Raw genomic sequence first — 60,948 nt, forward strand, 5'->3', positions numbered from 1 at the left:
TGTGACAGGAAAGCAAACAATTCGGTTTTGTTATCATCGCATCGAAGGAAGTCCTTCCAGTTCTTTGGCATCACAGTAGAAGGAGCCACAACCTTCATCACCCGTGATGTACCAAAGTTTGCTTCTGCCATTAAAATAAAAAAAATCCAAAGGTATTTCCTTTCTTCTCCATTACATATTTTGTGGGTCATCCATGTTTTTCTGCGCAGTTTGGTTCCAAAATTAAGGACGTTTGAACATTAGACCCGGGTGACGAGCAGCCATCTTGGATTTGACCTCTCACTGTCCCCTCAGAGGTCAAATCTGATTTTCCTCCACATCCGAAAATAAACATTATGGTATGACCTAACTATGCTAGAAATTTCATGCTTTTCTCATAAAATGCACAATTTGTTAAAATATGAGAGCTTACCCGCTGTACTATTAAGACAGTTGTAAGAATGGGTCAAATTTTGCAAAAAAAATTTTTTTTTTGTTTTTTTTTTCCTTAACTTCTGCACCGTGATTAGATATTAATTCCCTTCTGCCATTTTTTTCTTACCATATCCCTTCTTCCCTCCATTTGCACAACACATGTTGATTTTGTGGACTTAGTATGGGTTTATTACTCCACCAGTCTGGCCATGGACACAGTCATGGGCACAGCCACCTCCCGAGGCATACAAAAAGCCAGGGTCACGCTCACAGTCATGACCACGGTCACAGTCATGACCATTCTCACAGTCATGACCACGATCACACTCACGATCACGGCGACAGTGACAGCATAGGGCACAACAATAACCAGAACAATACCAGACACAATAATAGCCACAACCATGACCAGCCAGTTTCCCTAAGCCCTGCTCAGTGTGAAGCTGCTGATCACGGGTCCTCTGAAGGCCAGAAAAAGCCGGGTGGCCACGGTCCAAGCTTGCTGGTCCGTGCCGCATTTGTCCATGCGCTGGGTGACCTGGCACAAAGCATGGGCGTCCTCATCGCTGCTTACATCATCCGATTCAAGGCAAGTCGTGAATCCAGCTTGCACACGTCCTACGTACATTTATCTGCATGTATTACATTAATCATCAGGCTCCTTTGAAGGACAAAAAAAATATTTTTATTGTACATTTATGTGTGTTGTCAAATCCTGACTTGGAGTGGACACTAACATCACCATTGCTTCTTCGTAGTAAAACTGCTATTTAACCCACCAAACCATAACATGTTACTAGCTCATGATTTGTCTCCACCAGTGAGTTCTGAACTAGTTCAGGCATGATTTGTCGCATCTCGAATTGCCACAATCACGCACGAGCCGATTCCAAACCAACCAAATTGTCACTCTAAAGTCTAAACCTACTGGACCATCTAGTTCAGGCTTCCGATGATGGAAGACATGGAGTTTAGTTTCAGCTCGAAATAGAGCTCCAGCCTGAGCTAAGAGATTGCTTGAATGGACACCTGGACATCAAATGTGTTCAGTGTATTACTATAATTTAGGGCATGGAGATAGCCATGGCACAACATAATTACCGATGTTCACAAAGGTGGACAGAGGTTATGAGTTAATTTCCCCAGAATTAAATAATAAGATGAAAGAGCTTAAAGCTGAAGTAGATAGCGAGGACGACGATATAGTTGCAGTAAGTGAGACTTAGTTTTGTGAGTAGAGTAATTGGAGGATTGGATGAGAAGGCTACAAGATGTATCGGTGTGACAGGAAAGGGAAGATAAGAGGGGGTATGACATTTTGGGTAAAAGACTATGTGAGAGAGAGAGAGAGAGAGAGAGAGAGAGAGAGAGAGAGAGAGAGAGAGAGAGAGAGAGAGAGAGAGAGAGAGAGAGAGAGAGAGAGAGAGAGAGAGAGAGAGAGAGAGAGAGAGAGAGAGACAAAGAGAGAGAGAGAGAGAGAGAGAGAGAGAGAGAGAGAGAGAGAGAGATATATATATATATATATATATATATATATATATATATATATATATATATATATATATATATATATATATATATATATATATATATGACATTAAGGAGAGAACTAATGTAGAGGATTATGTGTGGATTGAGATTGGTGATTGTAAGAATAGTAAGATATTTGTGGGATGTGTTTATAGGACTCCTGGTATGAGGGAGTTTGCAGGAGAGAGGGGTTCATAAATAATTCAGAAAGGCATGTGGAAAGGGAAGAATATTGATTTTGGGGGATTTCGATTTGCCAGGGATAGATTGGGTCCAAGAATGGGGAAATAGCAGAACCGAGGAGGATTTTCGAAATCTATTCCAGGATTCATTTGAAAACATTTTGTCGAAAAGCACATCAAGGGAGTTGGGGTTACGGGGGGAGGGAGGGAGGCGGTGTGCGGTGTGAGATGTGTTTTTTTTTTTAAGCAATGATCCCAATATGGTGGATGAGGTGAAGGTAGGAGAATATATGTGGACAAGTGACCACAACATCTTGTGTGTAACTATATTGTTGAGATGTGGAGTTTGGGCTGGTAAAGGGAAGGCTGGTAGACTTCAAGAAGGCAAACTTTGAAGGTATAACAAGAGAGTTACAAACACCTTCGGACTGATGACAAAAGGCATTGACAAAGTAAGTGTGGAATAATTGCTCAACAAAATGGACACTGACAGGATATGGGGGAACAGTTTAAAAGTGAAAATGAGAAGAGTTCGGATGATAGTAAGGGAGGGTATTTTATTCAGAGAGCGGTGAATGCATGGAATGGTCTCCCTGCACAGGTAGTGGCATTTGAGTGAGTGGATCGTTTTAAAATCGAGTTGGATAGGTATCTAGAAGTCGTCATGGGGATGGGGGAGTACTACGATGTAGGCATGATTGTGCAGGCTTGATCAGCCGAACAGCCTCCTGTATGGAAATTCCTTGTGTAATTTCCAGAATTATGGATGGGTTCATGGTTCCAGAATTATAGTTGGGTTAATTATCCCAGAATTACAGATGGGTTAATTGTTCCAGAATTACGGATGGGTTAATTGTGCCGGAATTACAGATGGGTTAATTGTCCCAGAATTATAGATGGGTTAATTGTCCCAGAATTACAGATGGGTTAATTGTTGCAGAATTATAGATGGGTTAATTGTCCCAGAATTACAGATGGGTTAATTGTTGCAGAATTATAGATGGGTTAATTGTCCCAGAATTACAGATGGGTTAATTATCCCAGAATTACAGATGGGTTAATTGTTCCAGAATTACGGATGGGTTAATTGCTCCAGAATTACGGATCGGTTAATTGTGCCGGAATTACAGATGGGTTAATTGTTCCAGAATTATAGATGGGTTAATTGTTCCAGAATTACGGATGGGTTAATTGTCCCAGAATTACAGATGGGTTAATTGTCCCAGAATTATAGATGGGTTAATTGTCCCAGAATTACAGATGGGTTAATTGTTCCAGAAATACGGATGGGTTAATTGTCCCAGAATTACAGATGGGTTAATTGTTCCAGAATTATAGATGGGTTAATTGTTCCAGAATTACGGATGGGTTAATTGTCCCAGAATTACAGATGGGTTAATTGTTCCAGAATTATAGATGGGTTAATTGTTGCAGAATTATAGATGGGTTAATTGTCCCAGAATTACAGATGGGTTCATTGTTGCAGAATTATAGATGGGTTAATTGTCCCAGAATTACAGATGGGTTAATTATCCCAGAATTACAGATGGGTTAATTGTTCCAGAATTACGGATGGGTTAATTGTTCCAGAATTACGGATGGGTTAATTGTGCCGGAATTACAGATGGGTTAATTGTCCCAGAATTATAGATGGGTTAATTGTTCCAGAATTACGGATGGGTTAATTGTGCCGGAATTACAGATGGGTTAATTGTCCCAGAATTATAGATGGGTTAATTGTCCCAGAATTACAGATGGGTTAATTGTTCCAGAATTACGGATGGGTTAATTGTCCCAGAATTACAGATGGGTTCATTGTTCCAGAATTATAGATGGGTTAATTGTTCCAGAATTACGGATGGGTTAATTGTCCCAGAATTACAGATGGGTTAATTGTTCCAGAATTATAGATGGGTTAATTGTCCCAGAATTACAGATGGGTTAATTGTTGCAGAATTATAGATGGGTTAATTGTCCCCTAATTACAGATGGGTTAATTATCCCAGAATTACAGATGGGTTAATTGTTCCAGAATTACGGATGGGTTAATTGTTCCAGAATTACGGATGGGTTAATTGTGCCGGAATTACAGATGGGTTAATTGTCCCAGAATTATAGATGGGTTAATTGTCCTAGAATTACAGATGGGTTAATTGTTGCAGAATTATAGATGGGTTAATTGTTCCAGAAGTACGAATGGGTTAATTGTCCCAGAATTATAGATGGGTTAATTGTCCCAGAATTAGAGATGGGTTAATTGTCCCAGAATTACGGATGGGTTAATTGTTCCAGAATTATAGATGGGTGAATTGTTCCAGAATTATAGATGGGTTAATTGTTCCAGAATTATAGATGGGTTCATTGTTCCAGAATTACAGATGGGTTCATTGTTCCAGAATTACGGATGGGTTAATTGTGCCGGAATTACAGATGGGTTAGTTGTCCCAGAATTATAGATGGGTTAATTGTCCCAGAATTACAGATGGGTTAATTGTTGCAGAATTATAGATGGGTTAATTGTTCCAGAATTACCAATGGGTTAATTGTCCCAGAATTATAGATGGGTTAATTGTTGCAGAATTATAGATGGGTTAATTGTCCCAGAATTACAGATGGGTTCATTATCCTAGAATTACGGATGAGTTAATTGTACCAGAATTACGGATGGGTTAATTGTCCCAGAATTAAGGATGGGTTAATTGTTCCAGAATTATAGATGGGTTAATTGTTCCAGAATTATGAATGGGTTAATTGTTCCAGAATTATAGATGGGTTAATTGTTCCAGAATTATAGATGGGTTAATTGTCCCAGAATTACAGATGAGTTAATTGTTGCAGAATTATAGATGGGTTAATTGTTCCAGAATTACGAATGGGTTAATTGTTCCAGAATTACGAATGGGTTAATTGTTCCAGAATTATAGATGGGTTAATTGTTCCAGAATTATATATCGGTTAATTGTTCCAGAATTACGGATGGTTTAATTGTTCCAGAATTATGAATGGGTTAATTGTTCCAGAATTACGGATGATTAATCACCCAACTTGATGTCTATGGCATGTTTTAATATGACCTGTAATACCAGCTTCCATCACGTGATGCTAAAGGATACACATATACATAGAGAGAATTTGGGTGCTTCTCCACCCTAAACCCCCAGGACTATGATTTTGGTTTACCACCTCAAACCTTCCCATGCAAACCCTGAGAATAACCGCGAGTTTTCAAATCATTCCATCTGGTGGTTTAGGAGTAAATACAAGTCAAACACTTAAATAAACTTCTGAAATGATGGTATGATGATGATCATCATCATGATGATTGACAGTCCTGGCTTAATTGGAACTTTTTTTTTTTCTAATGTAATGCAGTGAATGTTTTTCATTTTTTCTGCCATTCAGTCACTGCGTCCTCTGATCCCTCCTTGTTCTTGTTATTAGTCCCTTACTAGTTTCACCGGAGGGGACTATAGGTTTGCTCTCCGTTCATCCATCCGTCCCACCTGTGGTTTTGTCAGACCTTTTTCCCATACCCTATAACATATTCCACTGAAACTTGGTACATGGCTTTATTATGATAAGTTACAGAACATTTTCGAGTTTCAGGACATTTCGTCAACTTTTCACAGAGTTACGTCCTTTTAAAACTTAGAAAATATTACATATAATACATGGGTCAGTGTTCAGCTGCCCTGACTCCACCCCACTGCTTTACACCCATTGGCTGGACAGCTGACCTGACTCCACCCCAATAAAATCAAGCACCATCTTTGCATGAAGCAACACGGATCGGCAGGCCTCTGGCCTTAGGCCTAGATGTTAGTCCATGGCCCAATGTAATTGGAGTGATACCAGGTATGTAACCACGATGTATTATGTATGCACATAAGTCGTACTCATGTTTTTGCTTAATGTATGTACATCGGGTTATTTTTAATATGAAATAGGCAAAGCCTATAAATGAATGAAACACGGTGGGTTAGAAAGGTTCTTCTTCTTCATTTTGGTTCTGATATCGGCTTGAATGTGCGTTAAAGCAAACTAATTTTAATATCCGGTTTGTTATCCCAGTTGTCTTTATTGGTTTCTCGTCCAAAAAAATGTATCAGTAAATTTTGCAGAATTTTTTTCTGTAAGTCTCACTTGGCCGCGCCTGGATGGGTTTGAGGGTAGTGGAATGGCGGCTGAAACCCGAATCCTTCCCAGGTTCTCTTGATGATTCCATCTTTGCTCTTTGCTTATTCACGTTCTTTCTGATGACTCAAATGCAGTATTTGGTCTTCCGTTTGATTCTATTATTCTCATCACCACCTTGGACCTACAGCCGGAGTACAAGATCGCGGATCCAATCTGCACGTTTCTTTTCTCTGTGCTTGTCCTGATGTCCACGACCCGCATCCTGTGGGACACTACGCTGCTGCTGATGGAGGGTAGGTGCAAAGCAGCTGAGCAGGATAAACTGCCCATTGTTATGGATTGTTCTTGCGATTGATGTGTTTTGGCGATGGCGATGGCGATGGGAGGGAGAATAATTAAGAGGTGTTACATTTGCAATGACAAAAAAATTACCTGTGGATTGTATTGAAAGCATTTCATTTTCCAAAAGTTGATTTTTATGTTTGTATTTTTTTCAAATGTATCAATAGCTCAAATTAGCTTGGCTTAGTTGGTTTAGACAGTACGCAAGGTGCTGCACTACATTGGCGAGTATTGACAATATGTTAACCAGAGCAACTGACACCACTTTTGACAGTTTCCCTTTGTAAAATCTGAGAGGTTGACTGTAGCCAACTTTGCACAGGTACCCCTAGGCATGTGGACATAAACGAGATTCATTTGCAATTGGCTATACTGCCGGGGGTTCACGAGGTGGAAAGGCTGTACGTTTGGGGCCTCTCCACCAATGTGTTGGTTGCTATAGTACAGCTGCAGCTAGGTGAGTGAGGTGACGGAGGTGAAAAATGACGTGCAATGGTATTATATTAGTAAATTATTTATTAGTGACTTCCTTGGTCTCTCTTGATCTCCATTGTGCATTCGTGTGACGTTTAATTTGTCGGGAAAGCAGAGCCTGGTGCTGATTGGTCAGAGGTACGATTAGCAACCACACGGCTACTTGTTGGCTCCTTCAAGATCCATGCCTGCGCAGTGGACATCCGACCGGCAGGTCACCCAGCTTGCCGTTTCTGCCTCATATAACCCTCAACTCGTCTGGGTCCTTTGGTTCCATCAGCTAAATTGTAATATCTCAAACTCTGTTCATAATGGAGTTTTAGATATTGTAATTATAATATTTATCATGGAAGGATAAATCACGATAGATTGAGTGAGAGGGTTTGGAATTTCCTCATTTAGCCGAAATCATTCTTTGCTTTCATGATCCTTCTTGGCTTTATATCTTGTGGACAATGGGCATAAATAAATATGGTAGTGAGCAACAAGTTGCGGCAATGAAATGCTTCTTCCTGATTTATACATATATATATACATACATATGCAGTGTTGCGGGAATGATTCCTAGAGGTTAATAAATGGTTAATGTAGTGTAATTATTTCCTTCTTGAGTGATTAGCATTAGTACAGGAGTAACCTAATGTGAATTTAGATCTGCTTTGCTAATTCATATCGTTCGACTGGTGTTGGTTTCGTGGTAAAGTTGGTTGGCTTGAGACCTTATGGTCTTGAGTTTGAGCCCCTGTCGACTGTTGAATCAACACCAGGTGGGATTGATTCTGCCTGTCATCCTTCCAAGGTCGGTGAAATGAGTACCAGTGTACTGGGGTAATAACCATTTGGGGTAACCTGCGTCAGAGCGGCGACCCGTCCAGGACTGTACTCCTTGCCAGTAAAACTGCCTTGGCAGCCCTATGTGCCTTCATGGCACGAAAGGATGGTACTATTATGATTAATTCATATAGTTAGAAAAGTCCAACCCACCCCATTGTATGCTTCTAAAATTTGTCATTCTTGCAAGCCCTTATTTAATGTCCATATACACCATTTCTGTCCTAAATATTCCCTTTTTCATCACACTAGGCCATTTCACCAATTTTAGGTGGGAAAAGTCGTCGTTTTCTCATCGTTTTCATCACCTCACATCGGCCATGGTGACACCCTGTGGCAGGTCCAGGGTGGGCGGGAAAAGGACGAATTGTAAATGAGAGGGGAGGGGAAGGGCGGAACTCATCATCAACGATGTCAGCGAAAAAACTATAGAGATGGGGACAACCAGTATCGGGTGCCAAAACCCCGGAAGCATTTTGGCAAAACTACGGAACAAGCTCCGGAGGGAGAAGCCACACCTGCCATGCCGATGCCTCGCCCACTTTGCTGGGACGTGTCCCTCCACACTCGCTGCCTGAAAAGACATTATCGCCTACACTGGGCGTTCTCCTCCACAAGAGACTTTACCGGGTTTGGCCCAGGAACTCTGCTGTCCTGTGAATCTCCCTTTGTCTTCTATCATGCGTGTGAGGCCTTTAGATTTTGTTAAATTAAGGATCTGCCATCTGTCGTTTGAACTGCTCGTGGGCGCACATGTCAGTAAAGGGTAAATTTGGGAGAGTTTTGCAGTGAGTTGGATCCATTTTATTATTGTGACACTATTTGCTCCTTGTATATTCCTGACCCTTTTTGTGCTTGCACAAATACAATTTACAAACCTGACTTGGTCTCTGGGTGTATCGTGTTTGTTCCGGTGGCTTTGTCTCGTGGATTACAAATACTGTTAAAGGTAAATTGGTCACGGTCCTCCTACCGCCAGAAGCTGCTTTCACGTGGCCTGGTTGCTTGGTCGTACATCGAGATCACATGATCGAAGATCACTGCAACACTCGCTCGATTTAGGGACCGCAACCTGCGCGGTAACATGGCTTTAGATGTGTGGATCCGGCAAGGGAGCCTTCGAATCTGGTGACCACCGCGGTCATTTTGACACAACTCTCCGGATTCAAACCGGGAAACTGAAACGGTCTAGTAGCTGTAATAAGTTATTAAGGATTTGCTGAAAAACCCCAAAAAGGTCCCTATATAAAAAAATATAAAAGGCCATATTCATTCCCCAGAAGAACAAAAAAGACCTGACTTGAACGCATTGATGGATGATGCTGAGAACACAACTTGGGGCAATTTGTTTCAAATGTTAATGACTCGAAGAGTAAAGCAGTGTTTCCGAGTTTCTTGATACTGGTGAGGTTCAGGACTGTACATACAAGGGTGCACACCATGATACTGTTGAAGCCAAGGGCCACCATGATTGCCACCATGTTGAAGCCACCATGATACCCGTGGCTTCAACAGTATCATGGTGTGCACCCTTATATGTACAGTCCTGAACCTCACCAGTCCCATCTGCCTCCTGCATAGTGCGAAGCATCTGTTTGTGCGAATCACTTGTGTATTTCCTCGTTTACTCAATGAGCGTATGATCCAGCGCATTCACACACGGAGATGTCTTTCCATTTCGTCGTTCTGCTTCGGAATTCATTCCAATCCTTTCAGTTCCATCCTGGAATCCGTTCCATTCTGTTACATTATGTTAAGTTTCGCTCCGTTTCGTTTCCTTCTGTTTTGAGGCCCCAAGCGGTCGTTGACGCCCCATTTAAAGGTGCCCAATGTTGTACCCACTAACCTGATGAAATTCCTTTTATATAATGTGTTTTTGTTGCATAGCTTCTCGTTACCTGCTATCCAGGTGTAGTGGTTCATCTCAGAATTTGGAAGATTACAGAAAGAAATGACTGACTTACCTACCGAACTGCCTTCATACCACACTGTTCATGGTTTTCCTCTTACTGCTTTCCTGCAGGAATATTTTGTCGACAGATTCACCCACCCTAGTTCGTTGGTGCAGAATTTGATGCATTTTGTGTCAGCTTTCTCAAACGGAAATAAATAAAATGGTAATCTCACTGTCTTCAACAATCTGATTTTTTTTCCCACATCCTCTTCAATCTCATTTTTCTCTCCAGGTCTTCAAGACAGCTGTTCACCACCATGATCTTTTCTACCCTTGTTAACCCCACCTAAATCCTTCCCCCTTCCAAATTTTACAGTTTTCCCTCTTTGGAGCTTCCTTCTGTATTCATTTTGTCCACCAATGCCTGCGTGGTTTGCGTCCTGTTTTTTTTTTCTGTTGCATCCTGATCCGTTCACTGCACTCGCTCTCCCACGAGCCTCGACTACGCGTACAATTTTTTTTTCTTCTGTAAGTCAGATTTGCATCCAGGAACACAATCATTATGATTAACCATTTTGAAATTGCCAATCTCTCATTTAAATGCTGAAAATTATGTGAAAAGACTTTTTGACTTACTGAAGTTGCGCGAGCACCGGAAAGTTAAAAGTGCCCCGGCTAGCGGAAGTGAGTCAGTGAAAACGCAAACAGTGCATGTACGAAAGGCCTTATTAGCAATCATATCATCTGAACGAATTACATTATGTGTATTATCTATTCTTGAAAATATAACATTGGCTAAACTAGAGGGCCACTCGGTAGAGCACATACCTCCGCCACGTAATGCCTGATCCACGAGAACATATCGGACCCAAACCATTTTTGAAATATCATGCGATACATCGTTTTTTGGCAACCATATCGCAACGGCGAAGAATCACTTGAAAAATTCAATAATTCTCGGATCTGCATCCGGATTCGCATCTTCAGCAAAATCGAATCAGTTCGTCTTTGTCACACACCCAACCCGTCCACCAAATTTCATCCGAATCCGTCCACAACTTTGTGAGATATCCTGCAGACAGACAAAGAAATAGACAAACAGGGGTGAAAACATAACCTCCTTCCACCTTGACACGGAAGACAAGGGTTGTGTGACAAGGAAGAATTCATTCAATTTTGGTGAAGATCCAGATCCGGATCTGATAATTTTTTAACTGATTCTTCACCATTGAGAGCTCGGGCCAAAAGCGATATAGTACCGTATAGCATGATATTTCAAAAATGTATTGGGCCCGATATGTTCTCGTGGATCAGGCATTACGTTCTCGTAATGTACTCGGCGTTCTCGGCAGAGGTATGCGCTCTACCGAGTGCCCTTCTAGTTTGATAAAGTTTTCAGCATTTCTGTAAATTTTCATGACAGTGCCACTTTCCTCCAACACATCCATATTTGCCCACATGGTGGCAATGTGGGCCACAATTAAATTTCCGACAATGTACACAATAAAGACAGAAAAACGAGCAATTGGACACAAAACATGGCATTGCAATGCCCTTTGAACCGATCGTTTTGGATCTATGTGTCGTGTGCCCTCATTTCCGTGGAATGGTGAACATTGACCTGATCTACCCTGCCTTCAAAGTTGGAAATAAGAAGTATAAACGTGCCGTCTGTGCCCTCAGAAAAAAACCTCTCATCCACGTTCAATGTGCTGTGGCTTGAAAGGCCCAGGTGAGATTTTTTTTTAGCACAGCACCCAATCCTGTTTGCTATGGAGGGTAGGAGTGAGAATTATGATATCACAACGTTCTGTGGTCATGTTGTAACAATTTTTACATTGCGCAGATGGTTCATTACTGCAGTCCTCAACCCTCCACTTCTTGGATTGATGTGAGAGTTGCATTCCTCCCCGCAGAGTAGGTTTGTGTATTTTGATGTTTAATTATATGAGTACAACAGCACCTACTGATAAATCTTTCCTGTGGTTTTATTGAGGGATGGACCACTCTCCAGCTGAGTTTCTGGCTCCATTTTTTTTCCATTTACTGGGTAAAAATAACACGGAGTCCTCTTTTTGGGGTAAAAATAAAACGGAGTCCTCTTTTTTGGCTAAAAATTACATGGAGTCCTCTTTTTTGGATAAAAAATAAAACGGAGTCCTCTTTTTGGGCTAAAAATAAAACGGAGTCCTCTTTTTGGGGTAAAAATATCATGGTGTCCTGTTTTTGGGGGTAAAAACAACAAGGAGTCCTCTTTTTGGGGTAAAAAATAACACTGAGTCCTCTTTTTTTGGATGAAAATAACACGGAGTTCTCTTTTTTAGGTAAAAATAACATGGAGTCCTCTTTTTGGGGTAAAAATAACACGGAGTTCTCTTTTTTGGGTAAAAATAACATGGAGTCCTCTTTTTGGGGTAAAAATAACACGGAGTTCTCTTTTTTCGGTAAAAATAACATGGAGTCCTCTGTTTTGGGGTAAAAATAACATGGGGTCCTCTTTGTTTGGGTAAAAATAAAACGGAGTCCTCTTTGTTTGGGTAAAAATAACATGGAGTCCTCTTTGTTTGGGTAAAAATAACATGGAGTCCTCTTTGTTTGGGTAAAAATAACATGGAGTCCTCTGTTTTGGGGTAAAAATAAAACGGAGTCCTCTTTTTGGGGTAAAAATATCATGGTGTCCTGTTTTTGGGGGTAAAAATAACACGGAGTCCTCTTTTTGGGGTAAAAAATAACACTGAGTCCTCTATTTTGGATGAAAATAACACGGAGTTCTCTTTTTTGGGTAAAAATAACATGGAGTCCTCTGTTTTGGGGTAAAAATAACATGGAGTCCTCTTTGTTTGGATAAAAATAAAACGGAGTCCTCTTTGGGTAAAAATAACACAGTCCTCTTTGTTTGGGTAAAAATAACATGGAGTCCTCTGTTTTGGGGTAAAAATAACATGGAGTCCTCTTTTTTGGATAAAAAATAACATGGAGTCCTCTTTGGGTAAAAATAACATGGAGTCCTCTTTGTTTTGGGGTAAAAATAACATGGAGTCCTCTGTTTTGGGGTAAAAATAACATGGAGTCCTCTTTTTTGGATAAAAAATAACATGGAGTCCTCTTTGTTTGGGTAAAAATAACATGGAGTCCTCTTTGTTTTGGGGTAAAAATAACATGGAGTCCTCTTTGTTTGGGTAAAAATAACATGGAGTCCTCTTTTTTGGATAAAAAAATAACATGGAGTCCTCTTTGTTTGGGTAAAAATAACATGGAGTCCTCTGTTTTGCGGTAAAAAATAACTCGGAGTCCTCTTTTTTTGGATAAAAAATAACATGGAGTCCTCTTTTTGGGGTAAAAATAACACGGAGTCCTCTTTTATTGGATGAAAATAACATGGAGTCCTCTTTTTTGGGTAAAAATAATGTTACGGATCTGGAAACAATTTGCATTCAACATACAGGTCCCAAAAGTCGGTTATCCCGTTAAGTACATGTGTAGTCAGATCCCTTTCCTTTTGTCTAGTGGGAGAATCAAAAACGTGCATTGCGACTTCTTTTAGTTAGATTATTATTAAATCTTTACCATCTAAGGCCATCCAACAAACCATCTAAGACCATCCAACAAACAAACCAACAACACCAGTGATGACTGAACAAGCGCTTCACCCGCCCAACCGGTGATTTGCTGTTTCGAGGCAAAATCTTTGGGAAGTACCTTTTTGGGCGAGTCCGCACGTGTGGAGTGGGCGGGCTTCCCGGTATGGCCAAAACCCTGCCCAGAAAGGGCGGACCCATGGAAGCCTCGTCCAATCGGGCGAACAGTGACGTCAGTTTCATCAAGGCCCCTCCCCGCTGAAGGAGGTCCATAAAATTACTGACACCATCCTCAGCGAAGAGTTCGGTGGAGAGGAGTCTTCACGGTGGTTGTTACAGGGAGACGAGTTCTGTGGCCCTGACTAGTCGCCACGCGAGCTCTGCTACGAGCCACGAGTCCCACACGTGCGACTGGGACCAAACCGTCGACCTTTGGCAGGTGCGGCACTACAGAGCACGCTTTCCCTCCGACGACCAGGTACCCACCGAACTCTCACCCCCAGCTTGTCTCTCTTCACGGCTACGAGGGTCAAAGAAAAAGATTCTGGGGTTTCTTTTGTGTGTGTGTGTGTGTGTGTGTGTGTGTGTGTGTGTGTGTGTGTGTGTGTGTGTGTGTGTGTGTGTGTGTGTGTGTGTGTGTGTGTGCCCGTCTTTAAGTAGAACTGAGTCAGTGTTTTTGCTTATTATCCCGCCCCCCGGAGCAGTGGCATGCAGAGGGGGTGGGGCGACGGTGCATTGGCCCCAGGCATCCATTGGATGGGGGCATTCAATCAGAGAAGGAAATAAGATAGTAATTTTAAAATTCCAGCGGTGATAAATCAATTTTTGGAGGCTCACCACACTGCAGAGGCAGTTGTGAGCCCTTTATTCCTTTAACATGGTGTACCCTTTTTGTCTTGAGAAAATGGTGCTTCTCCCCACCCCCACAAGCATGTGCATGATGTACGTGGTGCAACCATCAAAAGCAACAAGCAGACGTGGCTGTTCTTTCCTGCGTTTCCTCAAGTCGTAACTCGTCTTTTCTTCAGCTTTTTGTGCATCCAGATTCATTTTTTTTTACCTACTCAGGTCAGTGAATAGCTCCAGAATGGGTGCAACTCCGTTTTTTACAGGTTTTTTTGGTGATATTTAATGAAATATTTACGTGGGATGTAGTAAGAGTGAAGCCTGGATGATCAGAGGACTGCTATGGCATTTAATCTCGGAATCTTATTCCTTAACATGTTAATATTCGAATACAGATACCACTAATTTGCAAGTCCATGATATAAATTGCACAAAATTATCAGTGGAGAATCAGTGTGAAATAATTTGATATGAAGAAACAAAGAAATGAAAGATGGTTTATCCATCTGCAACTGACCGATTGTTTACCATTTTCTTCCCATTTTCTCATGCGTCTTACGGTTTTTGAGATGGAAAATGAAATGTTACAAGTATTTCGTGTGCTTATTATTATCGAGTTTCAGAATTATTGCAGTATAGTTCATTCTCCACAACCACGCCATCTCCACAACACAGCGCCCTCCTCAGCAAACAGCGGCACAATGCCATTGTTACGAACTCGCGGCGCAACAGGGGGAGCCACATTCCAGCGTCCGTGTGCAATCAGCCGTCCAAACGGATGATTTGCATAAACGGATCAAGACGGGCTTTGCCCTGGAAAAGGCCAGCCAATCAGAGGTGAAAGGGGCGGAGCCAGCCTGGGTGGGGTGAAGGTTCAGAGGTGAAAGGGGCGGAGCCAGCCTGGGTGGGGTGAAGGTTCAGAGGTGAAAGGGGCGGAGCCAGCCTGGGTGGGGTGAAGGTTCAGAGGTGAAAGGGGGAAGCGCCGATTTCGGGTGGCGAAACCTCCAACAGCTTCTCCCCTCGGGCTATAAAAAGCCGCGTTGGCAACGCGTAGGGAGTTGGTGGTAGAGCTGTTATCTATAACAATATTATTGTTTTAATTTTAATGGTTTTATCTCCAATTAAGATTTTTTCTTATTATCTACAAATACAAGAATGAATATTTGTTCAAGAGAAAATAAGCTTGTCTCAGAGGTGTGTAAGTTAGTCATCACTTTGTACATATATATATATATATATATATATATATATATATATATATATATATATATATATATATATATATATATATATATATATTTTTTTTTTCAGATGAAGAAAGTATAACCAAGTGGAGCACAGAACAGGAAAAAAAAAGAGGGGCAGAGTCGAAGATGAGTCCCATCAAAGATGCATGGATAAGAAGAAGTAGGAGAACCTGGAGAAGTAAAAGATGATGTGGGTGCAGAGAAGGATTTTTCTGATACGGATTCAGCTCGGTCAGAATTTAATGCTCTCTCTCCTCAGTCTCGTTGTCAGGATGATGATCCATGTGAAGAAAATAAAGAAGATTTTTGCAAAGAAGCGATTTTGGCTGTTTCAAGAAACTGATTCCAGATCATTTGAAGATGACAATATTACAACATGGCCCTGAAAGATATCAGAATAAAAGTGGTCCATTTGCTGAGAAGGATGGGAGATCATTTTCCAAACAGTGGTTTGATAAAGTTTCCACAAACGGAGAAATTGTGGAGAGAAAATGGTTGTTATACTCTCCATATCGGAAAGCATGCTACTGTTTTGTTTGCTTTTTGTTTTCAAAGGAGCATTTGTTGTCTCTGTCAAACTTTGGAAAGAAAGACGGTTTCTCCACTTGGAGAAAATTAAATCCAAGAATACCTGACCATGAGAAAAGCCCTTCTCATCGAGCTCACATGAGGGAATACCTGAACCTTGTAGTTCGACTCCATCATTCAACTACGATAGATGCTGAACTTCAACAGTAAATGTCTGCTGAAAAGAAAAGATGGAAAGCTATCACTGAACGAATTGTCGAGGTTATATCCTTTCTGGCAAAACAGAATCTGGCCTATCGTGGACATCGAGGAGAAGGAATATCTGGGTTATCAGAGCCAGGGGAGACAGTCAGTGAAAATACAGGAAACTTTCTAACAACAATCAGACTTTTGGCCAAATATGATGACATCTTAGCAAAACACTTGCAGAGAGGGAAAGAGAAACCAAAAAGTGTCACCTACTTGTCCAACAGAATTCAAAACGAAATAATCAATCTTCTTGGTGAAACTGTCAAGAAAAATATAATTTCTGAAATTAAGGATGCAAAATATTTTAGCATAATGCTGGATTCAACCCCAGATATTGTCCATGAAGATCAAGTTTCTGAAATTCTGCGTTACATTCATATTGATGAAAACAGAAAAGTAGAAATAAAGGAGACATTTGTGGGATTTTTTTTCAAGTCAACAAGAAAGATGCAGTCAGCTTGGTAAATAAAATTCAGGAAAAATTGGAAGAAGACAAAATTTCCATGAATGACTGTCGTGGTCAAGCATATGATAATGCAGCAGTTATGGCTGGAGTGAGAGGAGGTGTTCAACAAAAAATTATTGAAGTTAACCCAAAAGCTGTGTTTGTGAACTACGAGAACCACAGCCTCAATTTGGCCTGTGTCCATGCAAGTGAGGTGCAACCTGTTGTTGTTACATTTTTTGGCATTCTGGAAAAACTCTACTTTTTTTTTCTTCATCTACTTCTCGTTGGGAAGTGTTAAAATCTTTTGTCACTCGGACTGTGAAAAGACAGTCTGACACAAGATGGAGTTCCAGCCATGATGCTGTGCAAGTAATCCACGAAGAGTGTGACAACGTTATTGCAAGCCTTCAACACCTGCTGGAAGGAGAATTCTCAAGGGAAACTAAATCTGATGCAGGATCGCTACTGAACTCTATTCAACAGTTCCCGTTTATAGCTTTATTAAATTTTTGGTACTCAGTTTTATCATCAGTGGAGAAAGTCTCAAAACGTTTGCAGGATCCGAAAATGGGGTTCTATGAAGCTTCTTGTGATCTGAGAGGACTTATTCATATCTTGCATTTGAAGAATGACGAAATTATCCGCAATGCAATAGATTTAGCCAATGAATATTGTGAAAATTGCGGAATACCAATGGCACGAACAAGGAGAAGAAGAATAATGCCTGGAGAGTCAGCAAGAGATAGTGGACCGATGGCACAAGAAGAAATGAATAGAGTAATGGTGGAGATTGTGAACAGATTAAAAACTGAAATTGAAGACCGCAGTGTCCGTCTTCAAAGACTCAGTGACCGATTTTTCTTTTCTTCTGAACTTGAATTCAGTAGTGATTGAAGATGAACAAGAAAGAGAGAAATTATAAAAGGAATGTTCAGACTTTGCAAATTATTATGACAATGATGTGGTTGCAATTCCGTTATATGACGAAATTATTGATTTTGTGATGCTCCTTCGAGCCGGAGGGAATAGAGTTCCCCCTGATCCTAAAGATGCTCTGGAGTCTTTACTGCAGTATGGGAGGGATGTCTTTCCGACGCTGTGCGCTTCATACAGATTCCTGCTTACAATCGCATTTTCAGTCGCAAGCTGTAAAAGGTCATTTTCAAAACTGAAATTAATAAAAACATATCTGAGGTCTTCTATGTCACAGGAGCGACTGACCGACCTGGCTTTACTGGCTTTAATAAGCATTGAAAAAGAATTTCTCACAGCTGATGTAAAAAGTGAAGTAGTTCAGGTGTTTTGTGACGGGAGGGATCATTTGGGGAAAAGAACTTGATAAATTTGATTGATTTATATTAAAATCGAATAAAGCGTTTATTTCATGTTTCATCTGTGTTTATATATTCAAAATGATTTCCTTTCTCATAATATTTCTCAGTATATTAGTACAGGCCTTATACTTGAGTCTTTGGGGCAAACAATCAAGATTTGCCCCGGGCATCACCAGACCTCTGCACGCCACTGCCCCGGAGGGAGGGAGCGGGATATTGTAATCGTCGGGTTTGTTTGTCTGTTTGTTTGTCTGTCTGTTAGGAACTTTACGGCCAAACGGCTTTAGCAAACACTATCAAATTTAATCCACAGGTGGGCAATGAACCTTGGACGACCCCATTAACTTTTGGGTCCAATTGGATCAAAGGTCAAGGTCACGAAAAGATCAATATCGTTTTTCGCTCAGAACTTCGTCAAAAAATGATCTGATTTACTTCAAACTAAGCTTATAGTGAACCTTATTCTATTTGTCACTTATAATCCTTCCCGTTCATATAGTGAAAAATGCATATTTGTGAAGATCGGAAGGGTCCGAAGTTTTGGGGGTCATGGTCATCGGTCAAAATTACAAATTTTCCATTAAAACTAAAACACGGTTAGGAAAATATAACTTTACGGGAAAATGGCTGGCTCAAACACCGTCAAATTGTATCCACAGGTGGGTAATGGACCTCGGACGACCCCATTAACTTTTGGGTCCAATTAGGTCAAAGGTCAAGGTCGGGTCACGAAAAGGTCAAAATCATTTTACGGTCATAACTTCGTCAAAAATGGTTTAATTGACTTCAAACTAAGACTAAAATATTCCTTATTCTATTCCTTATAATCAACATTCAGGTTAAGGATGTATTAAATTTAAATTTTTATCCCCAAAATAACTTTATGCCTTAAATGGGCGGGATTTGTTGTGCCTGGCACCACTTGTAAATATTTCCCTGATTGCATATTCGCGTCAAGTCTTGCCTTTGTCTTTATTTTACTGTTAATAAATTTATTAGAAATGTTCCCAGTCCGTTTCTGTCCCTTCTTGCATTGGTCCAGCATGGTCCGGGTCTGAGTATAAGTGGGGTTTCATCCCCGGTAATTGGTCTATCATAGCTGGCACGGTTTGGCAGTTTCCGCTCGGCTGCACCCAAGCTGGAGTTGGTAGTCGGTAGTTGGAACTCTACCGCAATCGGTGGAGTGACCCGGTTCGAGCAAGACGTGCCGAGGGCGTGGTTTCCCCAGTAGTCGAAATCGCGCAGTTAATTAGGTATATTGGTTTTAGACAAACAGACCCTACGCTACGCGGTTGAGATATTGGCGTCCACGGTCGGTTCAGCGACCGCCGGCTCGCGGAGTTATCCAGAGCGACGGCCTACAATTCCGGGGAGTCTGGTGGGAGACGGCATAACCTCCCCCATCTAGCGGTCATTCTCGCCACCGGCCCGCAACAATTACATGAAGTCCTCTTTTTGGGGTAAAAATAAGCCTTGTGAGTGGAGGAGGCCAATGGGCCGACCGCATGCCTCGTGGTTGCAGCAGGTTGATAAGCATCTCAAGGAGATGGGGATGGGCCAGGGATCTGCCTGGGGGATGGCGAGACGGAGGCTCCTGAAGTACCGGTGGAAAGTGGAAGCAGCGACGCGCTGTTCTGGCACATTCTCCCATACCTGACATGAGCTGACAATCCCCATCAGTTGGTATCCATGGGGAGGAGGAAATTCCCCGCTGAGTGTGCTAAGAAAAGTGGTGCCATTGTTATGACATTGCTGGTACCCAGAGTATTCTGGGAAGTGATGGCACTCCTCCAAAGCTGTGTTTGTTTTGTCAGGATGTTCACGTATGTTACAGATGTGCAAGTGGCAGCCTCATTACTAGCCCTAAGCCTTGTATAAAAAAATTAAAATGATAATTAAAAATTCTCAACGAAGCAGATAGCCACAGAGCTATTGGTTCACCATCATATGTGACAATATCCAAATTTATTCTGGATTACCTTCATGCCAGTATTGACTATGATACATCTACAGCTTCTACACAGATTGAAGATTTTCTTGAAAACAATATGGTGCTCATCACTCAAAATGTACGAGGGGATGTTGCTCGAGTTTGCTGTGGCCAACCTTGATATGATGGAAGAGACCCTTGATGGAAATCCGACATTTAATGTTTCGCAGATGGCAACATGTCACCATGGACTAGTAAAAGAAAGGCAAGAACAGGCCAAGACAGTCATGAATGAGGAAAAGGTTCTGAAACGTGTCAATGAAGACTTTCAAAGAAAAGCAGATAACCTCACACACAATTACATGGTTGTAGTTGAGGAAGGTTCCAAGCACCCCAAGGTGCCGCACACGTAGCACTGCATGGGATACCATCGGCGGAAGATTTTGGGTGTAAACCCAACCAGCAGACTACGCAGCCCAGCCGAGCCGATGCCTGTTTCGTGCCCAGAGTTGTTGAACTGTAAGTGCACTACCAGCAAATGCTCTTCGCCATGATGTAATTGTGTCAGGAATAACTTGGGATGCTCATTAGGATGCATATGTGGGGTGGCATGCCTCAACCCGAGCAATCTACCTACACACACCAGCAGATGAGATTGATTGAAATGGGAGGACAATTAACCAATAGCTATTGTATGGTGTCTCGCAGCGTATCTTGTCATGGAACTCGAGTGACACCAAAAGTAAATAAATGTCATGATTTGTTCATTTTCTCAATGGATTAAATAACAACAACAATTGCTGATTCCATCAATAAACTGACAATCCTTGTTGTTTTTTGACATATTTTGGAGCAAGGTGGGGTCATGTGTTATGTGAGATATTTCAGATGCGAGAACAGATATCCCAAAATGGTTTGCTCCACATGATCATCTGATTGTTAGCACACATTTTTAGGTACTAGTCATGTTGACATTGGGATTTTTAGTAATTATATAACGCAGGCAAAATTTCACTTCGGCAGTACCTCGGTAACTGACGTTACGTTCAAATATGCCTGATGGTAACCTGGGTTTTTTTTTTATAAATATTTGCTAGGTAACTATAAAATTACAATAGATTACATCGGTGGTTTGTCCGGTATTTCAGTTCTCCATAGATTAATTGTAATGGTGAAGTTAGTGTTTAATTATTGTCGAACGCGTTAAAACTTTTGGATCTGTACTCGGATGTATTCAACCTAAATGTATTCAACGTGAACATAACATCCTCCACAGACGATCTCCACTGGATGTTTACCTCTGTCACCAAAGGTGAACGGAGGTTATGTTTTCACCCTTGTCTGTCTGTCTGTTTGTTTGTCTGTGATCAGGATATCTCAAAAATTTATGGACGGATTCGGACGAAATTTGGTGGACAGGCTGGGTGTGTGACAAGGATGAATTGATTTGATGTTGGTAAAGATATGGATCTGGATGCACGAAGAATTTTTGAAGTGCTTCTTCACAATTGAGAGATGGGGCCAAAAACGATATATAGCAAGATATGTCAAAAAGTTGTGGACGAGTTACGACAAAACGAGGTGGGTGAGTTTGGTAGGTACCAAGAATGGTACCATGTCTCCATGCGCAATGCCAAAAGTGTCATCCACGGACCTGTTCCAGTATCGTGGGAGCCAATTCTCGTGAGACTCGAATATCTTTTGCTCAATTTCCTCCATCACCAAGTTAGCCACAACAGCAGAGACCAGTGAACCCATAACTGTGCCAAATACTTGTCATAGATGTAGGTCGTGTGACTTAGACACATCTTCGGCAGGCTGATAACGTCCTCGGGTGTTAATTGGTTGTTCTGACGAGCCATGTTCCAATCGTTACAATGTTTCAACCGATCAACCGTTACACTCACCTCCAGATCGGCTGGGATATCGGTGGAGAGTGAAATCGAATCAAAAGATACCAAGTCTCGTCTTCTTGGATTCTAACCTTATTTATCCCCTCGACAAATTCAACACAGCCAGCCAGCCTGCTTGTTTTAGCATGGACATTCTTGTGTTCAAGGACCGTTGTTGCTCGTGGGGTCATCAGGTAGTTTTGTCACATGTTTTACCATCCTCCAGTTGTGATATGACTTTACCATGGTAAGCCTCCTTGTCCATTACTGCTGCTGCCCTGCCCTTGTTTCCTGGTGCGAAGATCAAACCATTCCTATTTCTCAGACTTTTCATAGCTTTCAGTTCTAGAACTGAGAGATTAGGTTCGGGTTTTCTCGTGTGTAAGAAGGCCCCAATGGTCTGAGACACATGGCTTGTGATAATGGTCTTCTCCGCCAGTGGAATGATAATGGCTGACTCCACACCAGCAACAACTCCCCCAAACACACAACCCACACGTCATCACGTGCAACACAGACATGAACCCGGCCATGTTCGTGGCACACAAACACCAAAACGACAAGAAAAAGAGCAATCAGACGGCGCAGACCATCACAGGACTTATTTTGAGTGGTGTATTTTATTTTTTTTAGATTTTAGGGTGAATCCAAGATGGCTGCCAAACCATGTGACTTATTATATCACATGTGTGAACATTTTGTTCCTCATGGACAGGCGGTCATACATGTAAAGTTTCACCTCGATCTGTTCAGCCACTTCAGAGAAGATGATTTTGAAGGTTTAAAAAAAACAAACAATGTGGTTATTGAATCACATGACCGATGACGTCATGAATTTTTTTTTGTGGACCATTTCATCCCTAGAGGACTCTCAACAATTTTCATACTGATTGGATGTGGCGTTCTACATGTGCAATTATGACGTCATAAAAATCGCACTCATTTGCACGAAGAGTACTTGCTGTGTCCCAAGTTTCAATTTTTTTCTCCTTCGTGCGGTTTCAGTGACGTAGAGGTCCAAAGTTCTTCCGTTTCTCCAATATGGCTGCCACACCACGTGACTTATGACGTCATAGCTATCGTTATAACGTTCTACACGAGTCGTCGCACCAATGGTGAAAATTTCATCTCAATCCGACAAGTGGTTGCGGAGAAAACCACAAAAGTTCTGTACAGACAAACAAACAAACAAACAGACCCAAATGCAATACCCTCTCCTCTGGTGAGTGTAACACACACACACACACACACACACACACACACACACACACACACACACACACACACACACACACACACACACACACACACACACACACACACACACACACACACACACACCATTGTGTCATCTGCTAAAGAAAGATCCAGCCTGGGAATGGCATGGAGAGCATGATGCAGCGTACCAGCTGTTAAAATCCTGAATTGCCAAACGCTCAGTATTGAAGTTCTTTGACCCCATAAAGCTGGTAGTCCTTCAAACTGATGCATCTTCAGCTGGGTTAGCTGGGTTAGCTGGGTTAGCTGGGTTAGCTGGGTTAGCTGGGTTAGCTGCGTGCCTGCTGCAGGATGGGGATCCTCCAGCATATGCCTCCTGGTCTCGAACACCTGCTGAACAGAACGATACCCAGATAGAGAAGGAGCTTCTTGGAATCGTATTCGGGGCAGAGCGTTTTCATCAGTACATCTACGGGTTTGACACGTCCGTACACAACCGACCGCAAGCCACTGGTGGCTGTCGTCGAGAAGCCACTGCACCTGATCTCACCCAGACTTCAGCTCATGACGCTTCGGCTTCTCCGATACACTGTGTCAGTGCAGTACATCCCAGGAAAGTATCTACTGTGTACATTGCAGACGCACACTCCAGAGCGCCATCTAGCTTGTCACTTACACATTAAGATTCTGGAAGACGACGTACACCCTCGCGTACATCAATTGGTCACTGAGCTTCCAGCCAGCACTGGCAGAATGAAGGTACTGCAACGTGAGGCATCACTAGCTCCAGAGCTTCAACAACTCAGCACTACCATCACACAAGGCTGGCCTGCGCATCGAGCCAGAATGTCTCTGATGGTGAAACCGTTCTGGCTTGTTCGGGAGAACATCCACCAGTCTGAAGGATTGCTGTTCTATAGCGAGCGGATCATCGTTAGAGACGTAATGCAACAGGACGTGCTGGCTCTAATTCACGAAGGGCATCTACAGTAGAGGCGGGAAAGTGCAAGGCACATGCAAGACCCATCCTGTACTGGCCAGGCGTGTCAAGAGACAGAATCAGAAAGAGCCACTCATCCCGCACAGCGTCCCTGATCGCCCATGGCAGGAGCTGGGTGCCGATATATTTCACTCCAGTGGGAAAGATTATCTCATCGTGGTGGATTACTGAGGAGTCACAGCTAAACAGGCTCACGGCTCCTGCGGTCATCTCAGCAATGAAAGAGAACTTTTCCTGCCATGGCATACCGGAAGAGGTATTCGCCGACAATGTTCCCTTTGGTGGCGCAGAAATTAAGGACTTCGGACATGAATGGGGCATAATGTTCACAACCTCGTCCCCAACATATCCAGCAATCCAACGGTCAAGCTGAGCGTGCGATTTAGACAATGAAATTGCGAAAGACACATGAAGACGGTACTGACATGCAACTAGCAAATCCTTGCTTACCGCAGCTCTCCTATTAGCGGAATGACACTCTCTCCAGCTCAAGTCTTGATGAACAGGAGGCTAAGGGATAAATTACCTGTTTACAGTAACAGCGTCCAGCCAGGTGTCATATCAGATACTTGTCAGCAGCTCTGGGACTGTTAGAGGCTGTACACCAATTTATCTGATAGAGGGGCGAAACCTCTTTTGGAGCTCCAAGTAGCTGATGCTGCCCACACCAAGAGCAGACAGGGCTGGGTACCTGTAGTCGTATCTCGCAAAAAACTTTCCACACCAAGATCATACCTACTAGTGACCACGGCCAACGGTAGAATCCTACCGCCGCAACAGGCGACACCTGCGGGAATCTCCATCTGCGACGGTGACCATTCTCCCACTTCTGGGCGTTGGAGAATCGAACATTCCTCCAGAGGAAGTTCAGAGCACCACCATGGACATGGCACCAATGTCACCTTCAAGTGCTGAGAACTTCCCATTTCCTCAACCTCCGAGCTGCGGGTCACAGCGCGCCAGGGCCTTGCCTCAAAGGCTGAAGGACCGTGTTCTATCATAGCCATGGAGCTTGGCCTTTGAGTTTTTGTTCACCTAACATGCGCCAATAAATCCGGCAGCTGGTCCGGGGCAAGCCGATCCCATCGTGTCCGTCATCACGACACTCCAAAGAAAAACTTTCTCATTTGAAGTGAAATTAATCAAACATCTACGATCAAAAATCAAATCACGATGTTAACTTGGTTCTTTTAAACTATACGATGGAGGTATATTTGGATACGATCGGAGGTTACCACCTGACCAAATATATCAGTTGGGGGAGATGGACTGGATTTTGGGGAGGATGTCGGAGAGATCAAGCTGCGGTGCATCGTTCGGGAATGTCAAGATCTCTGACCTTGATTTCGCAGATGATGCAGTCATCTTTGCGGAGACTCAAGATATCCTTTTGGGGGCCCTGGAGGTGCTGATTGAGGAGTCGGAGCTGCTGGGATTACGGGTCGAAACTTAGATGCAAGATGTCAATGACATCTTGGATGCTGCTATCTTGTCTGTACCTGTTCGTGGTGAGGATGTTGAGGTCATGGAGAGATTCACTGACCTTGCAGTGATATTCATGTCTCCGCAGGTTGTGAGCCTGAGGTCAATAGACGTCTGGGTCGGGCCTGGGGAGTCATGGATTCACTGGATCATGGGGTGTGGCGCTGCCGGTACCTGGGCACGAGGATGAAAGTCCGAGTCTTCAGGTCCTTGGTGCTTCCAGTCTTGCTCTATTGATGTGACACTTGGACTCTGACCAAGGTTCTGAGACGGAGACTTAATTCCCATGTTACCAGGTCTCTTCGGAGAATCCTTGGCTATCGCTGGTCGGATTTTGTGTCCAACGAGCGGTTGCTGAGAGAGACTCGGATGAGATTTGTTACCTGCATAGTCCGTGAGCGTCAGCTGAGGCTGTATGGACATGTGGCTCGTTTTCCTGACGCTGATCCTGCTCACCAGATTCTCTCAGCGAGGGAGTCTCGTGAGTGAAGGAGGTCAATGGGCCGACCACGTGCCTCGTGGTTGCAGCAGGTTGACCATCATCTCAAGGAGATGGGGATGGGCCAGGCATCTGCCTGGGGGATGGCCAGATTGGAGGCCCCTGGAGTACCGGCGGAAAGTGGACGCAGCGACGCGCTGCTCTGGCGCATGCTCCCATACCTGACCTGACCAACCTGGTTTCACCCTTATTGGGGCTCATCAGGGCAACATATCACCATTTCATCCACTTGGTGACTTTTAAAGCAGACTCATTTTGGAACAGTCCTCAACAGTCCGTTCAGGCGAACTGCAGTCAAATTGAACCTTTCTCCAGCCAGTGTCCATCATATTTTGAAGCAATTGAAGATAAAACCTAATACACCGCACTTGTTTCATGCTTTAAATGACGATGATCCTGATCGATGATTCCAATTTTATGCACGGCTCCTTAATCATGCAACGGCAGATGTAGAAGTCATAAATGGTATTTTGTGGAGTGATGAGGCAAATTTCAAAAAAAGTGGGCGAGTGAACACTGAACAGGTATAATTGTGCCCGGTGGTCCGACGTCGATCCACGTTTTGTTATTGAGCATGAACTCAATGTTCCGGGAGTTACAGTTTGGGGTGGAATCGACGCAGATGGTGTAATTGGACCGTGACAGCAGACACTTGCTGAACCTCGGACACCGTCTTGTCACAACTGGAGCAACTGCAATTCTTTGGCGAATATATTTTGCAGAAGGATTGGGGGAGGGGGGGCACCACCATCTTTTGGGGCTCCATGTCCAGGAATTTCGGAACGAAACATTTCCAGAATGGATTGGTCATCGTGGGACAACTGACTGGCCAACCAGATCACCTGATCTTCTTTTTTTCTGTTTGGGGAATCAAAAGACAAAAGGTCATGCGACAAACCCCACGACTGTAGAAGATTTGAACAAAGCCATTCACCTTGAATTTCATGTTTTTTTTCGCAACAGACCTGAACTTTGTCGAGCTATCTGTCGTCATGTTATCAAAAGGTGTTCGAAACGTATTCAAACGTGGTCATTTCGAGCACCTTCTGTAAAGTTGTGGAGTTGAGATTAAAACAGTTTAGAAGAAGATGAAGCAATTTTTTGCATCTTCAAAAGCATAAGGGCTGCCAAAGCCGTTTCTCCTTGGCTGGAGGACACATTTCTCAACGTGTCGTCATGACGCCACATTGACTGTTTTAGTCTTTGGACAATGGACAGCGGTCGCAGACACACACAGACGGACAGACTGACAGACACACAGAGATTGCTGGAATTGTAGATAGATTAAGATTATTATTATGGGTTATTCTTCCCAGAAAGCTGGTACTCATTTAGCCGACTTCCGGAGGATGCCAGGCTGAGTCAACCCACCCGGTGTTATGTTCCTGGCACGGCAGAGGCTCAAACTCAAGACCCCAATATCTTAAGGCAGCCATCTTAACCGTGAAGCCAACATCAGGATTTAAACAGTTTAAATAGACAATTTAAGTTTGCAAATACAATAGAAAATAGACAATTTAATTTATATTTCTCTTGTTTGCTGATGACTGCGCCCTCAACGCCTGCACAGAGCAGAAGATGCACGTTGAAATGGACCGCTTCTCACAGGCCTGTGACAACTTTGGTCTCTCCATGAGCACCAAAAAGACTGAAGTTATGTACCAGCCCACACCTGGAAAGCCCTACCAGGACCACACATCACGGTGAGGGGCAGAATCTACAGGCTGTCGACAGCTTTACCTATCTGGGCGGTGCACTCTCACGAGTGGTGAACATTGACGCTGAGGTCGATAACAGGATTGCCAAGGCCAGCGTTGCCTTTGGGCGACTCCGTGAGAATGTTTGGGAGCGGAGAGGACTCAACCTCACCACCAAGCTGAAGGTCTATCGTGCAGTGGTACTCAGCACTCTTCCCTATGCCAGTGAGACATGGACTGTCTACAGCAGACACGCCAAACAGCTCAACCACTTTCACCACAGCTGCCTACGCAGACTCCTTTTCATGAGGTGGCAGGACAAAGTTCCCGACACAGAGGTCATGGAACGGGCCGGAATCCCCAGCGTCCACACCCTTCGACGGAAAGCCCAAGCCAGATGGGCAGGCCATGTCGGTAGAATGCCCGACAGTCGACTGCCAAAACAGCTTCTGTATGGAGAACTGTGTCAGGGTAAGCGCTCAGTTGGGGGGACAGAAGAAACGGTTTAAAGGACTGTCTCGAATTGTCCCTCAAAAACTTGGACATCAACCTCAACACTTGGGAATCTCTTGCTCTGGACCGTCCAACCTGGCGTGGCAAGCTCAGCACAGGATCCCGTGCAGCAGAGGACAGACGCACTGCAGAGGCCCAGAAGACACGCACCGCGCGCGAGGCCCGGGCTACCTCCTTTACGTCCTACGTGTGGGCGTGCCTTCCGGGCCCGGATTGGCCTCACCAGTCACTTCCGGACGCACAGTCACCAATCTTCCAACTGAAAGTGAAGTCTTGGTCATCTTCGAACCCGAAGGACGAACAACAACAACAACAACAACAACAACGTTTGCACAATGTGAACATCAAATGTGTTTACTTAATACGAGAACAGAATCCTCGGTATAATCGAACTCGTGAAACGCCCCGTGTCTCGTAGTCCTTGAAACCCAATAACCCAAAGATGGCCGAGCTTATAAAGGGATTAGCAAGTCATTCAAACGATGGTCGCTGCTCGTTTTGCTCTTTGACCATACGCAGTTGACAATCACCAGTAAAGTCGAAGTGATCTAGTTCCACAAATTGTGAGATATTCCAACAATTCTCTCCAAAGGTGGTGACGAATCATTCGTTTTTCATTGACCTCGGTTTTGATTCCAAATTCCAGAAAACTCACATCCTTGGTTAAAGTTCTACCCGTGTGTGCAACCTGGAGATTACAAGTGGGGGGGCTCAACTGGCTCGACTCCACGATTGCGGCTCTGCAGTTTACCTTGGACGACGGACCAGGTTGTTTATAGCTTTCGGAGAGTAAGGGAAGGTCGGTGAAAAACTTTTCCCTTCCAAGTTGGAAGAACTCTTTTCCAAATTACTTTTGCACTCAAAGCCCATCTATTTTTCTTTCTTCTTTTTGATGTGTGTTGCACCATCACATCAAGTTGCAAATACCATCATCTGGCGAACAAGGACAACAAGGAAATCCAACACAGGTGGAGGCCATTCAGCCCATCATGCCTGCGCGAACACCGCAACAACCCAAGATCCAAGAAAGAAAATGCAAAAAAATAAAGTTTTTAATTCATGAAAGAAAAAATAATGTAGTTTTTTTTTGTTGTAATTTTTTATTTTTTATTTTTATTTTTTTCCACTGGGGAGGGGGCATGGGCTTGGTTAAAAGCACATATCAACCACACAACCCCCCTTGACAAGACCCCCACCAACAGCACTCCGTACACAATCACTCATCAATACTCCAACTAGCTAAAAGTCTTGTCAACATCCCCATACCCCTCTATCTCCATAACTTCCAGGTACCTATCTAACTCTAATTTAAACTTATCTACTTTTTCTGCTGCCACCACCTTTCCATGGAGACCATTCCATGCATTTAACTACTCTCTGAGTAAAAGACCCCTGCCTTAAAACTGTCCTAACTCTCATCTTGTTTACTCTCAAGCTATGGCCGCTGCGGCTAACTAACACTGTCCATTCTGCTGAAAAAACTCCACTTCACCCATCTTGTCCACACCCTTCATTATCTTGAACATCTCCATCAGATCTTCTCCTTTCCAATGTATCAGGTCCTGGTTCCTTCGACTGTTCCTCAGAGCTGAGTCGAGCTGGATCCGGAATCAATGTCGTCGCTCGATGCCGTACCCTCTCTACGGAAAGTACGTCCTTCCTCGGATGTCGTGACCAAATCTGCACACAATGTTATAGATGATTCGTCACTAAATTCCTATGTGTCAACACTTCTTCTTCATTTATCATTTGTCCCCCTGGCTACGATTTAGAATTTAAAACCCCGTCTGCATCAGTTGTAGTTGGCCACCTGCCACATACCTGCATTCCACGAAGCAAAACCATTCATTTGGAGGAACAAAGGTTATTGTTAACTCACTGTTGTCGATCCAAGTGACATTTTTAGCATTCCTCCCTCCAGGTGAGCGTGCAGTGGGCAAATAAGGTCACACACCTGGAGGCAAAAAAATTGGGAAACTTTTTGTATTTAAAAGTGAAATCGACTTCAATTGGAGCGGTGATCATATTATGTGGATGGTTATTATTATTATTAGTAGTAGTAGTAGTCATAGTAGTAGTAGTGGTAGTAGTCATATTTCATTTTGGACATATTGTGCGGTTACCAAAGGCAGAAGTTTTTATTATCTTGCTGATCTTACCTTGCAAGGTATGAATTCCTGAGAAGGTGTTTTTTTTTGATGTTGAAGTATCATACTCTATTTACTGAGCATCGGTGTGGCCGAAACAATTTATTGGCAAGGGTTACACTGGGTGGCTTTCCATTGCCTTTTCAGTGTTGACTGTCCGTGTTCTGTCGTTTTTCGCTCACCTGGACTTTCATCCGGTGAGCTTATGCGATCGAGCAGCGTCCGGAGGTATATCAGTGAGTCGTAAACACTTCAATCATTATCGCTTGAACCAAACACACGATGTTGATGAAAGTTGGCCACAAGCTTCATATCTGATGCCTAACGAAGGTGTATTGACCGCATCACAATCTGCGCTCATTACGGGGGTGGTGTGGAGTTGATTGCACAAAGTAAGTATTTGCTTTCTTCTCGGAAACTACACACTCAATTTCGATGAAACGCGACCACAACCTTCATCACTTGTAATGTTTTGGAAACAAACATAATTCTAAACAACTCTGCACTGGAAAACAAAGTTTGGGTCTTGGGGGGAGTCTGCAGGGGGTTTGAGTGACTGTTGCTCCTGATCCAGGTGAGGTTCAGAAACCTCAATTCAGGAACCGCAGTCCTATTTTTTTTATTAATACTGAGCATCTTGCAAGGAAGCAGCAGGTATCATTTAAAAAGTTTTCTTTTGTCTGACTCGCACAAGGTTTGAATTTGCAACACATTTCCGATCTGTGACTCATTTATATATTTCACAAAACTGGTTTACCAGGTGACTAAATCTCGTCCCAATGTGGGGCAAAGGACAAACATAAATGTTCCTCGATCAGTTATAGCCTCTGTTTTTCGGGTTTCGACGCAATTGTTTTCACCAGTACAGGTAAGTGTTAATAATGATTCAATCTGATCTGGATTTTGAACGACGCTCTGGTTACCAGATCAGTGATGGCCGAGAATATTGGATAAATGTTTTGCATATTTTCAGGTTTGTCGGCCACCTTCGAGATTCGTGCGTGTCCACGTCATGTCATGTCGTGAGATGTCAACATCAAGGGGACCTGGGCGAGAGGTGTGTGGGCAGTGCGTGTCGTGCGTCACGACCGCGCCTTCCGCCCCACCAATCAGGTGCGTGTGCGCTTTTCACCGACACCTGATATAACAGATCCCAAGCACAGGCTTTCTTACCTGTTCATCCCTTGGAAACAGGTGCGTCACGAGAACATCAACACCATGGACGCGTCTCGTCATGAAAGGTAAACTCATGACTGATCATCAAATATCTCAAAAGAGATTTAAAAGTGGGGAAAACGTTCGTTTAGTACCGATCTTGTGGATATTTTAAAAATCATAAATCATTGCATTATCTGTTTTATAGATATCCTTTGTGGCCATTACAGCTGAAACTTGTGTTCAACTTTCACATTCAACAGAATAGTCACAAAAAAATCTATAAATATATATATATATGGGTCATGATTACTTAAAGATGATGATTACTATTATAATGATGATTAACGAGAAGAAGATATTTGGGTTTTGACCGATCTTGGTTGTTTTTTGCTCTTGCTATGGTCTGGAGTAATGAAAAGTGATCCCTGACGAGACAATCAGATGAACAGACCAGGAGACTCTCATATGTAGCCTAAGCGACCTTTTTGAGAAGATACTCCAACTTTAGATTCGTACGTAGCAAGTGGGACCAACATTTATTTTCCATGCCATCCCTTCATAGAGAGTACGAGCGCACTCTCTGATTACTAGAAGCACCCGCTACATACAGGAGCGGCCAGGGGTGTTATGTTTTTATCCTCATTCAAAATACCTCTCCAAAACACCTCTCGCTGTGTAATTCCAAACAACTCTGCACTGGAAAACCTCCCCAAGACTACCAGCATTGATAAAAAAAACACCCCTATACATTCAATGGGGTCATGCTGATCATATGTCGAAAGTGTAGATGTCATTGGCCCAGAAATATAGGAGGCGGAGAGTGACACACACACACATACACACACACACACACACACACACACACACACACACACACACACACACACACACACACACACACACACACACACACACTGGTCCATGAATTATAATTGAAAGGATACATAGGGGAAGCCTTATACTTGTTGTCAGGTTTATGTCTACAATTTGCACCCAAATTTTGAATGGTACCACAAAGTTTCTTCGACCCCCCCCCCCCCCAGGAGTACTAAACCACTATTTACAAATATATATATATATATATATATATATATATATATATATATATATATATATATATATATATATATATATATATATATATACCTGATATTGTTCCTGCACTCCCAATTTCAGAGCTGGATCAATTTCCGAGCTGTATCTTGGAGCCGGCTGGGACTTTTGGAATTAAATTTTGCATCAATAATGGGAATACAAAGTATGCGGGGGCGAAATTTTTTGACCTAATATTAAGGTCATGACCTAGTTATAGACATTTCAATATTTTTCACCATAACTCGACTGATGCTTGTCCGATCGGAATGGAATTGCCCTATGTACTCGAGATGGACTTGAGGAAGACGCATTTATGCTTAATTTACATCATACCCCTCTGGGTTAAAGGTCAAGGTCAAATGGAGGTCTGGAAAAAAAAAATTCGTTTTTTTTGGTCATCACTCAATTTTTGCCAATGCGGAATCTCAGAGACTGCTTGGTCTTCCTTGATGTTCTTGCATCCTGATAGTGAACCTGCACTGAAGTTGTGTACCTGATATTTGATTCGTGTCCTGGACCTACATTTTTCGGATTGTGACCTAATTAACCAAAAACACTTTTTTGATCATAAGTTGAATTCCATACTGTAATTTTCCTCAGATTTTCATGATGTAAGTTTTATGGATACATTGTAGATGGGGACACATTTTCTTAATTTACACTCCATCCCGAAATGCTAAAGATCGAGGATATACGGTGGTCCAAAAAAACAAACAAACAAATGGCCATCATTGGATCATGGGCCGATGGTAAGTCGTGGCGATCGCCAAGGTGAGCCTTCCCTGGTTGGGGGAGACTTACCTTGGCAATCGTTTTTTGATCGCAGGTATCTAGTTTATGTCGATACTACCTGCGGCGGAGTTCCAAACACCGCTATCGTTTGAACTTGCATAATAACTTAATGAAACCCTTACATGAGTCGTTAAAATTAAAGCAAAAACTGCACTCCGAGGAATCCTAAGCAATATTTCAGAATTCAAAAAGCTTTTACAGCATTGTGAGCATCTCGTTCATTTGGGCCATGTATAATACATGACAATCATCATTTATAATTCAATAAACATCACCGTAATACGCACACAAAAACACACTCAAACACATACACCATAAATTGGCCAAAGAAAAACTCTTCTTTTAATATGAAGGCGTGGGTTGGTGGATGCGTATAAACTAGATTACCATGTATGTACATATCAACAAGCCTCATGGTTTGTCATAGCACGCCGATGGTAAATTACTGCATTATCAGGACTGGGATGTACAAATTGTGATTGGATCGGTCTGCCTATTGCAGGAATGGCATCCACGAGCAGAATGGTGATGCCTTCTGCGTACATACCCCCGACGATGTCTCCACACTGGAAAAACTGCCGGAACCGGTCCTACAGTTTGTGAAGCAGGCAGTTCAACTGTGTCGCCCTGATAAACTACACCTGTGCGAGGTGGGCAGGAACTGGAACTTGTTATCCGGATGTCATCGGCTAAGATTTCATGTCAAACAACATCATCGGTTGTACTCTTCGTCTTGCTGTACCTATTCTGCTGTGTTAAAGGACATGTTGCACAAACAAAATGGGCAAAAATAATTTCCCCTCAAGTTTAATAACTTTTGTTGCCCTGCACGAGTTATCAGATTATATATGTGTGATCGGTTTTCCTTGAGGTGCACGGCCTCGTATACAAAGTCTAGGCTTGTACAAGCACAAGGTGACGAACTATGTTGACAGTGTTAGTGAGGAAACAATTGGACACAAGACAGTGTGTGTGTGTGTTTGTTTGAGAGAAAGAGAAAGAAAGCCAGAAAGATAGAGAGATTGAGATAAGGAGAGTGATGAGAAAATGTGAGTGGGTTGATGGTGTGGCCCATGACTTTGAGGGAGTAAACTTTTTCCAGTTGCTGATCAAGGAAGTAGTAGTTAAGTGAAATTAGGCCAAATTTTAAAAACAACAGTTGATTGTCTGGAAACCTCTGTCAGGCCGAACAGTTTACGTTTTGTATCTCATCGATAGGCTGGATCTGGATTCGGACTTGAACCCAAATCGAATCGGCTTGTTCTTGTCACCGAACCAACTCGTACACCAAGTTTTGTCATCATCCATCTGCAACTTTTTTTGAGATATTGAGCTCTGTATCGTTTTTGGCCCCATCTCTCAATGGTGAAGAATCACTTTAAACAATTCTAGTAGTCGGATCCGAATCCGGATCTTCACCAAAATCTAATCAGTTCGCCCTTGTCACACACTGAACATGTGCACAAAATTTCATCCGGATCCGTTCACAACTTTTTGAGATATCCTGTACACAAACAAATAGGGGTGAAAACATAACCTCCTTCACCTTCGGTGGCAGAGGAAATAAATATATGGCAGAATAGCAAAAAAAAAAACGACACGTTTTGTGGGTATTTAAATTATTGGCTATGCCATCTTTCTATATCGACCTCCGGTGAACATTTAATACACAGATTCACATACGTGGGGTGTGGACTCATCAGCGTGCCCTGGTCCAACTTACCCACACTCAAGATGGGAGAAAACATCATCACATGGCGAGCGTCACCCATCAAGAACTGTTCTTGCGTCGCATGGCTTCAGGACTCTGAGTTCCCGTCCGAATTTGTAAACACATGAAAACCATCTTCAAAAATGAAGCATAAATCATGAAAATGATTTGTTTCATTCACGCAATTTGTCGACATTCTCCATTGATCGCGCAATTTGCTCGTTTTGAAATGAGGAGTATTTTTGTATTATTTTCATCCGAAGCGTGCACTGAATTTTGCTGCGTAGGCTGCGATGGAACTTACATGATATGCAGACATGTAGGGGAGAGTGGGGGCAAGATGGTCCCTTTTTTTGGTTTTGTCCGTTTTTCCATCGGATGATTTGCCAGCCAAACACCATTCAATCGCCATTCGTTAGTCCATCTATCGTCCCAAGTAACTGCCCAATTTCGAGAATATTGGAGATCATTGAATGTCTATAAAAGGCAATTCAAAATTTTTGGTCGAAATGCTCAACTTGCCCCACCCCTGGGGCAAGTCGATCATCACTATGGGGAAAGATGATCGTGGTTCAAAGGAAACATGAGGACAGTCTAAATAATCGATGTGTTCGAATTTTAATGAACGGAAAATAATTCTTCATTTATACATATATATCCATCTAGGATACCAACATAATGTTTCCAAAACATTGTCCCATACACAACCGGATACGAACATCCATTTTCATGTCATTTATCTTTGTGTTCCAGTGTTAATGTCGAAATTCGCAACTCCCACTGACTGAGATCAATTTTGAATACCTGTTGCTTTGATTTTCTCTGGCTTCCCTTTAAAAATTTGGGTGGAGGTAGTTTTTTCAACGATGTCCTCCTTGGAAAAAGTCCCACAGTCTGTCTCGTCCACGATGAACGAGGTCGATCGAAGTTCATACGAGAAGGTACTTTGCGGAGAAACACTCCCTCATATCCATCGTCGTCGATTGCCTCTACACGCGCTATGTACAGAATTGATTGCGCTTTTTCCCATCTATTTTTGTAATTACAAAGTCTCCTTCAATAACATCATTATTGTCATCTGATCACCTGATCAATTTGCCCCACAACCAAGTGATCATCCTGCCCCACCGCGACCATTTTTACAAAATCGTCTGGCATTCATAAATTACAGCAATGAGCTTGGCAAAATATACACGCAATATGGGTATATAAGCTACAGATCTACCTATATACAGATACCATTCCGACAACATTTATTCATTGAGAAATTGAAAATTTTCTTTTTCAGGAGGAAAATGATGTTTTTCTGATAAAAAGAACGCAACGTTTTTTCTCGTCATGCGCCTTCCACGGTGGAATTGTAGTTAACCGATCTATCTATCGTTGAGTGGCACCACTGTCCAATGCGAGCTTTCTTGGAGTGGTGAGAGGGGGGTGATCATCTTGCCCCAGGGATCATCTTGCCCCACTCTCCCCTACACAGATCAGCATTGCTCGCATATCGTGCACGGAAACGGAAGGTGGCAGTACAGCTCTCGGCGCCGCGGCTCAGTAGAAGTTCTAATAACTCGCTATCGACATCGGGAAAATGATCGATTCATTGAGAAGTTGTAAAGAGTCAGTGTTGACATGGGGAAAATGATCGAATCAAAGATTGGTGCAAGAGTTGTACGCAAACATATGGATTTTTTAAGTGGTGCAAACCGCTTCAATATTCGATATGTCCTTCATTTTTCCATCGATCAAAAAATGACAGAAGAAAAACGTTTCGAATCCACCGCGTTTTGTTCGTTTCTTCTCTGTTGTTGTTAAGTTTGTTTTTTTTGTGTGTGTGTTATTGTTTATTTGCATCAGGACAGTAAGGTCACCCCACCTGTTGAGGAAGTAATGGTCAGTCCCCCATGGGCTACTTTCTAAGCGGTCCAGTCACTTCACTGCAGTCTGCACAGCTTCTTTCGGACCCGGGTGCGATTTTTATTTTTTAATTCTTAAATGTAAAATGTTTTTCTTTTTCTGGGATGTTTGACAAAATAAGAAATAACTAAAAAAAAAAGGAGGTGGCTTCAAAAATAGAAAGCAAGTGGGGATGATCAACTGGCATTTTTTTTTTTGAAATTTGGCTTAATGGTATTTCATAGTTAGTTTGCATTCAATGGCAGTTCGTACAGCCAATCGCTGAGCTCTGTGATTAGCGAAAGAGACCATCTATTGTGTGCTTTCTTTGCTCACCTCACCACACGTCGCCACAGAGGCACAGGCTTGTTTTAACCAAGGACAATGACTGTACGTATGTGAGTTGCTATGTTGTCATGATTTACACCAATCATAACACAGACATTTCTTTTGTACAAATTTATTTGTAATATTTATGATATACATTTTTTTTATAAGTAATATAAGTTGACAACTTTATTTTTTTCAAAACATTTCACAAAAAACCCCCCATGACATACGCACAGAAGGGGTCGGTGCAGACGAGAAGTTTGGTACGATTTCACAAAAGTTTGAGGGAGTAGTTCAGTGACAACACAGACACTGCATACATATATTTAAATATATATGTATATACAGTATATATATATATATATATATATATATATATATATATATATATATATATATATATATATATATATATGTAGTATATTGCGACATTTCTTTGTTCATTTTTCTATTGTGGACTTTCTTCTTTTGCTGCATCCTAATTATGATTATCTTCTCATTTATACACTCTCTGTTCTTGACGTATTGATTAATTGCTAAACTTCTTTCATGCTCTTTTGCTCTTTGTTTACAGATAAACTCGAGGTTACCATGAATGTTGACGTTAAGCAGTAGGTTGGATGATGGAGGTTGCTCATTGTGAGATGAACGTGATGTTTGCATCCTCTCTTTGCTGGTGCAGGGCTCACATGATGAACAGGCCACTCTGCTGGCATTGCTTGAGTCACGTGGGCAGATTGGAAGGTTGAACAAATTAAACAACTGGTGTGTGAAGTTTTTTTTTTTTTAGATTCTTTTTTTAGCTCGCCTGTTCGAACAACAGAGCTACAGCGATACCCCCGGCGTCAGCGTGAGCGTGAAAATGTTAAAGTTTTTGGTGCAAGTTATTTTTTCCTTTCTAATGTTTTTATCTACCACACTATTTTTTATACGCCCGATATATATATATATATATATATATATATATATATATATATATATATATATATATATATATCGGGGCATATTATGTGATACCGGTCGTCTGTCTGTGTGTCTGTCCGTCCATCGGTCCGTCCGTCCGTTCCTGTCCGCACTCTAACTCCCAAAGTTTTCAACTTTCACGTTTCATATTTGGTACATAGGTACAGACTGTGGAGTCGGTGTGTCGTGACATACGTTCGTCATCTAAAGTGGTTGCCATGGCAACCAGGATGCTGTTTTCCATGTAGTAGCACAATTCTGTATATACCTTCTTGTTCGGGCGTATATTGTGCTCACTTGCGCTCTTGTTACTGATTACAATATACAAATACATATATTGATTTAAAATTATACTTCACTGCAATGCTTTATAAAAAATATTAATTATTAGACTAGTCTTTTAAAAACGATAAATGTATAAACAGACGAGCATTGGGTGGCTTTGACACCAACTCTGGTTTCTTTGCAGGACTGAGGCTCATGGAAGAGCAATGTGGGACTGACAGTGTGACAAACATCAAGGGAATGAGCAAACAGGAAAAGAGGAGAGGGAGGAGGGGAGGAAACACTGAAACTAGCAAGTAAAATGATTGGGTTAGGAAACGTTCATGGGGGTAATAAAGATCATGCGTAAGAGATGGTGGTGCAATGCTTGCTTGAAGTCCTGGAGGGAAGAGGGAGACGGATGGAAGACAGTTCCAGAGATGGGGGAAGCGAGGAATAGTGGAGATGTGCAGTCAGTGGATTTTGGAAGTTCAACCAGGAGAGGGTTACTGGAAGAACGTGTGCATCCTGGAGTAGATAGGGAGGGTCAGAGGACTGAGGGATCAGAAGGAGTAACATTGGAGTGAGATGATAGAAAACAGAGACACCATCAACCTGCCTGCGATGTGAGGGCAACAGACCTTGTGCTTAATCGGCCTCATCACAGGCGATTCCAACAATGTTGAGAGCTTCAGGTTCCACAGGATCCAAGAGAGATTGATGTGATGCTGGAAGGACAACCCATGGTGGAGAACAGTACTCCATTGAGCGACATTTATCAAAGACCTTGTATATGGTGAGTAGCTCCCATTTTCCAAGGAAAAACTTGGATTGGCGGAGGTTGCCCAGTCTTTGAAAGCCGGCTTTGCTGTGTGGTCAGCCTAGAAAAGGTCACAGCTAATGGTGAGGCCAACAAGTTCAAGAAGAGACCGAACCTCTTCTTGTGGATGTCCAAGGAAATGGATAGATGAGTCTGTTTGATGATCATTCTGGAGTGATCGGGTTAGACTGGGATTTTCCACGATGGAAGGACATGTTCCATTCATCAGACCAGAGACTAATCATTTCCACATGAGCAGAGAAAGAGAGATGTAGCTGCTGTTCGTCGAGCAGACGAATGGGGTACTGTATGACGCAACATGGAGTTGTGTGCAAAAATGATGAGAGGGTTTTCTAGAGCATTGGAGAGGTCTTTAATAAAGACAAGGAACAAGTTTGGGCCCAAAAACATTGTCTTGGGTAACTCCAGCCTTCACTGGGGGGGGGGGGGGAGCAGATTCTTCCATTGGTGACAACATGTTGACTGAGACAGAAGAGCAAGTCAAAAATCCAGGCAGAGAGATTGGCAAGCAAAGCAGGATGCGAGACTGTGGTGAATGCCTAAGATGTGTCCAAGGAGACGGCTCTATTCTCTTGCTTGAGATTGGGGACCATCATCCATTGCCGAGAGAGTAGCAGAAGCATCTCCAGAGTTGTGATCGGACTGGCATCCAAACTGATGCTCAGAGATCGAGAACAGGAAAGATTTGATATTGGAAGCGATGATGGATTCCATGACTTTGCATGTAATTGGAAGCAAGCTCACTGGCCTGTAGTTGGAAGGGTCTGTTTTTGCACAACTTCTTGTGGACGGGAGTGATGAGAGAATAACAAAAAATAACTGGAACGGCACTCAGGGGAGCGCAAACCTCCACCAGGCTGAACAGTTTACGTTTTGTATCTCATTGATAGGCCGGATCCGGATTCGGACCTGAACCCAAATCGAATCGGCTTGTTCTTGTCATCTCGCCGACTCACCCACCAAGTTGTCATCATCCATCCATAACTTTTTGAGATATCGTGCTTGTATATCGTTATTGGCCCCATCTCTCGATGGTGAAGAATCACTTTAAAAAAATTCTAGCATCGGTATCCGGATCTTCACTAAAATCGAATCTATTTGTCCTTGTCACACACCGAACCTGTCCACCAAGTTTTGGCTGAATCTGTCCATAACTTTTTGAGATATCCTGCTCAAAAACAGGCAGGGGTGAAAACACAACCTCCATCCACCTTCGGTAGCGGAGGTAACAAAGAACCGCGAACATGACACAGGAGGCCATTCAGCTCATTATGCCTGTGCTTCAACTAACACCAGACCAAACAAATCCATTCCATGTCGCAAACTCGATCTCGTTGGTTGAGGGTGGGGGTGGGGAGGGGATGAAGGTGGACCCTCCCACAGACAATGAGGAACTAGATCCTCTCACAGACATCACAATCACAACTGTACACATGCATACTATCACCCATCCACACGCAAGTTACCTTCAAGTCCTATACCCTTCCCTGTACCTGTCTAATTACAATATAAACTTATCTGCTCTTTTTCCTGTTTCGAGCTTTCTCGGGAGACAATTCCATCCTTAAACTACTCTCTGAGTGAATGACCTTTGCCTCATCACTGTCCTACCTCGTCTCATCCTTACTCTCAGGCTTACGTCCCCTTGTCCTATCACTGTCTATTCTGCTGAAAACTCTTCTGCACTTATTGGCTCCACTCGTTACACCCACACCACTACATCCACCCACTACACCCATACCAACCACCGCATCCACTCGCACCAACCATCTTCAGGATATATTTGCACTCCATTTTATTCCTCATCCATCAACCTCTTCCACTTTTTCTTTCTTCTGATCTGATCACTCTTTTAAATATGCACTTTGTACCAGCAATAGTCAGCCTGCCAAGACCCTAGAATATGCTTTAAAAAAGTTTTGATGGCATCGCTTGTTGATTTTTGGCCAATGGGTTCAAATGTAAGACCATACCATGGTGTCTCAGAATCATCCGGTGGTCAACCCGAGTTTTGACCTTCAAGGTCAAATTTTCAAGGTCAAAGGTCAAATGGGTGCAAAAAAATTTTTTCCCCCAAAAATATCCAGAATAATGTGTCCTATCATTTAAAAGCCTTAAAGAACCAAAAAAAAACATCACAGTAATTTCAGTATTTTACCATTTATTGACTAAATTTATAGGAAAACATGAAGAAATCTGAACCAAAAACGTCGAATATCTCCATAATGGTTGAAATGACAGAAAACGCATGAAAAGTCTTTACAAACCAGTTTCAAATACCCTGATTCTGGTTGGTAAACTCCTTGATCATCAACATACACCCATTTTTGCATTGTTTGAGTATATTTTCAGATTTAGGCTACTTGCATCTGACCTTGAAATATTGACGGACATTCCATCGTGCTAAAAGATACCATTTCAGTCCAGTACTAGTGTGGTATTTCACTCACCATGGTAACTGTTGGTGTAGTACGGTAAGTTATTCTTGTAAGAAATGTTCAAAAACGAGAATAAATTGTGTTTTGGCTGTATTCATTCGGAGAAATTTCAAAGGTAAGCCTAAGCTGCCCAAGCATTTTAAGCGAACGCGTCAGCTTTAAATGAGATTCAGAATTATTAAAATCCTGAAAACTGGCTTATGTAACCACATATTACGACATTGAAGATTCGAGCTGAATTTAGCTTTGTGATTTACCTAAATCTGAAAATATACTCAAATAATGCAAAATGGGTGTATGTTGATGATCAAGGAGTTTACCAACCAGAATCAGGGTATTTGAAACTGGTTTGGAAAGACAATTCATGCGTTTTCTGTCATTTAAACCATTATGGAGATATTCGACGTTTTTGGTTCAGATTTCTTCATGTTTTCCTATAAATTTAGTCAATAAATGGTAAAATACTGAAATTACTGTTATGTTTTTTTTGGTTCTTTAAGGCTTTTAAATGATAGAACACATTATTCTGGACATTTTTTGGGAGAAAATTTTTTTTTTGCACCCATCTGACCTTTGACCTTGAAAATTTGACCTTGAAGGTCAAAAATCAGGTTGGCCACTGGATGATTCTGAGACCCCATGGTATGGTCTTACATTTGAACCCATTGGCCAAAAATCAACAAGCGATGCCATCAGTACTGTTTTCAAGGGTCTTGGCAGGCTTGACTACAAGATCTGTTCTGCGTTTCCAGCTGGCTAGCACGGACAGACCCCAGGGACGTGGCACGTGTTGAGGGCCGCACTGTGATGGTGACAAAGAATCGCAGGGATGCTGTAGCGGGAGGTGTTAATGGTACTCTTGGTCGCTGGATGTCTGAAGAGGACTTTGAACAAGCCAAGGCTGATCGATTTCCTGGATGTATGAAAGGTGGGTGTGTCGTCACAAGTATACTTTAAAATCTCACAGTTTGCCACTTGTGATGCTTCTTTGTCATATGTACATTATGTAATTGGTGGGCCAACTGCTGTGCTGGTCACATTGAATACAAGACTGATCATTCTATCTTCCCTGTTTCACTTATTATTACGATTGTTGATCACATTTTTATTCCATAATCTGTATTTGACTGGTGCAGTTATTGTCATCATGACAATGTGTGCTGTGCAGGTCGCACCATGTACATCATACCCTTCAGCATGGGCCCAATCAACTCACCGCTGTCTCGGCTAGGTGTAGAACTTACTGACTCCCCTTACGTGGCCGTGAGCATGCGGATTATGACTCGTGTGAGTCCTGAGGTCTTGCTAGCGTTACAGCATGATGACTTTGTACGCTGTCTGCACTCTGTGGGAGCACCGTGCTCAAGCGCAGGTAAGTTATTGATACAATTTCCTTACAGATGGGCAGTCGTATAACTTTTCCGTTGTGGTTTACATTCACCAAACCATATTCTGGGTGTTAAAGGCAATTGTTATTATGGTTCCCAGAGGGAGACATTATGATTAAGTGTTTAGTCTTCTTGTCCGTGGTGTCCCGCTTTTTGAAGAATAATTTTTCCATTAATTGATTATTTAATTTTTTGATTTTCTTACAGGTGGGCAGCAGTAGTGGTGTCGATGTTTTTTTTTTTTCCCCCCAATTATTAATTTTTTTCAAATACTTAATTATTATTACATTTTTAATGATTTATTATACCATTTTTTTTTAATTTTCAATAATTTAATTTTCAATTTTTGTCGTTTTATAATTTTTCCCCAATTATTTAATTTTCAATTTTTTTTTCACCTTTCCATTGTTTAAATTTCCTATTATTTAAGTATTTAATTTACCCATTATTTAATTTTTTAGGCAGAATTTCAAGTGTTATCAAATGGCTAATATAACGAGTTGGCTATACCGGGAACCATCAACAATCTCCAATCGCAGCCCTCTAGTTTCATTTTATTTTAAAAACAAATTTCTGGGGTACGAGTAGAACCATCGTTTTTCAAAACCAATTTAAATGTTTCGAAACCAATTAAAAAATTTAGATTAAAAAAAAAAGTAAAACAAACCACCAACTGATCTATTTGTCCACCTTTGTGAAAAGGGGAGAAACAATCTCCACTTTGCGGCCTTTTTTGAGTTCTGGAGCCAACACTATGTCTGGATGTTCCGCATATGTTCTGAAATTTGCTGCATAAATTGTTATCCAAACCTGTTATTCTTAACCAACACGAAATCAAGGGTCTAATTTATGGGGAATAAATGTTCTCATTCTAATGTAGCCCTTTGTTGGGCACATGTACATCAATATGACAATATGTGACCGAACACAACAGGGTAGTTTGTGGTCATAATGAGCCAATAATGCATGGGCAAAGGTCATGGACATATCCGAGGGTGAAGTAACCTGTAGACTCTTCCTCTCCTTTAATACGTCATTAACAAACCTCAGTCCCTGCACCATTGGTATATACTTAGTGGGGGTTTACTCACCTGATCCCAGCCCCGGACTGCCCTGGAAAGATGGGTTTGGGAGCAATTAATTCTGCAATCACACTATTTGGCATAAATACACCTTTATGTTATTGATAGTTAATTTTAATAGAGAAAGAGAGAACTTCATTTGTATTTCCCTCGAAACTATGAGTAAGGTAGTCTAAACTACCAGTAGGGGTATATCTTGGTTGTTATGCGGCACAAGGCTGCGGGGTAGCATCATTGGCTGAGGGCGCAGCTGTGCCGCTGATGCAATGCCCTCTGCTGGTTCGGACAGTAATTTGTAGTTTGTTCAGGGTGCCAGCAATAGCTCACCCACTCTTTGTGAAGGACATTATTGGATCATTAACATCCATCAACGAATGCTGGCAGACGGGATGCCCAGATTAACATCCATCCGAGGGATGGCACACACATTGATGCCTCGTCCTGCCTGTGAAACACCGGGATGACAGTTTATAGCTGGTTTTGGATTCGAACCCAGGCTAGACAGCTTCGAGTGTGCATGCCTCATGGCCATCCTATCGGCCCACTGGAGTAGACGAAACGATGGAAGACAATGGAAACATTTGACATTTTGGTTTAGAAAGCATCCTCTACACTCAACAGTGTTTCTAAAACATGTATTGTATGCATGTCGTCGTTCGTTATGATGAGCAATGTCCACCAGCTCTTTCACCAATGCCATGTAATCACATTGATCTTTACCTCCGCCACCGCAGGCGGATTGGAGCTTGTGTTTTTACCCCTGTCTGTCTGTCTGTCTGTTTGTTTGTTAACAATATATCTCAAAAAGTTGTTGACGGATTTGGACGAAATTTTGTGGAGAGCTTGGGAATGTGACAAGGAGTAACTGATTCGATTTTGGTGAAGATCCGGATCCGACTACTAGAATTTTAAAAGTGATTCTTCACCATTGAGAGATCGGGCCAAAACCGATACATAGCACAAAATCTCAAGAAGTTGTGGACGGGTTGAGTGTATGACAAGGAAGAATTAATTCGACTTTGGTGAAGATCTGAATCCGGATCCGGATCCGAGAGTTTTTGAAGTGATTCTTTACCATTGGGAGATGTGACCAAAACGAGAGAAAGCACAATATCTCAAAAAGTTGTTGATGAATTCGGAGGAAACTTGGTGGGTGAGTTGGTTAGGTGACAAGAAGAAGTCGATTAAATTTTAGATCATGTCCCAATCCAGATCCAGCCTATCAATGGGATACAGGACATAAACTAATCAGCCTGGCGGACGTATACGCTCTACCCTAGTGTCCTTTCAGTTAACACATGTACAAATGTCTCCCTCGTTTTCTTGTGTTATTGGCTATACAGTTGGTTACACAATTGAGTATCACGAGCTTGACCATTGTTTAACTCTTCTGCCCGTAGACCAACGGGCCACATGGCCATGTGACCCAGATCGCACTCTTATCGCTCAGCTGCCTGAAAGCGGTGAAATATTTTCGTATGGCAGCGGGTATGGTGGTAACTCCCTTCTGGGCAAGAAATGCTTCGCTTTGCGCATTGCGTCGCACATGGCTCGTGAGCAGGGCTGGCTGGCTGAACACATGTTGGTGAGCAACTCTTCTTCCCAACTCTTCGGTCACGCAGATTATAGGGAATCAAAATGAATGAATGAACGAGCAAGCTTTTGTGCGGGCTTAGGACATGCTTACCATGAGTCCTTTTGGCCTGATCTCTAAACATAAATACTTTTAACCAAGTTTAATCTCAGCGACAAATCATTATATCTAAGTCTAACTCTTCAGCAATATAAGTATCCTAGATTTTGTTTTTGTTTTGAACAGATTCTGGGGATCACAAACCCTCAGGGGGACAAGAAGTACATGGTGGCTGCATTCCCAAGTGCCTGTGGGAAGACCAATCTGGCTATGATGACTCCGGCACTGCCTGGCTGGAAAGTGGAGTGTGTTGGCGACGACATCGCATGGATGAAATTTGATGACCAGGGTAAGCATGTTCAAGCGACAAAACGTCAATCACCATCATTCTCACCCACGATTTGCAACATTTGATTTGCATTTTCTCATCAATAAAACGTTTGTTTTCAACAAGTGCAATCGATGTCACTGACTTCATCCAGTATGACAGCAGGTATGGTGGTAACTCCCCCCTCCCCCCCCCCATCAAGACATGCTCCGCCAGTATGGTCTACCCTTTGTATAACCATGTGGTTTGTGGTTCCATTTATCATAAAATGTGACATGAACAGTGTTGTTAAATACACAGTACAGAAAAGTTTGAAGTTCATTGTGGAATAAACATTTCTTGTATTTTCAGGACAACTTCGTGCAATAAACCCTGAGTTTGGATTCTTTGGTGTTGCTCCGGGCACATCCACAAAGACCAACCCAGTGGCAATGGAGATGATACAGAGAAACACAATCTTTACCAACGTTGGCCAGACGAGTGATGGTGGTGTATACTGGGAGGGTATTGAGAAGAAGCCCGCAAACGGAGTGACCATAAGGTCATGGCTTGACAAGCCTTGGACACCAAGTGAGTTGTTTTGACATTTTATCCAAACCTTCATACTCCCAAGCAGTTAAAAATGGGGAGGTGTTGACAGTCGGTAACTGCAGATGGTCGAGTACAAAGAGGGCTAAAGCTTTTTTTTTTAATGTTCTTGCTCCAATTTTTGCAGGTTCTGGGGAGCCTTGTGCACATCCAAACTCGCGCTTCTGCACTCCGCTACAGCAATGCTCCATTCTGGACCCTGCGTGGAATGACCCTCAGGGAGTTCCTATTGAAGCTATTATATTTGGTGGTCGTAGACCGCAAGGTGAGAGGATAGTATCATCAAGTGAGAGGTCGTAAAGGTTACTTTTATGGCTAACTGCAGTCAATGTTAATGCAATGCTTTTTTTTCAAACCACAAAAACATATTTTGAGTGTGCGTTATACATATATACACTGTATATACAGGTAGTGGACAAAAAAATGGAAACACCTGGGTAAATGAGGGACACCAAGTATATCGAAAGCAACGGCTTCAACACAGGCGTGGCCCATGTGTTAATTAAGCAAATAACATCCCAGCATGCTTAAGGTCATGTATAAAAATGCTGCACAGGCCTGGTTGCCCATAATTGTGGCTCACATGGCTACAAGAAGAGATCACAGTGACTTCGAAAGAGTGGTGATTGTTGAGGCGCATTAGTTTGGAGCTTCGGTGACAAAGACAGCTCGACTTGATGATGTTACATGAGCATGGATGTCTTCGATGATGCCGGCATAGAAATCAGAGGTAAAGACAACATCAGCAAAGGGCAACAGCGGGCGGAAGCAAATACTCCAGGATCGTCATGTCCGTGCGTTAATTTGAAGTGCAAGGCAAAGCAGGCGAGCAACTGCAGATCAATTGACTGTAATTTCAAACTGAGGCATGAGCAGCCAGTTTCATCATAAATAGTCCGCTGAGAACTCCACAGAGAGGGATACCACAGTCGGGTTGCAGTGCACAAACAGCTCATCACACCTGGCAAAGCACGTTATCGAGCTGAGTGGTGCAAAGAGCCCAGGCAATAGACTACCGAGCAGCAGAGAAATGTGATACGGTCAGATGAATCATCATCCTTCACCGTGCTCTCGACAAAGAATGGAAAGAGCAGGGGATGCGAGACCAGAAAGGAGAGGGTAGAAAACAGAGAGACCACTGAACTGTCTACGATGGGAAAGTGATCGGACCATACTCGGCTTCATCGCGCGAGATTCTTGAAGACCTTGTTTTTCCACGGCATCATGCCAAACAAAATGTGAGGCAGGAGAGCCAGCCCCAAACTGAGAGCAGTACTCCATTGAGCTGCGGATGAAGGTCTTCTCGGTGGATAGGAGCTCAGGTGTGCCAAAGAAGGACTTTGCATGACGGAGGATGCCCAGTTGACGGCTGTCTTCGGAGGCCAAACTTTGAAATGTGGTTTGCCCTCGAAAGATTATGGGTGATAGTGAGACCCAGGAGTTTGAGAGACTGAACTTCCTCAAGAGTGGGAAGCAATTAGGGGGTGTGCTGAGTAGAAAGCACTGAGAGCGTGCAGTGAGGAGGGATGCAGAATGGGGGGGGGGGGGACATGTAGCTTTGAAGGGGGTTGGGTAGGGGTGGAAGTGGAGAGAGGGGTCATGAACTGGAGGGAAGGAACATGAAGTTTGATGGTGGTATGATTCGAGAAGAACATGTTCTAATCATGCAGAATTTCCCTGTATTCACCATCCACATTGCTGGAAATTGACCGAGGAAATGAAACATCTCTTTGTCCCAGCAAGTCAAAAGCAGATCCAGGCCATAGGATTCCCAACTCGACTCTTAAACGGTCGGCGTGGTGCTTCATGGGCTGGGTGCTGTGTCACAAAGTGCTCCATCCCTCCAGATGGAGGTTAAAGATCTCGCTTTACGTTCGTTTAATTTCCATTTTCACCAGATAAATGAGCTAAACCACGAGGCCATCGGAGGTTTAATCTCAGCCTCAATTTGCCATAAAATTCTGTCTTCCATTTTGTACAAAAACCCAAACAAACAAAGCTTTCAATTGCGATTATAAACCACACTTTTTTTCCTCCGTGCCACAGGTGTGCCTTTAGTGTACGAGGCATTCAACTGGAAACATGGAGTGTTCATCGGTGCTGCCATGCGCTCAGAAGCCACTGCAGCTGCTGAGTTCAAAGGTAGGGGTCCGAATCCATGACCTGCTGTTAACATGATACTCTCTCTTCTGTGACAACCAGCTGTTTGTGACCTGTTTTCCTTGATGCATTGCCAACAAATCTCTGCTTACAAGTCCAACTACACCGTTTGAGTTGTGTCCAGGTGACCGATCGTTTGAATAATTTATTAATAACAATGTTAATAGTTGTTGTTAATGTTAATTGTCTGTTGTTAATAGTAAATGTTGTTGTTGTTGTTGTTGTTCGTCTTTCGGCTGCTCCCGTTAGGGGTCGCCACAGCGGATCATCCGTTATGATCCGCATACTGATTTGGCATAGGTTTTACGCCGGATGCCCTTCCTGACGCAACCCTGGTCGCCTCTTACGACACAGGGATATGGATTGGGTTTCGCCATGATTCCGGGCTGCCCTACACCCTCTCATAGCGCGGCCCAGTGCAGAGCACCCGTCCTCAAGCGATCCTCCAACCCAAGCCTCCGAGTAGCCGGATTACAGGCGCACGCCACTACGCCCGGTTGTTGTTAATAGTAAATAACCGAAGTAAATGTTTGGTTTTATTCATGGCTCCCCGTCGGGAGAAGAATAAAATAATAAAAATTAATGTATTTCTCCATATATAACACGTGGCATCACACAATGGTCAAGATGAAATGTCGGCCACGAGCCATGGATTCCAGGAGATGAACTCATCCATCCTGAGCAATCCAATGACAGCGGCAGAGCCTTTAATAGTACATAAGTAATCGCTCCTTATCGATGAAATGGCGTTCTATTGGATGTTGACGGGAATATGAAAATTTACTTTTATTTTCATGGTTATGGTTGTCAGACTACATTGCAAGGGAACGTGAGGCCATTTTTGCAGAAGATATCGCATAACGGATCTGTTTGCTTTAAACCTTTTATTAATTTATTTATTTTTCACTAATCGGGTAATCCTTCCCAACCCACATGATCAAAGAATGTTAAATGTTAAAAGTAGTTACATGCTAAACAAGAGCGCAAGTGAGCACAATATACGCCCAAACAAGAAGGTATATACAGAATTGTGCTACTACATGGAAAACAGCATCCCGGTTGCCATGGCAACCACTTTAGATGACGAACGTATGTCGCGACACACCGTCTCCACAGTCTGTACCTATGTACCAAATATGAAACGTTAAAAGTTGAAAACTTTGGGAGTTAGAGTACGGACCGGAACGGACGGACGGACCGATGGACGACTGGTATCATATAATACGCCCATATATTATATATATATATATATATATATATATATATATATATATATATATATATATATATATATATATATATATATATATATATATATATATATATATATATATATATATCGGTCGGGCGTATAAAAAAATACAAACAAACCGAATGATTCGAGGTTAATGTTTACCACCTGTGACGTCATTATCTCCTTTTATAACTTCCAGTCAAATTTATCTTGTATAACTGTTAAACAATTTTTTTCTTTTAGTAGATGACATGCTTAAAATTAGCTAGACCATAGGATTAAACATCAAAATGTGCGGGGGAATGCCAAATATAGCCTTATATACAGTGTACTGCAATATTTACATCACTAGACTCGAGTGAAGTCGATGGCGTGCCATCGCAAATCCCCATGGTTCCCACTTAAAGCAAAGTGGAATGATAGTAAAAAGGTTTCACCAAGAATGACCCAATATATCATATCTTGAGTTTAATTTTTTCTCCCCATTTTGACCCATGTGACCATAAGTCCTCACCCCTGGGGCATGACCGGGGGTCAAATCTAAAAAAAAAAAAAATCGTTCCATATTTCATGCGTCCCCCAATGTTGATTGCATATTTAAAGTTTCATTAAAAAATATTTTTAAATGTGCCCGTAATTGCATTTTTACCTTCGTCGCCGAAGGTGGAAGGAGGTAATGTTTTCACCCGTCTGTCTGTTTGTTTGTCTGTTTGTCTGTGGGATATCTCAAAACATTGTGTATGGATTTGGATGAAACTTGATGGACAGGTTGGGTGTGTGACAAGGACAAACTGATTAGATTTTGGTGAAGATCCGAATCTGGATCCGGATTCGAGAATTATTTAATTCTTCAAGTTATTCTTCACCATTGAGAGATGGAGCCAAAAACAATATATAGCATATTTCAAAAATATATTGAGCCCGATATGTTCTCGTGGATCAGGCATTGTGTGGCAGAGGTATTCACTCTACCGCGTGCCCTTCTCGTTTGGTTCTGTGTTTGCCCTTTTTTTTTTGGAGCCAAAATGCTGCTGCTCTTGCACCTTCGTGCCATGTTGTGATCATAACTACCAAGTTTGGTGAATTTCTGCACAACTCTTTGAGGAGATAGCAGGATGGATGGACAGACAGATGGAGCCAATTAAAATATCCCCCATTATTTTTCAAAAAGCGTGGGGATAATAACATTACGTATTGTGATTGTGATATTTCTGACATAAGCTTTGGACGATCAGCTACATCCATAATATGGTTGCTGTAGTACACTTTTGGGACTTCGTTTCAAACATCTTATGAGACTTTGAACCATGATGTACTTGAGAGGTAAAATTAGCTTGAGGACATCCAAACCAACATCTGATTTTTCCCATTGTGTGTGTGCAGGCAAACAGATCATGCATGACCCCTTCGCGATGAGACCTTTCTTTGGTTACAACTTTGGAGATTATCTTGCACATTGGCTGTCTATGGACAAGCACTCGCAACAACCAAGGATCTACCACGTGAACTGGTTCCGGAAGGATGCAAGTGGTCACTTCCTCTGGCCGGGCTTCGGCCAAAATGTCCGCGTGCTGGAATGGATTTTCCGAAGGATTGAAGGCGAGGCCGAAGCCATGGAAACTGCCATAGGACTAGTACCATCACCGGGCTCACTTAAGATACAGGGGCTTGGGGATGTGGATGAGGAAGCCTTGTTTTCGGTCGAGAAAGGCTTCTGGGAGAGTGAGGTAAGAAAGCTTCGGGACTTCCTTGAGGGTCAAGTTGGAAACGATCTTCCAGCTGAGATGTTGATGCAGCTCAAACAGCTGGAGGAAAGGGTGGCACTGCTGCCTTAAGTGTTTCACATCTCAGATTTAGATAGGCTTTTACAAATTATAGAAGATATTAGACTTTGTCAAACACTTGGGTCAGTCTGCGTCAGCAGACAAATTGATGAATAGGTTTAATCAAATGAACGTTGGCCTGGCAGGATAACCTAGAGGTATGCACATTTGCTTCTGAGCTATCAAGCCTGGGTTTAAATCTTGGTCCAGCTGTAAACTGCCATCCTGGTGTTCATAGGCAGGGTGAGGCATCAATGGATGTTCGAACCTCGGGTGGACGTTGAACTCTGTGTCCTGTCTGCCGGCATTAGTTAGTGGACATTAAAGATCCTAAGGTGTCCTTCATGAAGAGTAGGCGAGCTATTGCCGGCACCCTGAACAAATTACAAATTCCTGTCCTAACTCTACATTCCTGCATCAGCGGCACAGCTGCGCCCCCACAACCTCCTTTCCCATGGAGGTTAGCGCACCACTCTCCACATTCAGTTGAGAAAATGCATCGTCCTTCAGTTGATTAAAACCTATTGTTTCATATAGTATACCGAAGTGAAGCTTATTGAAGAGCAAGGCTGCTGAAATCTTCACGTCTTTGTCTTCTCTTCCAGCACACTTTATTGTCCTCTTTCTGGCATTGCACTCACCCTCCATGTTTCCTTCTTATCTATGGATTTCTTGTTTATTATTTGAAGAGATCTTTCTGCTTTTATGCACATTGGTTTTAATGTTTGTTTGTTTTTTTTACCTCGAGCAATTACAGCGACACAGTTTAAGATTTCTCGGTATGTGTTTATCGGCACAAGGTACGGGTTTAATTCTCCTGCTGTCTTGGACGTGTACGTGCATCGATTTGATGATGCATCGGAAGATGCACAGCAATATAGTGTGAAACCTTGATCTCATACACCCCACCGGTATACACTTTCAAAGCACTCGTCTTACTATCGTTAAAGGTTCTTGATGTATGATTGTTTCAATGCGGATTAGATTTTATTGTCGTGTAAAGTTAAATTTAAATATATACGTGAGTTTGTCTGTGTGTGTTCAGGCCATAACTTTCTGACCATTTGAGCTTTTGTCATCAAATTTTCAACAAAGCTTTATTATGAGAATATAATAATACAATACCATTCCTTTCATGTCATGAAGGCACATCGGGTTGCCAAGGCAGTTTCATTGGCAAGGAGAACAGTCCTGGACAGGTCACCACTCCAACACAGATTACCCCAAATGGTTATTACCCCAGTAAGTTGGTACTCATTTCACCGACCTCAGAAGGATGACAGGCTGAGTCAACCCACCGAGTCGACAGGGGCTCAAACTCAAGACCCTAAGGTCCCAAGCCAGCTACCTTACCCACTAAGCCAACATCAGGCATATGAGAATATGAACAGGACAAATTAATAAATTTCACTTTAAAAATATTTTTTAGTTATCGTTGTCGTCAAAGCGGGTGCGGATGGTCTTTCCATGTTGGGATATTTTCGAGTTAAATATTTTTTATACGGGAGTCAGTTGGGATGGTATATTTGCACTAATGCTGTTATGAATTTAAATGAAAAACAAACAAAAAAACATAAATAATATTGACCTTTGTCTTTGCTACAATTTATATGCAAGTTTGGGACTTTGTGCAATCAGTTACAACAATCTGTGTCAAATTTGAACTGGATTCATAAACACAGTTTATCTATCTATCTCTCTATCTCTCTATCTGTCATATATGTAAATAAATAAATACAGGGTGTCCCAAAAGTCACCTTGGGATTTAGAATTTAAATAACATTTCTGTTTTTAAATAATTTGCTTTTCTTTTCTTTTCAGAATTTAGATTAACATTTGGAAATCACCCATGGAAATATTCACAACTGAACAAAGAACCAAAATCGTGGAATTTTATTTTAAATTTCATCGATCAATTATTCTCACCCAATGAGCATGGACACCGAATAATTTCGTGAAATTCAGAAATTTCTTGGCCATCACGTTCTCCTGATTTGACGCCTCCCGATTATTCTCTTTCGGGTTACCTAAAGGAGCGTGTATACATCAATAAGCTCCATACAATTCAGCAGCTCAAGGACAACATCTGTGCAGAAATTCAAAGGCTGCAGCCGGAGTTATTGTCCGCTGTTCTGGAAAATGCTATCAAAGGAGCCGTCTCTGCGAAGCCGAAAATTGAGGGCATCTAAGCTGCATCATTTTTCATAAATAAAGCAAATTTATCTCCATTTTGTAAATTTTCTTTTGGTATAAAAATAATTATAAGTTTAAAAAAAAACAGAAATGTTGTTTAATTTATAAATCCCTCGGTGACTTTTGGGACACCCTGTATACATATATATTATATTGTTGCGGGCCGGGGGTCAGTGGCGAGAACGACCACTAGCTGGGGAAAGCTACGTAGTCTCCACCAGACTCCGGAATTGTAGGTCGTCGCTCGGATAATTCCGTGACGCGGTTGGTCGCTGAACCGACCGTGGTCGCCAATATTAAAACCGCGTGGCATAGGGTCTATTTGTCTATAACCAATTTACCTAATTAACTACGCGATTTCGACTACTGGGGAAACCACGCCCTCGCCACGTCTTGCTCGAACCGGGTCACTCTACCGACTGCGGTAGAGTTCCAACTACCGACTACCAACTCCGGTTCGAGTGCAGCCAAACGGAAACTGCCAAAGCAGTGCCAGCTGGAATGAACGGATTATCGGGGATAAAAACCAGGCTAAACTCAGATCCGAACCATGCGGGACCAATGCAAGAAGGGACGGAAATGGACTGGGAACATTTCTAACAAGTTTTATTTACAGTAAATGAAGACACAAAGCAAGACTTGACGCGAATATGCAAGAAGTATTTACAATGTTCGAAAAACACTTATTCAGTTCTACTTAAAGACGGGCCCACACGCAGACACACACACAAATGAAAATAAACCCAGAGTTCTTTATTGGACCCTCGCAGCGGAGGAGAGAGACAAGCTGGGGGTCAGAGTTTGGATGGGTACCTGGCCGTCGGAGAAAAGGGGTACTCCGTGCTGTGGCACCTGACAATGGTCGCTGGTTTGGTCCCCAGTCATACGTGTGGGACTCGAGGTTCGTGGCGGAGCTCGGGTGGTGAATGGCGGGGGTCCACAGAGGGTGATCGGGGTCACTCTTTCCTTCCTTGTGGAGGGCCAGCAGAGACACTTTCGCCACCTCAACGACCTTCTGATCAACCTTCGTGACAGCCCTCGTAACAACCACTGTTACCACCCCTTCATAACAGCAAAAACCCCTTTCGTGACAGCAAAAACCCATCAAAACTCTCCGCTCTCAGAGAGTGCTCGGGGATTTATCGACCACCCTCAACGGGGAGGGGCCCTTGGTGAAACACACCTTGCTGTCCGCCTTTGATTGGACAGGGTCCCACGGCCCACCCTTCCGGGGTGGGGCCTTGGCCCCTGCCGGGAAACCCCAGCCACTCTTCCACGTGGGTTCATACTTGACGAGCAACAGTATTAATGTGCAAAGGTCGTCGTGAAAGAGTTACAACGTTTGTGGGAACCGAGAAACCGGAACCGCGAGATCTTACCTTGGCACGTCAGGGTGCAAGAAGGCAGCTGGTTGGTGGTGGATCGTGATGGGCCGAGGGGTCATGCAGATGGGATGGTTGTTAGATGTAATAACCTAACTAAAAGAAATCGCAATGCATGCCTTTGACTCTCCCACAAGACAAAAGGAAGGGGATCTAACTACACACATACTTAACGACATAACAGACTTTTGGGACATCTGTATGTTGAATGCACATGGTTTCCAGATCTGGAATAATATATATATATATATATATATATATATATATATATATATATATATATATATATATATATATATATATATATAATTATAGGACAAACAAATGTGATGGATTTCGAAGTTTAATGGCAGCAGATCATGATTTGTATATACTGTATTCCCATCTGAGCCACAAATAAACCAGTTCAAATAACACTACAAACTGAAACCTGTTTTGTTTTTTCATGAACTTATTGATCACTCATAATTTTGAAAATCTGCATTTTTCCTCTTAATACATGTTTACTTAGAAATTGCTTCCACACCCAAGGTAATTGGTATATATATATATATATATATATATATATATATATATATATATATTTTTTTTTTTTGTGGGATCGGGTGAGAAGACCACGAGATGGGGAAAAGCAACGTCGATTCCCACCAGACTCCCCGGAATTTTCTTTTTGGACAAGTGTTTATCTCACAATTTGTCCTTTCTTTCAACCATATCCCACTCCTGACACGAAACTGTTGCGGGCCGGCGGGGTCGGGTGAGAAGACCACTAGGTGGGGAAAAGCTACGTGGATTCCCACCAGACTCCCCGGAATTGTAGTCCGTCGCTCACGGATAATTCCGTGACGCGACGGGTCGCTTAACTGACCGTGGACGCCAATAACTCAACCGCGTGACCTAGGGTCCTCCTGTCGAGAATCAGGTTACCTCATTAGCCACGCGGTTAAACCACCGGGGAACCACGCCGTCAGTACTCCTTGTCCGAACCGGATCACTCTACCAACTACAGATCACCTTTCCGGATCGAATGCAGCTGAGCGACACTGGCAAGGACGTACCGGCTAGAAGGAATGGATTATCGGGAATAAAGACCCGGCTAAACTCAGATTTGAACCATGCTGGACCAATGGAGGAAAAGACAAAGACGAGCTGGGAACATTTCTACAATTATTTATTTACAATAAGCGGGAAAAAGCATGTGGCACAACAATGAGAGAGGTGTGGTGTGGCAATCTTACAAGCAACTTACAAAAGCGGACACAGTGCAGACTTGACGTGAGATTAATAAAAGCATTAACAATGACAACAATGAAGATCTTATACAGGCTTATCTAATGGACAGGCGCCAACACGCTCAGACACACACTCAGACAAAATAAACCCAATGAAAGGCAAAGGACTTTTGCAGCCAGAAAGGGAGGGAGTTGAGGTCACAGTTTTTGGTACCTGAGCGTTTCGAGGGGGATGGATACTCCCTGGTGCGGAACCCGATAAAAGTTGAGTGGTTCGGTCCACCGCCGCACGTGTGGTAATCATGTCTGGCGGAATCCAAAGAGACGAGAGATGAGCAGTAGGCAGGACCAGATTAGAGGCTTGGTCGAGGTCGTGTCAGTGGGGACCAGTACAGTAGGCGGGCTGTCGAGGCGAGACGAAGGCAGAGCGAGGCAGCAGGAACACTTTCACAACAATTCTCTTCAACCTCTCTAACTTACAAATCTCTTCAATAACCAAACAACTCACAATTCTAACTCGACCTCTCCAACGACCTGCAAAACCAACTCGACCTCTCCAACGACCTGCAAAACCAACTCGACCCAACTCTGAAGATTGCTCCGTACTTTATAGATCACGGAGCTCGGGGAGGAGCCATGGCGAAACCGACGTCATAGTCCCATCCGAGCATTCCAATTGGACTGGGCCTTCATATGGTCCGCCTTTGTGGGCAGGGTTTCGGCCAGACGTGAGTTTGGCCCACACACCTGGGTGCAAAACGAACGTGATTCACCACCCACGTCTGGTTTGGAGTAGACGGTGGAATACTCAAAGCGCTGGTCAACTCCATGGTGCACGTTGCGATTTTGCCTCAGAAGTGATCGTTGGAGAGGGTACCGTGGGTTGTCACACTGTGGCAAGACGAGGGGCAAGCAGGCAGAGGGTACCGTGGGTTGTCACACTGTGGCAAGAAAAGGGGCAAGCAGGCAGAGGGTACCGTGGGTTGTCGTGGATTTTGCCTCAGAAATGAAATGGAGGGAATAAAATAAAAGGGAAAAATGATTTAATAACCTAACTAAACCCCATCGCAACGCACCCCCGTGTCTTCCCACTACACAAGGAAGGGATCTAACTACACGTATATTAATGGAATAACTGACTCGGGATAACTGTTTGTTGTTTGCATACGGTTCCAAGAACCGTAACAACAAAAAATATATACATATATATATATATATATATATATATATATATATATATACACATATACATATATATACATATATATATATATATATATATATATATATATATATACACATATACATATATAATATATACACATAAAAAAATATATACACATATAGTTACATATACATATACATACATATACATATACATACATATAATATATACATACTAGAGAACATTGTACTTTACGGTACTTCTACATATCGACGGTCCCCTGGGCCAGTGCGCATGCGCAGCCTGACCCGGAGCCAGGGATGTTGTGGGTGTTTCAACCTGTTCAATACTTGTTTGATTATTGTCGTTCCACGCTAATAAAGTGGTTGAACAAATTGAACTCTGTTCTTATTTATAATCAAACAACTTGATGCAGTCGAGTAAAGATCGTCGGTGCTGAGGAGGACACGACTGGGTGAAAACGGACCACGAGAACGTCGACAGTGAGTTTGGATTTCTTGGGTACTGTACCCAATCTTCGCCCCCAGGACACTGTACACACGTGTGCATCACCGAAAATAGAACGTTTACTCCAGAATAACTGTTCCTATGGCGCTGGTGGAAGCAGAGTGCCCGATCGAGGGTTGTGACTATATGGCTACACACGCAAAGGCGGCAGTGGTGGCCGCCATGTTAAGTATACACGCCACTGTGCACGTCGCCGCTCCCAGGGCGGCGAGCTCGAATGCCAAGATGGAGAAACTCAAGCGTCCCTCCATAGCACTGGCCGGAACGGGCGAGGCCTGGTCGTACTTCATAACCCGCTGGGGCGAATACAAAACAGGTACTAGGCTTGTCGGACCCGACATAGTCGCGCAGCTACTGGAGTGCTGTGAGGAGGAGCTGAGAAAGGACCTCACTCGCGCGGCGGGTAGGAGCCTCGTGGGCAGCGATGAAGAAGACGTCCTCGCCGCCATGAAGGCGCTCGCCGTCCGGACGAAGAACACGATGGTAGCTCGAGTGGCCCTGTCTAACATGCGGCAGGGACACGAGGAGCCCGTCCGGTCGTTCCACGCCCGCATCAAGGGGCAGGCGGACACGTGCAAGTATGAAATGAAGTGCACCAAGGCGGGGTGCGATCAGGTCAACGACTTCACGGAAGAGATATTGCGCAACGTGGTTGCCCGTGGCATCGCGGACCAAGCAATACAACTTGACCTACTTGGTGAGAAGAACCAGGACATGCCATTAAAGGACATGATAGAGTATATCGAGGCCAAAGAGTCTGGAAAACGCTCGGCATCGCGCCTGCTTGACACTCAGAGCACGGACGCGATCAGTAGTTCGTATCGGCGGGGAAAACGACAGGACGTCCGCGCCAGAGTAGGAGCCAGGCCGGAAAAACGGAAGGCCAAGCCCGAAGGAGTATGCATCTACTGCGGTGAGGTGGGCCACGGCAAAACGCCTCAATGGCGCGCCAGACGCGCCGAGTGCCCCGGATACGGTAAAAAGTGCCGGAAGTGTGACCGCCAGAATCACCTCGACAAGGCGTGCCTGGGCGGCCGATCGGCAAGACCCCCATCTAAGGAGACCGACGGGATGTACGACGAGCAGACGGCAGCCTTCGTCGAGCTATGCACAGTCACCATGGCCAGCACAGAGGACGAAATGCGCGCGCTTCCCCTCGCTCACCACCTGCACGATGATATGTGCGATAAGTGGATGAAACGCATATCCGACCCGCAGCCATACGTCAACCTCACTCTCACCAACAAGCGTGAGGATTACAAAGCGCTGGGTTTTAACCTCCTGAAACACACCCGCGCGGTAACCCTATCCGCTATGGCAGACACGGGGTGCCAGAGCTGCCTGATCGGCATTAAAGTCGTCCAACAAATGGGCCTGAGTACCGAGGACCTCATACCTGTATCCATGACCATGAAGGCTGCAAACAACAAAGGAATTCGTATCCTCGGAGCCGTGGTAGTCAGATTCGCCGGTAACAGTGACAACGCTCGGAGATTGGAGACGCGCCAAATCGCGTACGTGACGGACTCTTCAGACCGCATATTCCTCTCCCGCGCGGCCTGCATGGACCTGGGAATGATCTCGGACAGATTCCCGACACTCGGAGAGGTGAATCTGACGACCTCGGAATTGTGCGACTGCCCGCGACGTGCGGAGCCTCCGACCAAGCCGACCGCACTCCCCATGCCAGCAACCGAGGCCAACGGAGAGGCACTACAGTCACATTCACTCAGGATGTATGCTAAGAGCACATTCAACACGTGCCCACACCAGCCACTACCGAGAATGACCGGCCCGCCACTACGTCTTATGCTCAGTGAGAACGCGACACCGGTTGCCCATCACACTCCCATCTCTGTGGCCATACATTGGCAAGATGAGGTAAAAGCAGGCCTCGACCAGGACGTTCGGCTCGGCGTGTTGGAGGAAGTACCCGTCGGCACGCCGGTGACATGGTGTCACCGCATGGTAATTTGCGCGAAAAAGAATGGCAAGCCGCGACGCACCGTCGACTTTCAGGCCTTGAACAAGCATGCGTTCCGCGAGACCCACCACACCCAATCCCCGTTCCACCAGGCGAGACGCGTACCTAACGGGAAGCGCAAGACAGTATTCGACGCATGGAACAGTTACCATAGCGTCCGCCTACACGAGGACGACTGCCACAAGACGACCTTCATCACTCCATGGGGGCGCTACCGGTACCTATCTGCCCCACAAGGGTATATGGCATCGGGGGACGGTTACTCACGACGATACGATGAGATCGTCGCGGACATTGGTAACAAGACCAAGTGCGTAGATGACACGCTACT

The 60,948-nt window shown here is 43.2% G+C and overlaps 2 protein-coding genes and 1 pseudogene across 8 annotated transcripts in view; 2 read left to right on the forward strand and 1 right to left on the reverse strand.

Annotated features, from left to right (window-relative positions):
* Positions 1-8,792, forward strand: part of LOC147023757 (proton-coupled zinc antiporter SLC30A2-like) — a 39,545-nt gene extending 30,753 nt beyond the window's left edge. For 5 of the 6 annotated variants that reach the window (XM_085889511.1, XM_085889510.1, XM_085889512.1 and 2 more), the window contains 4 exons: positions 595-1,003; positions 6,451-6,556; positions 6,928-7,062; positions 7,195-8,792. In XM_085889511.1, the coding sequence (XP_085745637.1) occupies positions 595-1,003; positions 6,451-6,556; positions 6,928-7,062; positions 7,195-7,325 (781 nt within the window). In that variant the 3' untranslated portion in view covers positions 7,326-8,792. The remainder of the gene's footprint in view (positions 1-594; positions 1,004-6,450; positions 6,557-6,927; positions 7,063-7,194) is intronic. The other variant, XM_085889514.1, reaches the window with a different exon arrangement.
* A 22,620-nt stretch (positions 8,793-31,412) lies between these two features.
* PCK2 (phosphoenolpyruvate carboxykinase 2, mitochondrial) lies at positions 31,413-56,010 on the forward strand. Of its 2 annotated transcripts, XM_085889517.1 has the most exons (11): positions 31,413-31,653; positions 33,960-34,107; positions 38,074-38,156; positions 42,650-42,825; positions 43,066-43,269; positions 45,768-45,952; positions 46,187-46,349; positions 46,680-46,898; positions 47,044-47,181; positions 48,963-49,058; positions 51,694-56,010. In XM_085889517.1, exons 1-11 carry the CDS (start codon positions 31,631-31,633, stop codon positions 52,143-52,145), a joined length of 1,887 nt encoding a protein of 628 aa, XP_085745643.1. In that variant the 5' UTR covers positions 31,413-31,630; the 3' UTR covers positions 52,146-56,010. The 2 variants fall into 2 exon arrangements, with proteins under 2 accessions (XP_085745643.1, XP_085745644.1); XM_085889518.1 differs by lacking the exons at positions 31,413-31,653; positions 38,074-38,156 and having other exon boundaries at positions 33,969-34,107.
* LOC147023759 (signal recognition particle RNA) lies at positions 49,434-49,574 on the reverse strand (annotated as a pseudogene).
* Positions 56,011-60,948: the final 4,938 nt, after the last annotated feature.

Source organism: Eptatretus burgeri, chromosome 7, assembly GCF_056783735.1.
Source record: "Eptatretus burgeri isolate ZD-2024b chromosome 7, Ebu_testis_v1, whole genome shotgun sequence".
NCBI lineage: Eukaryota > Metazoa > Chordata > Myxini > Myxiniformes > Myxinidae > Eptatretus > Eptatretus burgeri.

Excerpts from the sequence above, each read along its gene's own strand:
- PCK2 (XM_085889517.1), top strand. The coding sequence starts at position 31,631 with ATGGACGCGTCTCGTCATGAAAG. Across the intron at positions 34,108-38,073 it reads ATAAACTACACCTGTGCGAG|GGCTCACATGATGAACAGGC; the intron begins GTGGGCAGGAAC and ends TTGCTGGTGCAG. Across the intron at positions 47,182-48,962 it reads TGGTGGTCGTAGACCGCAAG|GTGTGCCTTTAGTGTACGAG; the intron begins GTGAGAGGATAG and ends TCCGTGCCACAG.